A 62,732-nucleotide genomic window follows, 5' to 3' on the forward strand; every position below is an offset into this window, starting at 1 on the left:
ACATTCATAAGGTTTGATACCAGGATGAATTCTCTGATGTTCAGTAAGCTGTGAACTACGAATAAAGGCCATTCCACATTCCCTACATTGATAGGGTTTCTCACAAGTGTGAATCCGCTGATGATGAGTCAGTTGTGAAACACGAATAAAGGCTTTCCCACATTCCTTACATTCGTAGGGTTTGTCGCCTGTATGAATTCTTTGATGCTGAATAAGGTACGAACTACGACTAAAGGCCTTCCCACAATCTTTACACTCATAGGGTCTGTCACCTGTATGAACTCTCTGATGTCGTGTAAGCTGTGCGTGCTGTCTAAAGGCCTTCCCGCATTCTTTACATTCGTAGGGTTTCTCCCCAGAATGAATTCTTTGATGTCGAGTAACTTCTGAGCTATGAATAAAGCCCTTGCCACACTCCTTACATTCATAGGGTTTCTCCCCAGTATGAATCCTCTGATGCACAGTAAGCTGTGAATGCTGTCTAAAGGCTTTCCCACATTCTTTACACTGATAGGGTCTAGCACCTGTATGAATTCTCCGATGAACAGTAAGTTGTGAGCCGCGAATAAAAGCCTTGCCACAGTCTTTACATACGTAGGGTTTCTCACCTGTATGAGTTCTATGATGCAGAATAAGTTGTGAGTGCTGTCTAAAGGTCTTTCCACATTCTTTACATTCATAGGGTTTGACACCAGTATGAAGTCTCTGATGTAGAATAAGTTCTGAAGTACGACCAAAGGTCTTCCCACACTCCTTACAGTCATAAGGTTTCTCACCTGTATGAATTCTCTGATGTTGAACAAGGTGAGAGGTACGACTGAAGGCTTTCCCACATTCCTTACATTCAAAGGGCTTTTCACCCGTATGAGTTTTCTGATGTTGAATAAGGTGTGAGCCACGGCTAAATGCTTTCCCACATTCATTACATTCAATCAGTTTCTCACCAGTCTCATTGCTGGGATGTAGGGTGAGGGATGTATGATGCTCAAAAGTGGGCATGTTTCCATAGGTGATTTTCACTTGCTTGAAAGAGCACTCATGATTTACTTGTTTTTCAAACTGGCTTTTGTATGCCCAGTCATCTCTAAAACTGGAGGCCTCAAAAGCACAGCATGTAAGGCTTTCCATCAGCTCCCAATCGAATGACTCTACTTCAAAGATATCTTTTTGTAGAAATTTATCACACCTGGACTCCAAGTCTGAAAAATAAAAAAAAAGTAAATACAACTTGTTCTCTTCTTCTAAGAGAGATTTAAAAATTCTACAGGAGACTAGAGAGACAAAATGAAAATAATAACCGTAATAGGTGAATTGCTTCTATAAGTCTCAAATATTGCTGTGCAATTTCTAAAAAGCACATGAAAGCACAAATATGATAAGAGCTCATACGGTGCCAGAAAGGGGCAAGAAAACAAATTAAGCCAGTGGTTCTCACGTTTGATAGAGATCAGAATCATCCAGGAAACCATGTAACAAAACAAATGTCCAAACAGCACCCCACACTGAATCAAAATCTACAGGAGTAGGGCCAAGACATGTGTATACATACATATCTACACATATTTTAAAAGTAATATATATATATTTTAATATATTTTAATTGAAGATTCACATAGGGGAGGATTTCCCATTTAACCATTTTAAAGTGTACAATTCCATGGTTTGCAGTACATTCCCAGTGTCCTGCAATCATTGTCACTATCTTCTAATTCCAGAACACTCTCATCACCCCAAATGGAAACTCTGTGCTACAGACTCACAGACATAGAGGACAGACTTGTGGTTGCCAAGGGGGAGGGGGGTGCGGGGGAGGGCTGGATTGGGAATTTGGGACTAGAAGATGTAAACTATATATAGAATGCATCAACAACAAGGTCCTATTGTATAGCACAGCAAACCATATTCAATATCCGAAATTAAACCATAATGGAAAAGAATATGAAAAAGAATGTGTGTGTGTATATATATATATATGTATATATGTGTATATATATATATATATAAAATATATATGTAAATCACTTTGCTGTATAGCAGAAACTAACACAATATTGTAAATCAACTATACTTCAATTTAAAAAAAATAAAAAATAAACCCTGTGCCCATTAAGCAGCCACTCCCCATTCCTCATTCCTGCCAGCCCCTGGCAATCACTAATGGCAGAGAAACACTAATTCTGTCCCTGTGAATCTGCCTATTCAGGGCATTTCATACAAATAAGGCATCTATATTTTTAGCACTTTCTACCATATGATGCTGATGTCAGTCAAAATGAAAATCTCTGCTTAAACTTTTTCACAGCCTCCCCACTGCACTTAGAATAAATTCTAAATTCAATGCCATGATTCACAGGTTCTTGACAAAGCAGGTCCCTGCTTGTCTCTGTTGTCCTTCTGTTGCTCTATCTCCACCAAGGACAATGCATCTTCATATTGAATACTCTCCCCTTTCCTCCCTGTGTAACAAACCACAGCCCTCCTTTGAGTATCTAGAATAAAATGTAGGTCTTTTCCATCTTAGACCTCTCATCAGGTTCTTCTATCTATTGGGAATCCTGTCCTGGGCCCTTTGTGTGGCTGCTTTTCTCTTTAGGTTTCAGATTAAAACTCATACTTTCAAAAAGCTCTCAGCCTGATAACCCTAAGCGTATACTTTGATTCTCTTTCCCACAACGTGTCCTATTGTCATAACACTTTCATCAGTTGTACTTAAGAGTTTCATTTACTTACTCATCTGCTGATTTGTTTTTTTACCTCCCCAAAGGCAGAAATAAAGCCTTTTTCACTAGCCGTTGTCACCAAATCCTAGCACATAGTAGCAATAACGGATTGCTTGATGAATAAATATTGGATTCTGGAGACAGACCAATGGAACTCAATAGAAAGGCCAGAAATAGACTAAAGTTTATATGGAAACTGAATTTATTATAAAGGTGGTATCTCAAAGGAGAAAAGAATAGTTTTTATAATAAATAATGTTGGGAGTAGTCATTTGGAAAAAGATAAAATTAGATCCATATGTTACACCACCGTACACCAGAATAAACTCTGAATACAGTTCTAATGTTAAAAGAAAACAGAAACCATACAAAAACTGGAAGGAAATGTGGTAGATTACTTTATAATCTAGGTATAGGGAAACCTTCTAAATAATGACTCAAAATCCAAAAGCATCAAAAGACTGATAAATTCCATTATGTAAAGGTGAAAAACAAAAAACTTGCACACAAACAAAAAACACCAAAAGCAAAGTCAAAAGACAAGTGACAGAGAAAATATTTGAAACTTATATCATAGATAATGGGATGATCTTCACAATTTATAAAAGACTCTTAAAAATTAAGAAATGCCCTTGAAAAGTAACATAACAATTAGCAGCTGATCCAGCAATTTCATTCCTAGGTATATACCACAAAGAAGTGAAAACAGGGAGTCAAACAGATACTTGTACACCAAGGCTCAGAGCAGCATTATTCACGATAGCCAAAAGACAGAAAGAACCCAAGTGTCCATCAACAGAGGAATGAATAAACAAAATGTGGTATATACATACAATGGAATGTTATTCAGTCTTAAAAAGGAATTAAATTCTGATAAATGAATGAACCTAAAACTACATATTGCATGACTACATTTACATGAGATACCTAGAATTGTCAAATTCATAGAGACAAAGTAGAAAAGATGTAACAAGGGGCAGGGCAGAGGGGAAAGTAGAGAGTTATTGTTTAATAGGTACAGAGTTTCTGTTTGGGATGATGAATAAGTTCTGGAAATGGATAGTGATAATGGCTGCACGACATTGTGAATATATATACAACCTGAAGGTGTTCCCAAATGGCCAAAGCTTTCCCAATAAGCAATTTGAACAGCAGAATAAACAATGATATTTTTGGACTATAACTCATAGAATACATAAATAAATAAATAGCCCATACTGATAGAAACAAATCTTTGAAAAAATAGATGAATGGGAAAGGGAGTAGGGAGAGCCCTTCCTTACAGAATAATTCCAATTAATAAATGCAGAAGCAATAAGGGACATAGAAAATCAACACAAGGCAACACTATTGTATTGTTACAGACAAGATCCACCAATGGATACTAAAACCAGTGGGCAAAATGAGGAGAAACAGCATATAGTTGCAAAGTATCTCCCTCCAAGATAATTACCACTTACAGTTGTAAAGTACTAACTTTACAGGAGAGAAACATGAGAGACACCTTAACCAAGGTGATTAAGGTTAACACTACCAGTAAAAAGCCATCAGGCAACCCCTGATATGATGCATAGAGAAGGACACAACATCACTTCTGTGGTATTCCTGTCAAAGATGCAACAAGGTTAACACTACCAGTAAAAAGCCATATTACCATCAGGCAACCCCTGATATGATGCATAGAGAAGGACACAACATCACTTCTGTGGTATTCCTGTCAAAGATGCATAATCTCAATCTAACTGAGAAAATATCAAGCAAACACAAGTGAGAGACATTCTCCAAAAGAGTACTCATCAAAAGGATCAAAGTCATGAAAGACAGAGCAATTGTCACAGATTGGAGGATACTAAGGAGACAAAAGAACTTAATGCAATGTGGGATCCCAGACTGGATCCTGGTATAGAAGGAGGACATCAGGGGAAAAACTGATAAAATTCTAATAAGATCTGTAGATTAGTTAATAGTATAACACCAATGTTAACTTCCTGGTTTTGATAACTGTACTATGGTTATACAAAATGTTAACATTTGGAAGCTGAGTGAAGGGTATATGGGAATTCTCTGTAATAATTTTGCAAATTTTCTATAAGTGTAAACTAGAATGATTTCAAAATATTTTTTAAAAAACTTTACTAAAAAGAAAAAAATCTTTCAGTCTTGAGGTGGGAAGAGAAACACAGGTTTAAGCACACTGAGGGGCACGAACCTGCGTCCCCCGCATCGGCAGGCGGACTCTCAACCACTGCACCACCAGGGAAGCCCCCTAAGCACATTTCTTAAAGTCAAGTTAAAGACTATTCTATTACAAAGCAATAGGACGTACAACTTCAAAATTGCTTAAAGGTAGAAAGGGTAATAAAATGTGAGCAAGGGCTTCCCTAGTGGCGCAGTGGTTGAGAGTCTGCCTGCCGAAGCAGGGGACACGGGTTCGTGCCCTGGTCAGGGAAGATCCCACATGCCGCGGAGCAGCTGGGCCCATGAGCCATGGCCGCTGAGCCTGCACGTCCAGAGCCTGTGCTCCGCAACGGGAGGGGCCACAACAGTGAGAGGCCCGCGTACCGCAAAAAAAAAAAAAAAAGAAAAAGAAAAAGAAAAAAAATGTGAGCAAAACAGGAATAGCTAGAAATAAAGAGAATGAGGAACAGAAAATATAAGATAAAATGGGAGGAGTAAGAACAGACACATGAATGATTACAATGAGAATGAATTAAATTCTATTAAAGTCAAGGACTCTCAGATTGATTAAAAAAGGAAACTAATTCTGATTATAATGGACACTTAAAATGGCAATAAGTTTTAAAAAAGGATAAGCAAAGATACACCATAATTTTTAAACTAACAAAAACAGGGCATTTTATACTAATATCAGAAAAAATAGAATTCAAGGTTAAATGCCACTAAGTGGCAAAATGAAGGATGGACTGTACTGATAAAAATACAATTTGCAACAAGGATCTATATTTCATCTTTATAAAAATGTAATATTTAGTAGCAAAATATATAATACAATTAAGAGCTCTCAGAATTTGATAGTGGAAGTACAGAGAAAGTTAAAAGGACATACAGACTCTAAATCACATAATCAAAAGGGTTATAGTTAAAGAGGTGAATGCCCCATCCAAAGGACACTAGTTTTAAATATATGTGGAACATTTTCCAAAATTGGAACAACTTGACTTAATGACAACATTGGAAGAGAAAAGGCAGTGGAATGAGTTCTTCTTTGGGCTGAGAGAAGATTCTTGCCAACACAGAATTCCATACTCAGTGAAAATATCCTACAAGAAAAAAGGTAGAATAAAGACATTTTCATGTGGTCAAAAGCTGACAGAATTTGTCAACAGCAGACCTACACAAAAGGAAATATTAAGGGTGTTCTTCAGATAGAGAAAAAATGATCCCAGATGAAAATAAATGACAACAATACAGAGAAGTCATGAGGTAGTAACATAACTAAGTATTCAAAGGCTCCATTTCTGTCCAGCAAGTGCCAGTTACAAATACTAACATTTTTTTAGTGGTCACTATTGCCTGGCATTGTTCTGGGCATCTTCACATACTAACTCATAAAAAAGCCACACTAACTACATGACTACATGAGGAAAGCACTTTTTTTTTTTTTTTTTTTGCAGTACGCGGGCCTCTCACTGCTGTGGCCTCTCCCATTGCGGAGCACAGGCTCCGGACGCGCAGGCTCAGTGGCCATGGCTCACGGGCCTAGCTGCTCGGCGGCATGTGGGATCCTCCCGGACCGGGGCACGAACTCGTGTCCCCTGCATTGGCAGGCAGACTCTCAACCACTGCGCCACCAGGGAAGCCCCAGGAAGGCACTATTTTTAATCTCATTTTCAGAGGAGAAAACTGAAGCACAGAGAATTTAAGTAACTTACTTAAACTCACAGATCTAGTAAGTGGCAGAGCCAGGATTTGAACTCAGAAAACCTGATTCCAGGGACTTCCCTGGTGGTCCAGTGGTTAAGCATCCGCCTCCCAATGCAGGGGACGCAGGTTCAATCCCTGGTTGGGGAACTAAGATCCCACATGCTGCGTGGCAACTAAGCCCATGCACTGCAACTACTGAGCCCTCACACTCTGCAGCCCACACACCACAACTAGGGAGAAGCCTGTGCGCCATAACGAAAGATCCCTCATGCCGCAACTAAGACCCGATGCAGCCAAATAAATTAAAAAAAAAAGAAAATCTGATTCCAGAGTATTCCCTCAGCCACTACACATCCTTACCTCTCAAAAGTTAAGAGAATAAATGAATTGCTGAATTAGGTGAAGTGAAAAGCTGTTTTAAGAAAATAAATACTTTTTAAGGAATGAAGACACTTGCAGAAAAAAGGATCCAAACTCCAGGTAAAATGGCTGCCACCGGAAAGGGGCACATTCCTTTTTGAAATGAGAAGAAAACATAAGAGAAGAAAGAACAGAGAGGAATTAATGGGGATAAAGGCAAGGTTCCCTTGGAAGCTGATGCTGGCAAGGTCTTTGTTCTTCATGGCTTCACGTCTCAGGCTTTTATTCCTCAGTTTTTGGTAGGGCTTTGAGGGAGTTTCCTGACAATGACTGTTATGAGTTGACTCACCTGCTGGGCCATTATTCCCAGTGACCTCACCCCATTGGATCAGCCCTCACTCACCTGGGCACCATGGTCCTGTCATATCATTTACAACCATCCAGGGTTCTTTCCCTTGCTCCAGTAAGGAGATGACATCGGGCTTAGAAAGGGAAAGTCCTGTTTATAGGAAAAGAAATGGGGCATGATCGTGCTGTTTCCAAATTCAAACCCAGTCTCTTGGTTGCTAAGGAAGAGAGGCAATTACATAAAGGAAGGTGTGAAGCTTGTCCAAAGGATGGGAAGGTGGAGGTGCCAATGGCACTACCCATTTCTACTTCAACAAAGCACAGAACAATTCCCTTGAAGACAGAGAACAGGAACTTAGCCAGAAACTTGTAAGTCTTCCCAGAAATTCACCATGAAGAAACCAGAAATTTTATTCTCCATTTGCCCTCTCCCTCTCCCCAATCCATTCCTCGCTACTCTTGGCCCTGCTATGTGCCTAGCTGTGCCCCAGACAGCTTACCTGTAAGGACTGTATTACCCTGGTCCTATCATATCTCATTGGGTTTGGTAGATGGAAAGCATCAGTGGACAGGAAGACAGTTCAGGATATTTCTTATCCCTCTCGCTCCCTCCTTTGACCCAGGAGTTCTGGAGGTAGCTACAGTGGCTACCAGCTGGCCCTTCTCCATGGCTCTAGCTCTCACTATCTTCCGGTGGCAGTGTTTCCTCTCTTTACCCCCTCCAGCCGAAGGTGGTAACAGCCTCCCACTGTTGTAGTCCCTGGGAGCCTTGTTTCCTGGCTGGTCCTGTATTATACAATGTCCTTACCTAATGAGACCAAGTTACTGAAGTTCTCCAAAGTTACATCCTTGTACAAGTCCTTCTGGGCAGGTTCCAGGCACTTCCATTCTTCCTGAGAGAACTCTATGGCCACATCCCTAAATGTCACCAATCCCTGAAACAATAAACCCATGCACTATTAGTAAATGAAATGACTTTTAGTTTTTAAATTGATTACAAAAATTTTCAAAATACACAAAAGTACAGAGAATAGTATAATGAGCCCCCATGAATCCATCACTCTGCTTCAGTAACTTAACAAGACCTTGCAAATCTTGTTTTAGGTCTTCCTTTCCATTTTTTACCCCTGGTATATTTTGAGGCAAATCCCACATACCAAACATAGTATTTCACCCACAAATACTTTAGTATCTAATAGATTAGGCTTTTTAAAAAAGGCATAATAACCAGAATATCACTATCACACTTAATAAAATTAACAGTAATTTCCTAATAACCAGATCAAGTTTCAGATTGCCCCAATTTTCTCAAAAGTGATTTTTGACAGTAGGTTTGTTCAAATTAGGATTCAAACAAAATCCACCCCTAAAATTAGTTTATAGATTTCCTAAAGTCTCTCAAATCTCTTTTTTTTTTTTTTTGTGGTATGCGGGCCTGTCACTGTTGTGGCCTCTCCCGTTGCAGAGCACAGGCTCCAGACGTGCAGGCTCAGCGGCCATGGCTCACGGGCCCAGCTGCTCCGCAGCATGTGGGATCTTCCCGGATCGGGGCACGAATCCGTGTCTCCTGCATCAGCAGGCAGACTCTCAACCACTGTGCCACCAGGGAAGCCCCTCTCAAATCTCTTATAGAACCCACAGACCCTTTAAAAATTTTTATGGCTGTTTATTCATTAAACAAACGTTTGAATCAGTAGCATTTCCCATATTCTGGATTTGGCTGATCATATCTTCATGGTATACTTTAACATGTTTCTCTACTTCCATATTTTTTAGGGGACATAAATATGTCAGAGGTCGTACTGTGTACTTCCTATAGCATCCCCTTAGGAAGCACATAATGACTGGTTTTCTCATTTTTAGTCAGGTTGAAATTCATGCAGCTGGGGGAAACCCCAGGAGAAAAATTGAAGTGTGCCGAATTTGAGAATACTCCTAGCTGCGAAACCTCTCTGAAGAAAGGCATCTTCTACCAGCTCCCTAAGGACTACCACATATTAAATTAAACCAGCCAAGATAATTTCATGGGAAAAGATTAGTCTTTTTAACAAATAGTGCTGGAATAAGTGGATATCCATATGCAAAGAATGAAGCTGGACCCCACATCACACTATATATAAAAATTAACTCAAAATAATTGTAGATCTAAATGTAAAAGCTAAAACCATAAAACTCTTAGAAGAAAACATAGGAGTATATCTTCACAGCCTTGGTCAGGCAGGGGTTTCTTAGATATGGCACCAGACACAAAAAAGAAACAAAAAGAACAAGAAGATAAAATAAACTTCATCAAAATTTAAAGCTTTTGTTTTGCAAATAATTTCATCAAGAAAGTGAAATTCCAACCCACAAAACTGGGAGAAAATATGTGCAAATTGTTTATCTGATAAGGGACTTGAATCCAGAGTATATAAAAACTCTCACAACTCAGTAATAAAAAAGATAACCTAATTATGAACCAGCCAAAGAATTTGAAGAGATTTCTCCAAAGAAAATATACAAATGGCCAATAAGCACATGAAAAGATGTTCAACATCACTAATCATTAGGGAAATGCAAATCAAAACCACAATAAGATGCCATTTCACATCCACTGGGATGGCTATTATGAAAACAAAACAAAACAAAACTCCCAAAAAACACATATTGGTGAAGATGTGGAGAAACTGGAACTCTCTTATGTTGCTGGTAGGAATGTAAAATGGGGTAGCCACTTTGGAAAACAGTTTTGACAGTTCCTCAAAATGTTAAACATAGGGTTAACATGTTACCCAGAAATTCCACTCCTAAGTATACAGAAATGAAAACGTATGTCTACCTAAAAACATTGGCATATACCAATGCTTATAGCAGCATTATTCATGATAGCCAAAAAGTAGAAGCAACTCAAATGTCCACAGACTGATGAACTGCTGAACCAAATGTGGTCTATACATATCCATGGAATATTGTTTGGTATAAAAATGAACAAAATACTGATACATGCTACATCACGGAAGCTTGAAAACATGTTAAGTGAAAAAAGTCACACACAAAAGATCAAATATTCAATGATTCCATTTATATTAAAAGTCCAGAAAAGGCAATTCCATAGAGACAAAGTAAATTAGTGGTTGCCGGGGATGAGGAGGGGAATTTGGGAGTGACGGCTAATGCAAACAGGATTTTTTTGGGCAGTGATGTAAATGTTTTAAAATGGTTTGTGCTGATGGTTGCACAGCTCTGCAAATATACTAGAAAAGCACTGAACTATATATACTTACATGGGTGTATTTCATTGCATGTGAATTATATATATGTACAATAAAGCTGTTAATGTTATTGAAGACTTTCATTAATGCTGGTTAAATCTATCAATATATACCACATTAGAAATTAAAAGAGATAAATTTTAAAAATTATTAACTTATTCAAATAACTAATAATAAACCTGTTACATGTTAACATAAATAACACACATTTTATGAAAAATAACTTTGTAAAAATAAAAAAAATTTAGTAGCACTGTTTTACATTTTTGCAAATCTCTTTAATGACTGGCTGAATGAAAGAGTTAGATTTTCACATCTTCTGTATTCAATCTGTTGGCCAACTTAATTTAATTTAATTTTACTTTTTGGCTGCACCATGTGGCTTGCAGAATCTCAGTTCTCCACCCAGGGACGGAACCCAGGCCACAGCAGTGTAAGCCAGGAATCCTAACCACTAGGTCGCCAGGGAACTCCCCCATCTGTTGGGATAACACATTTCATATAGCTTCTGGGAAACTCCAGTGTACACTCATTAGAGTTGTGAGTGAAAAAGGCAAATAATGTGTTAGTATTATTATGATAAAAGTAATTTTGACCCCTAGACCTCCTGAAAGGGTCTCAAAGTCTTCCTGGACCACACTTTGAGAACTGCTGACCTAGTGCTACACAATTTAATGTGAATAACTTGAAATCACATTGTGTTGAGTGAAAAAATATGGTAAAAAATAAATATAGAGAATATGACACCTGTACATCAAATTTAAAAATATAGAGAATATGACACCTGTACATCAAATTTAAAAATGAAAGACTCAACTGTATACTGCTCAGCAGGCATTCATATATGGTAAATTATAAGAATCAAAGTGCTAACGAACACAAAATTAAAAGTAGTCATTAACATGGGTGAGGTGGTAATACGATATGTGAAGGGATGTGGAAAGGGATAAGGGTTGCTTAGATGGTACATTCAACAAATATATCAACTCATTTTATTATTCTTTATACCATATATATGTTATAGACACGTTTTTGTATGTAGTTTTCAATACTGTGAAATGTTTTATGATTTTTAAAGAGGGGGTGATATTTTAAAATAGAAGAAAAAAAGGAAACTACTTGGATTAATGGAAAAGATCAAAGTTATCTTATCTTTGGCTCTATTCAACCATGGTTCTGATAAGGGCGGCTCTCAAATTTCTCTCAGGAGAATATATTTCTGCTCCATTGGTGCCCTGGTAAGAACACTGTGCACGTATGTGAACACTTGGAGAAGAGAGGGCCACAAAGGGAGGTGAGGCATCATTGCTTATTCTCTGCAAAGGAGGAACTGGGAGCAGGTTACTGAATGGGGCTCAGCCAGACAGGGAAGTCTCAGGATAAAGAACACAAATGTTGATGTTATTTCAAGGATAGAGGAAACTTCAACTTACCTGGGTCATGGCTTTTAGAACTACCTGTCCTGCTTGGATTTCTTTAGATTCTTCTCTTGAACAAGTGCAGAGTCCTGAAAAAAAAAAACAAAAAACAGAGTAGGGGGAGAAGGGGCAAATCTCATAAACCGAGCTTGCCTCAGCACGCCTAATAGATGAGCTTAAAACAACTGTACTTCCAGGGTCCCTGCTCTGCTTCCTTTGCTCTCCCCTTGTCCCACCACACAACACTAATGCCAAAAACTACTGAGTTAACAAAACCCAGCCCCTTCCTAAACCATAAGGAAACTGAAAGATGGATTCAAGGCAGATGTGCTTCGGCACTGACATAGAATCCAAGCACGTTAGCAGGAGGGATTCAGGCTGGGACAGTCCCTACCTTGTTGATGCTAATGTACACCCTAGATGAGGCCTAGACAGCTCCCAGCTAGCTGTACCAAGCAGACCTTCCTTTGCAGCTGCAGCAAGGAGGATCACAACTCAGACTCACTCAGACTTTACCCCTTAAAGATGAGGACGGTACCTACAGGCTAGGAGCAGAGCATACCTGTGCAGGCCAAACCTTGTAAAAAAGACAACCCTTAAACAAAGTTTTCCAGCTTCTCTGGGTTCAACAGGCAAAACCGCTTGGGTACATCCCCGGCTCCACATTCGCCTTCTAAGTTCAAAAAGGGCCACGCCATCCATATGAGAGGCTTCATCAAAGCCTCCAGCCCCAGCTGGACTTATCAGACAGGAGCAAAAAAACCCACAGTAATACAGGCATCTTACAAGCATACCTACACATCCAGAGTATTGACCTGAGTGGGAACTCAATTTCTAGAAGCTTCTTGGCCCAGCAATCCTTATTTTCCACATAAGCCCTCTCTACTGCTTTCCTGAAAAACATCACTTCCTCTCTGGCTGACAACTGCTGAGGCTGGTGGAGAACGGCCTACTTTAAGATAATGAGAACTCAGGGGTTTTTTAAGGAAGGTAGTAAGGCTGGTTCTAATTACAGGTGCAAGGAGCACCCACGCTTTTTTTTTTTTTTTTAATACTGTGATTTATCATCAGGTACTTTATTCTCTTGGCCACTTTGCAGTCATGCTAGAAGTTTCCAGAATCCCTAGTGCATATGGTGTGCAAGAGAGTCAAAAAGTAAGAAAAGAAAACTCCTCCCTGGAGAGTGAAGTCTAGAGAAATGCAGGCCAGAAAGGTATAAGGAGTTATTCCAGAGGCTGCCGCCGCTAAGGCCATTGGTGTCAACTGGATAGATCTCAATAGTACTAAGAAGAACCAAACTGATCAACAGATACGTGAGGAAGTCAGACGCACGGAACAGTAGGACATTTCACACACAAAGGACAAATAAACCAAGAGTTAATTTTGGCTACCAAACTGCAATTTGGTTTTCTAGGTCATTTTCCCCCAACTATTTAAAAAGAAACACTAGTGCTACACACATGCAACGTTAAGATGTTGTATTCTCCTATCAAGTTGCACTGAGAAGCAAGTTAAATAAGCCCCTCTTACTGCCGTCCACCTGGAGACGTCACATCCATTTTCTTTGATTTCCATTGGCAACAGCGGGAAATAATTCCAATAGTGAAGGAAGCAGCCAGACTGCCTTGCTGAGTTCCCATGGTGGGGAGGGGTGCCGTCAGAAGGAAGACTAGTTAAATCATTGGGGGCTGGTGTCAAGGAAAATTTCCTGTAAGTTACAGAATATGATTTGGGGCCTAAAATTGGAGGATATTAATAGGCAGAAAAGGGACAGAACAGCATTCTGAGCAAAGTGAAGAGCAGTGGCATAAACAGTGGACCGAAAGTAGACGGCGTGTTTGGATTGCAGAGAATAACTGGGAATGACTTGTACAGTTTGGGGCAAGGATTAGACCAGTGCTGTCTTCTAGAACCTTTGTGATGATGGAAATTGTCACATCTTGTACTGTCAGTAATGTGGCCACTAGCCACATGTGGCTGCTAAGCATTTGAAATGTGGCTAGTATGACCGAGGAACTGAATTTTTAATTTAATTTTAGTTAATCTGAATTTAAATCTAATTAATTCTAGAATCTAGAGGAAGATAATGCTTATGACATTAACTCTGAGGACCAGGTCTCATCATCCCTGTAAATAGTACGGGCCACAGTGACCGAAGTATAAAGGTGACCCATGAATACTGACTGAATATATACAAGTGTGGTTTTCACCCATTAATGAATGGAAGGCTACTGAAGATTTAAAAAAGGAAGTGAAAGGGCCAATATAGCCAGATTATTTTAGTGGAGAGGAGTAAAATTGGAGTCAGGGAGATCAGCTGAAAGGTGCCTGTACTTTCCCAAGCAAACAAAGGGCCTGACCCAAGATAGTGATAGTGGAAATGAGGATGAAGGGGATGAATTCAAGGTGTCAGAGAAGTAAAATCAACTGGTTCTGGCATCTGATTGGATATGGATGCAGAGAGAAAAAGGAGTCAGGAATCCTTTCATATTTACTGAGTTCCCAACTCAGTTGGCATAGTTCTATGTGTAAGGAAGATAGCAAATCCAGTCTGTCCCAGCAGATCTCACATTCTAATGGAAGGAGACAATAACAAATATTGATATACTGACATTGATATTCCTATTTATATGTAAAGGAGTCAAAGTTCTATAGAGGAAAATAAAAAGATTAAGGAGATGGGGAAATGAAGGGTGGTCTAAGAAGGCTTTTCATTGGGAATGTGACATCGACACAGAAATCTAGGGGAAGCACAGCCCTAGCAGAGTGACCAACAAATGCAAAGGCCCCTGGGCAAGAGCAGGCTTTAACAACAAAGAGGAAGGAGACTAGAGTGGCTGGAATGGGGTGAGTGAGAAAATGAGGGCCAGAGAGGAGGATGGAAGCTGGATCACACAGGGCTTGTGGGCCTTGTGTAAGAACGTTGGTTTTTACTCGAGTAAGACAGGAAGCCAATGAAACGCTTCAAACCAAGGAATGGCATAATCTGATTTACATTTAAAAGGATCACTCATGGAAAATGGACTAAGAGGACAAGGGGGGGAAGCAGGGAAATGGGGGGAACTGAGAAGGTTACTGCAGTAATCCTGGCAAGGGGTTGAGGGGCTTGCCTTAGGGTGGTATGGTCATGGGGGAGGTGATAAGAACTGATCAGATTCTAGATATTCTCTGTAGGAAGAGCTGACAGGATTTACTGATTTTAGGTATAAAAGAAAAAATAGGAGGCCAAGATGATGCTAGGGTTTTTGACTTGAGCAACTAGAGTATGAAGTTGCCATTTTTTAACACAATGGACTGTGAGAGGAGCGGGTTTGGATAGACCAATTATGAATTCTGTTTTATCTTAATACTTGAAATGATTATTATATGTCTAAGTGGAAATGCCAGATGTCCGTTAGACATTAGATCTGGGAGTTCAGAGAAAGTCCAAATGTAGGAATATAAAATTGGAAGTTACTGATGTTCAGTTGATATTTGAAGCTCTGATACTAGGTAAGATTGCCTACAGAGTGATTAAAGGTAAGGAAGAAAAACGGTCCGAAGCCTGAGCCTGAGGGGCTCCAACGGTTAGAGAACAGAGAGATGAAAAGGAAAAAAGAAAGAAAGGAGTCTGAAAAGGAAACATCAGTGGAATAGAAGGAAAAAAAGAGAACTGGGCTTCACTGAAAGCCCAGTGAAGAAAGTATACCAAGAAGGAAGGTGAGAACAACTGTCAAATGCTACCAATAGGTCAAGTGGTATGAGGAACGAGAACTGTCCATTGGATCTGGCATTAGAGAGATCATTAGAAGTCTCAACAAAAGTGGATTCTCTAGAGTGGAGGACACAAAACCTTGGCTGGAGTGAGTTCAAGAGAAAATGGAAGGTGGGACTTCCCTGGTGGTGTAGTGGTTAAGAATCCGCCTGCCAATGCAGAGGACATGGGTTCGGAGCCCTGGTCTGGGAAGATCCCACATGGCGCGGAGCAACTAAGCCCGTGTGCCACAACTACTGAGCCTACACTCTAGAGCCCGTGAGCCACAACTACTGAGCCAGCGTACCACAACTACTGAAGCCTGCCCGCCTAGAGCCTGTGCCCCGCAACAAAGAGAAGCCACCGCAGTGAGAAGCCCGAGCACTGCAACAAAGAGTAGCCCCCACTTGCTGCAATGAGGGAAAGCCTGCACGCAGCAACGAAGACCCAGCACAGCCAAAAATAAATAAGTTTATAAGAGAAAATGGAAGGAAAGGAAGTGGAGACAGAAGAGCCATCCCTTTCAAGGAGTTTTGTTTAAAAGAGCAGAGAAATAGAGCTAGAAATGGATATGGAATCCAGGAACGGCTGTTTGTTTTGAATGTGGGAGCGATTACAGCATGGTTTATAGTGATGGGAATAACCCAGTAGAGAAAAATGAATAATGCAGGGACATAGAAGACAACTGCACAGGCGCAATGACCTTGAGCAGGAGAGAGGGGATGGGAACCAGCACCCAAGTATTGGGGGCTGAATTACAGAAGATCACAGGTAGTTCGTTCATAACTAGGGAAGGTAGAGTACATAAGTACAGGAATGATCCCCAGGATTCTAGGGTGAGGTGATGCAGTGCCATTCATATACACTTTCATTTAGTTTTAATTTTATAACTACCCTGTTAGTTAAATAAAGTTGATTTTATTTCTCACATTATACATAAGAGAAGCTAGAAGGCCTGAGAGGTTATGATATTGACCCAAGGCCACACTGAGTGGGATATGAACCCAAGTGTTGTATTTTATTGCCCATGAAAGTTTCCATCAGCATAAACTGCCTCCCTGTGGTTACTGCCATTAATGAGGGGAATGAACAATGAATTCCCCAATTAAGAGAGTTAGAAAAGGCCCAGTTAAGAGAGTTAGGGGTTAATGGGAGAAGGAAACTGAAACCTTTTGTAAGGGCTTTGTCACAGGAGACAATTCTGACAAGTCATAGTTTCTTTTAAGAATTATTAGACAAGAAGGCACCAGATACATTAGAAATCAGGAGGGAAAAGCCTAGGAGAACATCTCAGAATTCAGAGGAAAAAAAGACACAGAAGAAATGAATTCTGAAAACAAAGGTCAGAGATATGGAAGAGAGATCCAGAAGACCTAAAATGTACGTAAAAGTGGAGAACAGAATAGCGGGAGGAAAAGTGAATAAAAGTTAATAATAAGAGTGTTTTCTGGAGGAAATAAAATACTTGAATCTTTATATTAGAAAGAATCCCTGAGAGCTTATAAAACTTCACAAAGGGCCACATCTGGATGCATCCTGGTAACAATCCTAAAATTTTCACTTACCAATAAGATACTATTCTTAAATGTCCATGGACTATTTAGAACGCACCACATAATACCAGCCATGTTCCCTCTGGAGGCTTTGTATATTCCTTCTGGAATGCTCCTCACCATAGTCATAGAGCTCACTTGCTCCCTCCACGAAGGTTTCTGCTTAAACTTCACCTCTATGACCAAACTATTAAAATATTACCCTTTGTCATTCACTTTAGCCTTCCCTGCTTTATTTTTCCTTCTAGCTCTCAGTGCTACTATACATTATGTTATATATTTGCTTGTCAATTATTTGACTCTTCCCACTAAACTTAAAAGCAGGGATCTTGTTGGTTTTGTTCATTATTAATTCCTCAGGACACAAAATACTACATGGGAGGCACTCAAACTCTCCAATGAATGTACAAGATCACAATGGAAACCTTAAGAGTTTATCAAAGTAGCAATTTCTCAGCCTATTTTTTGTGGTGGTACCATAAGCCAAAAAGAAGTTCTAACTTGATAAAATATTTAATATCAAAATAAAATATCTGTAAATGTACTTCAGACAAATATAATGTATTTATATTTTGTGAACACATAACATACAAGGCAGAAAAATACAAAGAAAAAACTTATATTTGAGATTTTAAAAACTCTAGCCCAAAATACTAAAATCAAAATGAAAAGGCAAATGATAAAATGGAAAAAGAAAAAAAAGCCTTTAAGTCACAAGTCAGATAAACAACAAAAATTCTTATTGGATAGTGCTTTTAAAATTAAATTTTCTGGGCTTCCCTGGTGGCGCAGTGGTTGAGAGTCCACCTGCCGATGCAGGGGACATGGGTTCGTGCCCCGGTCCGGGAAGATCCCACATGCCGCGGCAGCGGCTGGGCCCGCGGGCCATGGCCGCTGAGCCTGCGCGTCCGGAGCCTGTGCTCCACAACGGGAGAGGCCACAGCAGTGAGAGGCCCGAGTATGGCAAAAAAAATAAATAAATAAATATTTTAAAAATTAAATTTTCAGAAAAAAGCAATAATTTTAGATAAATGAGCAAAGGATATGCATGGGCAACTCACTAGATAATAAAGTGGCTCCTCAACCTATCAAGAGTTTTAAAACTTCACTAGTAATGAAGGGAATGTACGTTAAAGCAATAAGGAAATAACATTTTACAGTTATCAATTTGGCAAATTTTTAAAAGACTGATGACGCGTCACAAGAGCATGATGTGAGGAAATGGACACACACAGTAGATTATAGCTGGTATAAACTTGCAACAAGGCAATGTTAGCAGAAATCAAACCATGTATATCCTCTGATGAAGTAATTCTGTATCTGAGACTCTATCCAAAAGATGAATGTGGAGTGTATGATGGAGACACTGCTGACGATGGAAACAACTTGGAGAGAATTTCAGTATCCTACAAAATATAGTGTATCCATACAACGGAAGCATTGTTGCCATAAAAACATATCTTTGCTGATGTTAAGATGTTAAACAACTTTGGGTGAATAAGGTAGATAATAAAACAGTATATGTAATCTTATTTTTATAGGAAAAATATATACATGCGTATATACGTGCATATGTGTATGCATAGAAAATGGATTGAAAGGATTTTCAATTAAATTTTTACATTTGTCTCTAGGTGTATAATTATGGGGGAATCTGTTTTTCTGTGTGTATATATATATATATATATATATATTTTTTTTTTTTTTCCGGTACTTGGGCCTCTCACTGTTGTGGCCTCTCCCGTTGCGGAGCACAGGCTCCGGACGCGCAGGCTCAGCGGCCATGGCTCACGGGCCCAGCCGCTCCGCGGCATGTGGGATCCTCCCGGACCAGGGCACGAACCCGTGTCCCCTGCATCAGCAGGTGGACTCTCAACCACTGCGCCACCAGGGAAGCCCATTCTGTATTTTTTTTCTTTTCTTTTCTTTTTTTTTTTTTGGCCATACCACGCTGCATGTAGGATCTTAGTTCCCTGACCAGGGATGGAACCTGCACCCCCTGCATTGGAAGCATGGGGTCTCAACCACTGAACCGTCAGGGAAGTCCCTGTTTTCCTGTGTTTTCAAGTTTTCCCTTAAGCATATGTTTTATCATCATAAATAACACAATTAATTCCTTCCTCCTCATGGGGCAGGATAGATTATAAAAGAAAATACGAATGGAGTGATACAAGTGACGGTGAAGTGCCTCTGGGAACTTGTATGCTGAAGGAGCTTAATCTTCTCCATAGTTCTAGAGCCTTTGAGGGGTGTGTTCTCAAACAGTAACTGACTTCCCACAGAGGAGGTGAGCTTTCATATAAAAGGCTTTCTGTTTCCTTAGTCTCCTCACTCACCTGTGCACAGGCCTCTTGTTAACCTCTTTCCACAGTCCAGGATGTCTTCCTTGCTCCAAAAAGAATTCACACCTAATTTACAGAAGCAACTTCCTATACACAGAAAAAGAAATGGGTTTTAGCCGGTGTGGTAGACATTACTAATTTAATTACTAATGTCTCACCATTATCCAGTTTTTCAAGTATCCAGTCTTCCACATAATCCAGACCACATAATTCTCTAATCTTTCTATTGCTGATGTGGTGGCCAAGGAGGCTGTGTGTTTCAGATGGTACAGCTGCAGGATGGTGGAGTCTCCTTTAGTGTGGGACCCTGCCTATGCTGGTGCATAATGAGCAAAAATTAAAAAGTTATTTTGCAAACCACTGAGATTTGGGGGTTGTTTGCTACCACAGCATAACAACCTGTCCTAACTAATATGCTAATTCAGCTATACTCTGACTAAATAAAAATTCAGACTTGGGGCCTTGGTCAATACAAGAAAGAATAATTTTTAAAAAGTCAGAGGAAACTTCAGAAATAACAGAGCAGAGCTGTGCATTTCCAACTCTATACATCTCAAAGGGATTTTTCACAAACCCACAATGTGAAACAAAAGGCCCTAAAAAGGCAGATTATGAGTTATGGGACAAGTTGTTCTTGATCCAGCAAAATCATGCTCCTTTAGATCTCTATCATCAAATCTTTGTACACATCCTTCTAAGCAAAGTTCAGCCATCTACACACCACCCAGTGAAGCTTGCAGTTACATCCCTGGATTTTCCCTGTCCCTAAATTGACAGACATTCTTATTCTTCAGAGGGCATGGATCCCACATCACACAAGGCTTGGGCTGGGGGAGTGCGAGAACTTGACAGCTCATGAGAAGTAGATATATATAGATATCTTCACCTTAACATTAGTAATCTGTTCCTGAAAAAGCAATCATTCTGAGTAAAAACTCTAACCAGGAGCCTCTCTCCCAATATTTAAAATGTGAAAAATATAATGAGTCACATTTTAACACAAAGCCCCCAAATAGTTTCCTAAACATAATTAAACACAAGAAACACCTACATATAAATAATAAACTATTGTATTAAGATGAAAATTTCTGGGACTTCCCTGGTTGTGCAGTGGTTAAGAATCCGCCTGCCAATGCAGGGGACACGGGTATGAACCCCGGTCTGGGAAGATCCCACATGCCATGGAGCAACTAAGCCTGTGCACCACAACTAATGAGCCTGCGCTCTAGAGCCCGTGAGCCAAAACTACTGAGCCTGCGCGCCACAACTACTGAAGCCCGCGAGGCTAGAGCCCGTGCTTCACAACAAGAGAAGCCACTGCAATGAGAGGCCTACACGCCGCAACGAAGAGTAGCCCCCGCTTGCCCCTACTACAGAAGGCCCGCACGCAGCAATGGAGACCCAACGCAGACAAAAAGAAAAAAAAAGATGAAAATTTCTTAAAACATCACTTCCTGATCACCAGTTATTATAGATATTAATAATTAGTTGCTTTGTGTACAGTAACATGGCCTCCTTTAGCACCATGAACATCTGCACATCCCTTTTGTTGACAGGCCAATCTATACGTTTGTCAAAGTATTTACATGACTCTGATATTTAACTAAGTGAATTTCTGATGTAACTTGAAACTTTTCCTATATGTCATATTTTTAAATGTTGTATTGAGATTTATGGATGTAAACATCCAGTCTAAACATCAACCCAAAATCAGTACACTGAGAGGTATGTACATTCTCGGGCAATGTTCAAGATTCTGAGTCAGACAACAGCATATTAAATAAATTAAAGATTTCTATAAAACAGCAATTCTCAGTACTCACAAATTTAGTAGTAATTAAGTAGTTAATAACATAGAAAATGTTCAAGATATGGTTAGATTACAAAACAACTGGGCATCATGTGGTCTTATTTGTAAAATACATGTATATATTCACATAGACAATATAGACAGACAAATCAGACTGAACATATCTGGGAAGTTTTATCCTTAAAGATTACTTTGGTTATTTCTGGGTTGTGATCTTCAATTTTCTTAGTTTTGCTTAAGTGTAGTTTTTCAATAACCACGCATCACTTTTTAAATGCATATTTTAAAGTTCTGTTAAGTATAAGCTACTCCCAAATGGCAGATGAAAAAGGAAATACTTTATTTTAAACAATCTTCCTTTGAACATGAAATAATAGCTCAGGATATTCTAAAAACAGTTCTTTTTCACAGAATGGCTTTTGTTGTTTTTGCTTGTCAGCTCCCAATTTTTGCAAACTTCTTGATTTGGTAACTACATTTATGTGTGCTGGAGACCTGCCTGGAAGAGAACTAAAAGTCATTCAGGCCAAGTCCTGTGTATAAGTGATGCTTCCTTTCAGCTCTTCTCGCCAGATAGGTTTATTATGTTTCTGCACCTGCCCTATTTGCCTCAGTGTTCTCTGAACAGCTATAGAATCATCTTGCTCCACTGGTCATACTTTGTATTTCTTTTGAACACTTTTTTTTTTTAAGACTTTTTTGATGTGGACCATTTTTAAAGTCTTTATTGAATTTGTTACAATAGTACTTCTGTTTTATGTTTTGGTTTTTTTGGCCATGAGGCATGTGGGATCTTAGCTCCCCAACCAGGGATCGAACTTGTACCCCCTGCATTGGAAGGTGAAGTCTTAACCACTGGACTTCCAGGGAAGTCCCCATACTTTGGATTTCTGATGATTAGAATGAAAATTGCAGGAAATATAGGTGACTCAGTTCACCTCCATAGAGTTCTCATGGGATCAGTTTGACTTAGATATGACATGACATGACAATGACAGCTCTGGTCGTACAAATATCTTCCTCTTATGAACTCATAGCATACTATCAGGGTAAACTAGTGCCCTTTTTCATCCTTTACTTTGGACATTTGTATACAAGTTTTATCTCCCCCATTACATTATTTGTAATTTAAAAACAGAGATTCTCACTTTTTAACAGTACTTTGTCTACCTGAGTTCTAGATTAGGATTTTGCATATTTGCAAATTCTTAATAAATGTCTAATACCTGACCCAAAGGAATTCATTATAAAAATACATGAAGTTGTATGCACAAGAGTACTTTTGGGACAATTTCACAATTAAAATATAGAAATATAAATGCTCTTTAGTAGGCAGTAAAGCGAATAAATTAAGGTGCATCTCGATAATGAAATACTACATAGTGACTTTAAAATATAATTGTTACACAGTCAATGCATTATTAAATGAGGCAGGCAGGTTACAGAATTTATATAAGAGATACCACTCTATAAAATCCCACAGAAAGGGCTTCCCTGGTGGCGCAGTGGTTGAGAGTCCGCCTGCCAATGCAGGGGACACGGGTTCGTGCCCCGGTCTGGGAAGATCCCACATGCCGCGGAGCGGCTGGGCCCGTGAGCCATGGCCGCTGAGCCTGCGCGTCCGGAGCCTGTGCTCCGCAACGGGAGAGGCCACAACAGTGAGAGACCCGCGTACCATAAAAAAAATTAAAAAATAAAAAAAAAAATAAATAAAAATCCCACGGAAAAATACCTGAAATATATCCATCGAATATTAAGAATATTTATCTTTAGATGAATTACATTTTAAGCAAAATTTCTAATTTTTGCATTAAGCTTATATATTTCATAATAAAAAACATAACAGTACTTTCCACTTAAACAAAAATAAATAACTAGAGTTGTAGCTGACATTTATTTTCCTGGCAGCAGAAAAATTATGAGCAATCGAGCCAGTGTCTACAACACAAGTAGGGACAAAAAAGGAAATTAGTATGATTGAAACAAATTACCACTAAAAGTTCTTTAACAGTCCTTTAACATATTCTCTGGTGCACTGAAACAGCTTCATTATCAAAAACATCCTGTGAATGACCAATTTTCAAGACAGTGCAATTTCCAGTTTAAGTGAGACAGTGAGCACAAAGCAGAATGCATGGTGTCAGATACGTAGCCAGTTTCTTCTCCATTCAATTACCCATTAAAAACTTTGGGAATGGGATCCTTGCAAAATTTGAATACTTTTTTTTTTTTTTTTTTTTTTGCGGTATGCGGGCCTCTCACTGCTGTGGCCTCTCCCGTTGCGGAGCACCGGCTCCGGACGTGCAGGCTCAGCGGCCATGGCTCACGGGCCCTGCCACTCCGCGGCATGCCGGATCCTCCCGGACTGGGGCATGAACCCGCGTCCCGCGCATCGGCAGGCGGACTCTCAACCACTGCGCCACCAGGGAAGCCCTGAATACTTTTTTATTCATCATTTTCAGTGTTGTATTATTACAGTATTTTCCTTGTTCTGGTTAACTCTCTGTAAGCATATGTTTATTAGCTGAATAATATTCCATCATATGAATGTAATATGTGATAGAAACTTCCTCTTTTAACTCCCTGTTGTTGGGCACAAATTTCGCACAACATCTCAAAGGTTATTATTACCGGGCACTACTGTCTTTGATTGCAGTTCTAAATTTTTAAGGGTCATGAATCTCTTTGAAAATCTTATGAAATCATAAACCTTCTTTCAAGAAAAAAATCAAATAAGTATCTGCAAGGACTTCCCTGGTGGTCCAGTGGCTGAGACTCCGTGCTCCCAATGCAGGAGGCCCGGGTTCAATCCCTGGTCTGGGATGCATGCCACAACTAAGAGTTCATATGCCACAACTAAGAGGCCCGAATGGCATAACTAAGATGCCACAACTATGAGCCTGCAAGCCGCAGTGAGGATCCCACGTGCTGCAACTAAGACCCAGCACAGCCAAAATAAATAAATAAATAAGTATTCTTAAAAAAAGTATCTGCAAAAGCTGCATAAAATTTCATGGCGTCTGCAGAGCCCTGAAGTCTAAGGGTGGGAGCCTGGACCTTCTTTAAAAACCCTGCTGTAACCACTTATTTACAAACACCAAGTACTACTAGCTAATATTCTTTTTTTTTGTTTTTTCCATAACTTATCAAAAGAACAACATGGATTTGGCTGGAAACAAATTTAAGACCCAAAACCTAAAATGTCCCATATCAAATTAGATCTGGTTACTGAAACAAACTTTTATCCCAGATTTGTGAATCTAGACTTCTGATATAGGTCCCAATCACATTCTTACTCCTAAAAGCCAGAACAGCAGAAGGCCTTGTTCATCAACCCAGACTGTGAAAATCAAAAATATTAATAACAAGTGTTACATGATCCAGGGTATCTGTGTACAATTATGCAGGGGCCATTGCTCATGAATCAACAAATCACAACCCTCTAAAAGATGTAGAACTATGCCAACAGAACACTTTGCTGCATAAATGGTATAAAGGAGAAACTGAATAATTTGACAATAAAAAAAGGAACATCAGGAAACTAGCTGTACTAGACATTAAAATGTACTGTAAAGTCTCTGTAATTAAAACAGTGTGGTAGTAGTGCATAAATAGACAAACCAACCAGTGGAACAGAACAGAGGGCCTAGAAATAGAACCAAGTATCAATATGTATGGGCATTTAGTATATGATAGAGATGGCATTTCAAATCAGTGGGGCAAAGATAAAATTCTTAATAAATGGTGCTGGGAAAACTGGATAGCCATTTAGAAAATATAAAATTACATCCATACCCCATTCCATACACAAAATTAAACTCCAAATGGATCAGGGTGCTAGATGTAAAAGATGAAACCATACAGTTATTAGAAGATAACACATGTAAATTCCCCTTTAATCCTGAGATTGAGAAAGGCTTTCTAACTCCAGAAGCAATAAAGGAAAACACTGGTAATTTGACTACATAAAAATATTCAACGACAAAGAACACCATAAACAAAGTCAAAAGACAACTGTCAAACTGGAAGAAAATACTTGCACCATACACCACAGATGAGGAACTAATATTCCTAATGTGTAAAGAATTCTTAAACATTGTGACAAAGCACCAAAAACAAAAACAAACAACAAACAAAAAAACCCCGTGAAAGTAAACAGGAAAAAGAGATGGACAATTCACACAAAAAAAAGATGTAAAAAGGCCCTTAAGGATATGTATGAAAAGATGTCTGTCAACATAGTACTGGAAGTCCTAGCCAGAGCAGTTGTACAAAAAAAAGAAATAAAATGCATCCAAATTGGAAAGGAAGAAGTAAACTTATCTCTGTTCACAGATGACATAATCTTATATATAGAAAACCCTAGAGATTACACACACACACACACACACACACACACACACAAACCCTGTTAGAACTAAGAAATGAATTCAGCAAAGTTGCAGGATACAAAATCAACACACAAAAATCAGTTGAATTTCTATATAGACTAACAGTGAACAATCAGAAAAGAAAATTTAAAAAAACAAATCCATTTATGATAGTATCAAAAAGAACAAAATACTTAGGAATAAACGTAACTAAGGAAGCAAAAGACTTAACACATTGATAACTACAAAGATTGCTGAAAGAAATGAAAGAAGATATAAATAAATGGAAAGATATCCTGTGTTCAAGACTTGGAATACTTAATATTGTTAAGATGCTGTCATGGACTTAGAATTGTGTGTGTCCTCCCCGCCCCATTCATATGTTGGAAGCCCTAACCCCTAATGTCACTGTATTTGGAGATGGGGCCGTTATGGAAGTAATTACATTTAAATGACATCATAAGGGTGGGGGCCTGTTATGATAGCAGTAGTGTCCCTATAAGAAAAGACACCAGAGAGCTCACTCTCTCTCTGCCATGCAAGGACTCAGTGAGAAGGTGGCACCTTGATCTCAGACTTCCAACCTCCATAATTGTGAGAAAATAAATTTCTGTTGTTTAATCCACCCAGTCTACGGTATTTTGTTATGGAAGCTTGAGCTGACCAAGACAGATGGCAATACTACCTAAAGTAACATACAGATTCAATGCAATCCTTATGAAAACCCCAATGATTTTTTGAAAAAATCGAAAAATCCATCCTAAAATTCACACAGAATCTCAAGGGACCCCAAATAGCCAAAACAATCTTACTCTCACACTTCTTGATTTCAAAACTTACTACAAAACTTACCAAAGATGGTAATCAAAACAGTGTGGTGGGCTTCCCTGGTGGCGGAGTGGTTGAGAGTCAGCCTGCCGATGCAGGGGACGCGGGTTCGTGCCCCCGGTCCAGGAAGATCCCACATGCCGTGGAGCAGCTAGGCCCGTGAGCCGTGGCCGCTGAGCCTGCGCGTTCGGAGCCTGTGCTCCGCAATGGGAGAGGGCACAACAGTGAGAGGCCCGCGTGCCGCAAAAGAGAAAAACAAAACAAAAAACAAACAAACAAAAAAAACAAACAGTGTGGTACTAACAAAAAGACAGATATCTAGACCAATGAAATAGAAATCCTCACATATGGTCAAATAATTTTCAGCAATGGAGTCAAGACTATTTGATAGGGGAAAGGACAGTCTTTTCAACAAATGGTGCTGGGAAAACTGGATATCCATATGCAAAAGAATAAAGTTGGACCTGTACCTAATACTACACTAAAAAATTAACTCAAAATGGATCAAAGATCTAAACGTAAGAGCTAAAACTATAAAACTCTTAGAAGAAAACATAGGGGAAAATCTTCATAACACTAGATTTAGCAATTATTTCTTGGATATGACAACGAAAGCACAGGCAACAAAAGAAGAAAACGTGTTGTAGACTTCATCAAAATAAAAAACTTTTGTGCATCAAAGGATACTGTCAACAGAGTAAAAGTACAATCCATGGAATGGGAATATTTGCAAATTATGTGTTTGATAAGGGATTACTATTCAGAGTATATAAAGAACTCCTAGAACACAACAACAAAAAACAAACAAACCCCGGTGGCCTCGTGGTTAGGATTCCAGGCTTTCACTGCCATGGCCCAGGTTCAATCCCTGGTCGGGGAACTGAGATCCTGCACGCTGCACAGTGCAGCCAAAAGAAAAGGGGGGGAGGGGCAAAGGACATTTCTCCAAAGATATACAAATGGCCAACAAACAACGTGAAAAGATTTCCTACATCACTAATAATTAAAGGAATGCAAATCAAAACCATAATGAGATACCACTTCACACTCATTAGGATGGCTATTATAAAAAAAGCAGAAAATAACAAGCATTGGCAAGGATGTAGAGAAATCAGAACCCTTGTTCACTGCCAGTGGGAATGTAAAATAGTGCAGCTGTTGTAGAAAATGGTATGGTGATTCCTCAAAAAATTAAACATACCATGTGATCCAGCAATTCAACTTCTGGATGTATACTCCAAAGAAGTGAAAGCAGGGACATGAACAGATATTCGTAAACCCATGTTCAGAGCAGCATTATTCACAATAGCGAAAAGGTGTTAGCAACCCAAGTGCCCACTGATAAATTAATAAACAGAATGTGGTATATATGTACAACGGAAAATTATTCAGACTTAAAAAGGAAATTCTGACATATGCTACAACATGGATGAATCCTGAAGATATTGTGCTCAGTGAAATAAGTCAGTCATAAAAGGACAAACACTGTATGATTCCACTTATGTGAGGTACCTAGAATATTCTAACTCATAGAGATAAAAAGCAGAATGGTGGTTTCGAGGGGCTGGAGGAAGGGGCGAAGGGAATTATTGTTTGATGGGTACAGAGTTTCGGTTTTTGAAGATGAAAAAAGTTCTGGAGATGAATGGTGGTGATGGCTGCACAATGCAAATGGAGTTAATGTTACTGAACAGCGTAATTAAAATGGTAAATTTTATGTTATGTATATTTAACCATAAAAACCCCCAACAAACTGAGATTGGTTGGTTACCTATAATGGGTGATTGGGCACAGTGTGGAAAGAATGGGGGAATGGAATTGGGAGAGAAGGAATGATGGAGGAGTAACTGAGTAGATCTTCTGGTCTAATTCTAACTTTCAGAACCATGTTAATGTTTCACATACTCAAAAAATAATTAAAATCAACCAGGATGTGTGTTTGGGAGCCCCAAATAAAATACCAACAGTAACAAATGAACCTATGTATATTACAAATGAGTAATATTACCATACAGATGGGTGTAGGGAAAACTATTTTTATTTATTTTATTTTTGGGGGGGCGGTACTGTATTTTTACTATGAACTGTAAGACTAAATACAAAAAGAACTATATGGGGTTTGGGGATATGTGTTAGAACTACTTTCTACTCAAGACTGAGCAAATAAATAAATGTACTGTGGTTAATGAGAGCCGAGTTTTTCACTGTCAGAGAAAGGAGTTACAGAAAAGGAAATGGAGATGGCTAGAAGAAGCCCTGTTGTATTGAACTGGAATTGGAGATATCATATGAAATCATAGATTATCTGTATAGGTATACATATAGATAGATACAGATGTGTGGGTACAGATGCATATATTTCATATCTGAGAAAGTCAAGAAGCAAAGACATCCCAGTAGCAATAAGCACATCTAATCTCGGTTTCTAAATATAATTTTCTAATAAAAGGAGCCAGTGATCCCTGGGAAATTTGCTGATTCCAGGACTAAGGCTGGGAAAGTACAGTATCAACCTGGAACATCCTGCGGTGCAGGAAAATAAGGAAGTACTAAATAAATAAGTAAAGGGGATATGTTGAAAGGATACAGGAGCCAATCCAAAGGGTTTCCCAGTGGCCAAATATGGGACAATTTGAGCAATAAAATAGTGATAGTGATGGATTATAACCTATAGTATGAAAAAATCCAGACTATACTTATACAAGTTAGTAAATAAATTAAATGGGGAGAAGGAAAATCTATTTGCAACAGAATTATAATTAATAAATGTAGAAGGAATAACAGAATCCGAAAAAAAAAATCACCGTTTGGCAAATACCTGGTAATAAATTTTCAGGCAGGAATTATCAATGGATGTAGTAGGTGGAAGTAGGATGAAAAACAGCATAACTTTATAGACCTAAAGTATTTCTCCTTGAGACACATTAATTATAATGGAAAGAGTGACTTTGCAGTGGAGAAACCTGGCAAAGTTAACACCACCAATAATGAGACAAATTAATCTCATGTGTCTCCTGATAAGATGCACTGAGAATACATCACTTCTGGGTAGTCTTGCCTCAACTGCATAATCCAAATTTAATTATGAGGAAGTATCAGACAACCTCAAATTGAGGAACATTCTACATTGCAGAATTTACAAAATAAACGGCCAGTTCACCTCAAAAGTGTCAAGGTCATGAAAGACAAAGATTGAGTAACCGTTCCAGATAAAAGAAGACTAAGGAGAGTTACCAACTTAATTGCAACATATGATCCTGGATCCTTGTCCAGAAATGGGACATTAAGGGACACTGATGAAATCTGAATAAGGTTGTAGATTGGTTATTTATCAGCGTCAATCTCCTGGCTTTGACAGAGAAGCTGGGTTAAGAGTATTTGGGAATTCTATTTTTGCAACAGTTTTAAGTCTAAAGCTAATTAAAAATGAAAAGTTTAAAAACATTTAGATTAACATTAGGTGTGTAGGGAGTATGGAAGGTATGGGCCTTTCAGTTCACCTCCATAGCACTCGGTAATTTATTCCAATGGCAAACACTGGACACCAGTTCACTTGGGGGTGGGTGGTGGTGTTAGGCAAGAAGTTTCAGAAGAAGGAAGGAAAAGCACGTGTTAAAAAAAAAAAGCCCCAAATGGGGTCATGTGCCCCCATAACAGCAAACAAGACAATTCCAGTTTCAATCTCTCTCAAGAAAATGTGCTCCTAAATAAAAACTGAACAAACAAACAAACAAAAGAAAATGTGCTCTTTAAACAATCTGAAATTTCCTGATTAGCACTAGTGAGGTAATCTGCATGATAAGACCCCTGCCATTCCCTTCCCCTAAAAGATGTCCCGGCCTAAAACAATCTTTTCTTTTCTTTTGCTAATAACTTCCTTGCACCACTTTCCTACTGCCTATAAAAACCTTCCATTTTGTACAACTCCTTGGAGTATCTCTCTACTTGGTAGATGGGATGCTGGCTGATTCATGAATTGTTGAATAAAGCCAATTAATCTTCACATTTATTTGGCTAAATTTTTTGTTTTTTTTTTTTTAACACATCACGAATAATAAGAAGGGTTTCAGGGAAAGAAGAAAAACTGATACACGGAGAACTTGGCTTTTGGATGTTCAATAATAATTCTTTCCTTCTCTTCTCAATACGTCTCTTGGAGAAGAGTCAAGCAAAAGCAATCATGAGGGACCAGGGCATTTTTAAAGGGTCATCGCCCGACCCTCCCACACAGGGGAGGGAAAGCAGAGAAGACTGGACATCATGCCCAATTTCGGTGTTACCGGGAAAGGCTGAGGTTATCACTGTCCAGGGCCAAAATCTGTCAGAGTACTGGAGTCACAGGCACCTCACACCCACACACTTGGTGCTGTAACAAATGGTCAATGTCACACAAACACATAGCCACTCTTAGGACACACAATGAAACACGATCATAGACACTTCCACAGCCTTATACACAGCCACAATCTCACACCCCCTAAGGCACACACAGTCACACAATTTACTCACCACCATGACACACAAAGACACATTCAGAATTGTGTATTTTCAGCCCGCTCGCGCCAGCGCGCAAAAACCCAAGGCTCTCTGGACACGCCCTGTCCCCGCCCCGGACTCCCAGACCCCTCACCTTCTGCCTCCCCGTGGTCGCGTCCGGGGCCCTGCGAAGCTAACGACCTCGCCACGACATCAAGAGAGACGTAACGCTGGGCCGCTGTGGACTCTGGGAAATGTAGTCCAGAGCCAGACCAGCTACAGAGAAGATGGCGTCCTCATAACCTCAGAGTATGGGCTTGGCCCGTTTGAAGCTGCCCTCGGGAGGCTTCAAAGACGGGGTGGGGTTCCGGCTCCAAACCTTCCACCAGGCTTGAGCTGATCTTCCTCCAAGGCAAAAGTACTCACCCTGAGAGCATCATAATCACAGGAAGAGGCCGCCAAGTTCGCGTGGGAAAGACAGACGGAGAGACATAGAATGTCGACCAGCAAAGCCTTAAGGGAAATGTAGTCCAAGGCCGGAAAAGCGGCGTTGCTGTAGATAGACGGTAATTAGATACCAGCCTGCGCTTGGCCGCGGTGACCGTGCGGGCCTCATCGCGGAGATTTCTGGGAGTGCTCACTCGGCCTCGGAGTGCGCAGGCGCAGCGCACCGAGTGGACATTTTGGTCTTTGTCCGCGGGTCAGTCCGGCCCCTGGATCCACGTGGCGCGAAAATAGGAGGTGGGATGTGGGTGTCTTGGGCCGATGGGGTCTGGGAGGTTGAAGAGAAGGATTCTAGATCTATTGGGGTGCGGCGCGAGGGTGGGGAGTGGGTTTAAGAGCTTCTGGCCTACATGTAGGGTGGGGGTGGGGGCCTCTGAGGAGGGTTCGAGCGTGCATGACCCTGAGTTTGACCGCAAGTTTGATCGGATGTTTGAGATTGAGGGAGAAACTGTGGGTGCAGCATTGTGTATGGTTGTTTCTAAGAGAGAGAGATGTAGGAAACCAGCATTGAGAAAATAACATCCGAGCGGCACTTCCCGTGTCGAAAGTGCTGATAATAACGGTGCCGTCTTCCTGGAACATCTAATTTACTTGAAGATTTGAAGGATGATATAAAAGCTAAGTGGTAAATACTTTTTAAATGGACTTTTGTATAAAAGCGCGTTTGTTTTTAATTGGGGTAGAATGCAAATCACCGTGTTTTTTTTAAACAAATATTTCAAAGGAAATTTTTGTTATGGGGAGCCTGCTTCAAACGGTCTCAAATATTCTGATCTTTGGGGTACTTTAATAGGTCTCCTGTTAATTTAGAGTAAATATCAGTCTTACATGTTGAGAAGCAGTGTCAAATAGTGCAGAAGGCCGAGGACTGGGGAGTCAAGGGTTTGGGGTTCTAGGTTCGGCACGGTTATCCTCGTTCTTTGAAAAAAACTTAGTTCCTTCAGTGTTTATACATGAGTCTGGACTAGTTAGTTGTCCTAACTCCTAAACGCGTGGGGGTGTTCCCAGGTTGTATGGATTTTGTGAAGTAACGAAAAAGTAAGGAATCCACCTTCAGTTATCCTTCACGTGATTGTAAATAATTGGGGACCAAATCAATGTCTACAAATGAGTAGCCTGCAAATAGACAAACCACAGCCAGTTAGAAGGTATAATAGAAGAAAACCATTATTTACAAGAACAGTTTTTTTAAAATTGAGGAATAAACTTAAGAAATGTGCAAAACTATTGGAAAACTTTAAAATACTGCTAAAGGGCATAACATAAGATGTGAACAAATACACTGTTTTTCAATAGGAAGACATCTTAAAGAAGTGTGTGCAAATTTAGTTTAAGTAAATTTATTAATTTAATGTTATCCCAATAAAAGTATCCAGTTTTTTTTTTTTGGACCTAGGTAAGCTGATTCTGCACTTCATATGGAAAAATAGACAAGCTAGAATAGCTAGTAAAACTCTGAAAAAGGAAAGCAGTTGGGGTGTGGGGAGGTGGGAGCCCAACTGTAACATTTTACTTTTTTTTTTTTGTCACTCCCCTGGGCTTTTGTGATGTTAGTTCCCCAACCAGGTATTGAACAGGCACCCTCAGCAGTGAAAGCGCAGAGTCCTAACCACTGGACCACCAGGGAATTCCCCCAACAGTAACATTTTAAATCCTCAGAAATTAAAATAGTATTGGTATTAGCAGGAAGCAGGCCTATGAAGGGCAATTCAGCAGTATGTATAATAACTACAAATGTATTTTCTTTTTGACTTATTTTACAGATGGAAATTCATTCTTCAAATGTACCTGAATTTACATGAAGTTGTACAGGTACAAGGTTGTTCATTGCAGCAGTGTTTCACATAGGAAAAGATTAGAAACAATTCATGCCCATCAGTAGGAGATTGGTTCAATAAAATTATGATGTATGTATACAACAGAATAATTTGCAGCTCTATAAAAGAATGAGGAGGAAGCTTTCTGTATACTGACACTGAAATAACTCCAGAAATGTATTAAGTGAAAAATGCAAGATGCAGAATATATGGTATGCTTCATTTAGAGTAAGAAAGGGGAGAGATAAGAATATATACTTGTATTTGTTTCCTTTAAGAAACAAGATCCACAGGAAACTAGTAAGAGTGGCTACCTCTGTTGGGGGTAGAGGTACTGGCATAGATAGGACAAGGGCAAATAGCTTTCTATGTTTTGTTTTGTTTTTTTTCCCCTAACTATATGAATTTAGTATATATTCAAAAGTCAAAGTACTTTTTTTTTAAAAGTAGGCCATAGAACCAGACTCTTTCCTCTGCCACTTTGTACCTTGGTGACCTTAGGCAGGTAATCCCTTGTGCCTCAGGTTCTCATCCAGTATTATAGAGAAAATAATAGTATCTGATTCACAGAGTAGTTGTGTAGATGGAGGAGTTCTAAAGAATAGTGCCTTATTAGTAGTACTGGATAAACTTTAAGTAGTACTATTGTTACTATCTACAGAATAATACTTCCTCAGAAATAATGCCATTTGCAACAAGGTGGATGGACCTGGAGATTATCATACTAAGTGAGGTTAAGTCAGACAGAGAAAGACAAATATATGATAGGCAGAATCTTTAAAAAATGATACAAATGAACTTATTTGCAAAGCAAACACTCAGAATGAATTTATGGTTACCAGAGGAAAAGAGTGTGTGTGGGGGGGGAGGTAGACTGGGAATTTGGGATTGACATGTACACAGTACTATATTTAAAATAGATAAGCAACAAGGACCTACTGTATAGCACAGGGAACTCAGATCAATATAATAACCTAAATAGGAAAAGAATTTGAAAAAGAGTGGATACTTGTATGGGTGTAACTAAATCACTTTGCCATACACCTGTAACTAGCACATTGTTAATCAACTATATTCCAATATAAAATAAAAATTTTTAGAAAATTCAGAAAGGGACAAAAAATTTCCTCAGAAACAGTACATTCATTCTTACTGTTTCTGGTAAAATTTTCTGAAAGATTCAGATATGTAGATGCTCTTTTTTAATTTCAATGTTTAAGCTTTTTTTTTTTGACATTTTCTTTTGTAACGGGAATGAGGAAGTTAGAGTTCTTTGTTCAGGTTACATTCATCCTTAGAAATTCATCACTGCCTCCTTCATGAGATTTGTTCTTTGATTTCTATGATGGTTACTTTCTCATGGTTCTAATTCAGAGCCTCTGATGATGTTCTTTAAAAATTCTAATTGTGACCTGTTTTGGGTCAGACTACATCAGAGGTGATCTTCAAATTGCATAACATCAGGACAGAAATATATGACTGGTCCACCATTAGTGATTCTATTTTCCCCTTTATGACCAAAGTGTAATCTGAATGGTTTCATAATTTGGCACAGTACAAATGTCCATTCCCCATCAATCATTTAATGAATGGTTTTAACACCAATAAATAATCCTTAGCTGAATCAATAATTTCTTCAAGGTTGCAAAGTGATTTTCTAGTTTTTTCATTTCTTTTACATTTATTTGATTGCTACCTCAAATTGTGTCAGATTTATCCTGGCTTTTTCTTTAAGCATCATTTTAAAGTTGTGCTCTAATAACTGCAGCTAGTTTTCTTTTTGATAGTCATATTGTCACAGTTTTAGTCAGTGGACATTCCTTCATGCTAACTCCAGTCTCATTTTAACTTGCCCCCATTTAACTTTGAAAGCTATCTTGCACTCCAGGCCCATCTTGTACCTTCCCTCCCAGACTTGGAATTAGCTATTTCTTCAAGGAGCTCTGGTTCCTTTTACTGGAGAGTGGTATTGGAGACCAAGATCTGGGTGCTGGATGTTCGTTCTCCCATCATTGCTGTGCGTGGGCTTTTTCCAGTTGCTGAGAGCGGGGGCCACTCCTCGCCGTGGTGCACGGGCCTCCCGTCATGGTGACCTCTCCTGTTGCAGAGCAGGGGCTCCAGGCGCACGGACCTCAGTAGTTGTGGCGTGTGGGCTCAGCAGTTGTGGCTTGTGGCCTCCAGAGCGCGGGCTCAGTAGCTATGGCGCACAGGCCCAGCCTCTGTGCGGCATGTGGGATCCTCCCGTACGAGGGATCGAACCCATGTCCCCTGCACTGGCGGGCAGACCCAGGGTAGCTCCTGGATGTTATTTTATTGCTGCAGAGGTAATTGTTTCAAGGCCATTTCAGAGATGGAACTAGAAAACCCATTTTGAAAAATCATGAGTTCATATTAGTATTTATAATTCAGTTTAAATGGTTCAGTATTTTTACCTCATACTTAGCTCCTAATTGTTTTTTTTTTCCCGGTACGCGGGCCTCTCACTGCTGTGGCCTCTCCCGTTGCGGAGCACAGGCTCCGGACGCACAGGCTCAGCGGCCATGGCTCCTGGGACCAGCCGCTCCGCGGCATGTGGGATCCTCCCAGATTGGGGCACGAACCCGTGTCCCCTGCATCGGCAGGCGGACTCAACCACTGTGCCACCAGGGAAGCCCCTAATTGTATTTTATAGTAAAAATTTTGGAACTGGTTAATATAAGTATAGGATTATTTGCTTTATCCTCCACTATAAAAAAAATGGTTTCAGAAATAACAATGTTGATAGTAGTAACCATAAACATACTGTATCATGTGAAAATTTTCTTTGTAGCTATTTTTGTCCTTAGAATGCATCCCAGGAAAGATGTGTAGTCAAAGTTCTCTGTTCTAAAGTCATTTGAAATAAATCCTTTCTTTGAGGAATTATGTTACCAAGTTAATGTACAGTTGAGTTCATTTGTTTCAGTTTGTTTTCAAGTTCAGGGATTACTTTTTCAAAAAATCAATTTGATCATATAAAAAGTAAATAATGCATTTCGGTGATTCAACAAAAACTGTATCTCATAGAGATATCTCATTCTGCTCCCCCCCATCACATTCCTCTCTGTCCCAATTAAATATAGTTTCTTGTTTTTTTGTCTCTTTATCCTTCAAGTAGATTTTTTTTGTTTGTTGGGCCATTAGTGTATGTTTATTCTTCCCTCCTATCCTCCACTGTCCTTACGTAAAAGATGTACTATGTACATCTGTGTTCCTCACTTTCTTCACTTAACAATACGTCCTGGAGATATCCTTTATTAATCATTATATATATATTTTTCTTTTTAACTGCCTTATAAATAAGATGCCATTGTGTGCATGTACCGTAGTTGATTCTGCTCTGGACATTTGGGTTGTTTCCAGTCTTTTGCTGTTACTGCAGTAATGAATAATTTTTCATCTGTGTCATTTTGTACTTATGCAAGATTATCTTTAAAGTAGATTGCTACAAGTAGAATTGCCCATAGGGCTAAGTACTTTCATTTCCATTAGCAATCTAAAAGAACACCTTTCCTCCTAGAACCTTATCATCACAATGTAGAGTTACATATTTTTTTTTGCCAAAGGAATGAGTGAAAATTGGTATCTCAGTGTAGGTTTAATTTACATCTCTATTATGGGTGAGGTTGAGTATCTTTCGTATGTTTAAGGGCCATATGTACTTATCTGGGAACTCTGTTCATATCCTTTTTCTCCTTTTACTATGGGGTGTCTCTTTCCTCTAGGAGCTGTTAAATTACATTAGAAAGGTTAGCCCTGTGTGAAATGAGTTGCAGTTTTTTTTCCAAGTTTTAAATTTGTGTTTTGATATTGTTCACATTGGTTTGTTTTTTTAAACCATGTGGAATCAGGAAGTTTTTATTTTTATGTAATAGATTTATCAGTCTTTCCATTTATGGTCATAGAAAGCCTTTCCCACTCCAAGTTTCACCTATACTTTCAAATCCTTAAAAGATTATAATTTCTATGGGTTTTCATATCCTCGTGTATGATATTTAGGTTTGCATCCAGGTTTATGTTTTTCCAATAGGCTACCCAGTTCTTCCAACACCATTTATTAAAACGCCTTAACTCCACTATTTTAAGATTCCATTTTGATCATATACTAAATTCTCGTGTTTTTGGTCTATTTCTGGACTTGATATTCTCATCCATCTTCCAGCCTATATTCGTGTACCAATATTTATCTTTTTAGTATGGATGCTTTATAATTTTGTTTTAATATCTATTATAGCTACTCTTCTCTTATTGCTTGTTTTTTTTTCAGTTTCCTAATTGTTTATTTTTCTGTGTAAACTTTAGAATCAGCTTGTCTAATTCTAGAAAAAAACTGATATTGCATTAAATTTTGTAAAATAATTTAGCAAAAGGGACATTAGATCTTTATAATATTAAATATTCTTGTCTATGTACATGATATGTGTTGTATATATTCCAGTTTACTTTTGGGTCTTCTAGAGTGGTTTTTGTTTGTTTGTTTGTTTGCGGTAAGCGGGCCTCTCACTGTCGTGGCCTCTCCCGTTGCGGAGCAGACTCGAGACGCGCAGGCTCAGCGGCCATGGCTTATGGGCCTAGCTGCTCCGCGGCATGTGGGATCTTCCCAGACCGGGGCACGAACCCGTGTCCCCTGCATCGGCAGGCGGACTCTCAACCACTGCGCCACCAGGGAAGCCCTAGAGTGTTTTAATATTTTCTTCATATAGGTTTTAGACACTTTTTACTAAGTTTATTTCTAAGTACTTTATTTTTTATATTGCTGTTATGAATGGAGTCATTGTGCTATATATAAAGCTTGTTGATTTCTTTTTTATATATATAAATTTATTTATTTATTTTTGGCTGTGTTGGGTCTTCGTTACTGTTTGCGGGCTTTCTGTAGTTGCGGTGATGGGGGCTACTCTTCGTTGCGGTGCGCGGGCTTCTCATTGTGGTGGCTTCTCTTGTTGCGGAGCATGGCCTCTAGGCGCATGGGCTTCAATAGTTGAGGCACGCAGGCTCTAGAGCGCAGGCTCAGTAGTTGTGCACGGGCTTAGTTGCTCCGTGGCATGTGGGATCTTCCCGGACCAGGGTTCAAACCCGTGTCCCCTGCATTGGCAGGCGGATTCTTAACCACTGCACCACTAGGGAAGTCCCAAAGTTTGTTGATTTCTATAAGTTAATTTTATTCCCTGCTTAATTTACTGAATTATTGTTTATAATTATATTTTTAAATGAGGCAGTGGGCATCCTTATCTTTATTTAGAGTTTAATAGAAATGCCTTCAATATTTTTGCATTAGGTAAGATGCTGGCTTTCATGGTCAGATATAGATTATGATTATCTATATATGTATAAATTACCCATGCTGCCTGGGTCTCTGGGGATGTGAGTAGAAACAAAACGTTTAAGGATGAGACCACTGTTATGCCTCAGATACAACAACCAGGAAAGATCACGTTAATCAAGGAAATAAAAATCCCTCTAAACTCTGATAGCTGCAGTCTTAAAAAAAAGTCAAATATAACAAAAATAAGATGTCCACTGCTATTTTCTTTCCATTTCCTCCTTTTGGGTGACCATTTCTTAAATCAGTTTCTCCATTTATCTTTTGTGTTCTTTTTATAGCTTTGCTTGCTTCTTAAAGTTTTTATGTCTTTTTTAAAAAATTAATTTTGTTACATTGTGTTTCATTTTTTATCTACTTGTGGCAGTATTTTCAGGTGAGTTTAACTGTTGGAAAATTATGGTGTTCATTGCCACTGTTTTCTTTAAAGCATCCTTGTATGGACACAGACAAAATATTTTGTGTTTCTCATGTTTGTATGAGGTAGATATTCATAGACAAGTACCAGGAAAAAGGAAACATAGTAGCATTCTATACTTCAAAGCTCATGTGCCTCTTCTAGTGTTTAAAAGCAGAGGGCTTCCACACCTTCTCTGGCTAGATGACCCTAACCTGGTTGAGGCCGACTTTTATCTCCATCTCTCTGTTTCCCATAAATCTTCATAGTACTTGCCTTCCAGGATGATGCATTTGCTTTTTTTTAATGCGGTGCGTGGGCCTCTCACTGTTGTGGCCTCTCCTGTTGTGGAGCACAGACTCTGGACGCACAGGCTCAGCGGCCATGGCTCACGGGCCCAGCTGCTCCGCGGCATGTGGGATCTTCCCGGACCGGGGCACGAACCCGTGTCCCTTGCATCGGCAGGCGGACCCTCAACCACTGCACCACCAGGGAAGCCCTGCTTTATATTTTTTAATATATAAATTTATTTATTATTTTATTTTTGGCTGGGTTGGGTCTTCGTTGCAGTGCATGGGCTTTCTCTAGTTGTGGCGAGTGGGGGCTACTCTTTGTTGTGGTGCACGGGCTTCTCACTATGGTGGCTTCTCTTGTTGCGGAGCAAGGGCTCTAGGTGCAGGGGCTTCAGTAGTTGTGGCGAGCGGGCTCTAGAGCGCAGGCTCAGTAGTTGTGGCACATGGGCTTAGTTGCTCCGCAGCATGTGGGATCTTCCCGGACCAGGGCTCGAACCCATATCCCCTGCATTGGCAGGAGGATTCTCAACCACTGCACCACCAGGGAAGCCCCCAAGTACTTTTTAAGCCTGCTCTTTCTGCTTCCCCTGCAGTCTCTTTCTGTTTAATCTAGGTCTTGCTTTCATTAGTTCCGTCTTAGGGTAAGGTCTACTCGTTCTGTAAGGAAATACTAGCTGCAGATTTCTGAACTCTTTAAGTCCTGAGAATCTCCCTCAGCGTTTTGAGTTCTTCCTAGGCTTCTTTGTAACTTCTTTAGGCCTCCTGTTTGGGTTTCCCTTTGGCAGAGGTACATGGAGTTTGGGGGTTTGTCTTTTCTTTTGTGGCTAGTCTTGTTCATGATTAGACTTCATTACAACAGTTCTCACTCAGGGTGAATCCCTCATTCTGAGAATGAATATCTGCTAGTTATTTCTGAGATCTGTTACCTCAAAGACTTCTCGCTATTATCTAGTCTTTCTTGCTACACCTATTACACTATTGTGGTTCCTGTACCACTTCGGCTATTTTGGGTTTTTGGTCCGTACTTACAAATAATTTAGAGTTAACATAAATTTTCTCTACTAGTTTCACTACAGATGTAGTGTATGGATTAGCTTCTTGCCCCCTTGTTCCACCCTCCCCATTACCCCATTATTTTTGATGTTTTATATGGTTTTCAGGAAAAGTATTTGAAAGATTGAAACTAAACAGCCACCATGCTCCTGTGAAACCTTTCCTTGTGTCCTTGACCTTTGGTGTTCCTAGGATTCCATCCTTGACCATCTGCACGGACTGTGTATGTTCTCTATAAGCAGTCACAGTAGTATTCCACCTGTCTTCAACAGCAGTGATATTCTGACAACTGACAAATTCCCATTTCCATTCTAGGCTGTTCTGAGCTCCTAATTTATATATGCAGTTGTGTAATGGATATACTTGCCTGCATGATCCTCAGAAACCTGACACTCTGAATGTCCAGAAGATCAAACTTGATCTCCTTTTGCAGGGTGTTTCTAGGCAACTCGCTCTCTCATGTTTATCTCTGTGTACATTACTGTTTAAAGCAGGCTCTAAGCCTTCCATCTGCCACACCCCAGTACAAGCTGGTGACCAAGCTTTTTCAATGCATAGTAGATAGAGTGTATAAGTAGTAACTTAGGATTTTGCTTTTTTTTTTTTAATGATTTCAACTTTATAGAAAAGTTGCATGTACCCTTTCTAGAGAAGGGTATATGTGCAGAAAAGTCCCATATACCCTTTACCGAAATTCACCAATCATTTACTTTTTTATTGCTTTATTTTTCCTTCTCTTATTCTCCAAATATGTGTGTACATTTTTTTTCTGAACTATTTGAGACTAAGTTGTATACATGCTCCCTTTATCTGCAAATACTTCAGCATAAATTTTCTAAGAACAAGGACATTCCTATACATAACCATGGTACAGTAATCAAAATCAGAAAATATAATGCCAATACTATTGTTTAATTCAAAATCCATATTCAAATTTTGTCCATTGTCCCAATAATGTTCTTAAAAACGGTTTTTTTGAATGTGTGAATGAACATATATTTACAGGACATTTTTAGTATATAGTTTCTTTCAGAGGATATTGCTAACAAAGTAAATATTAGGACTCCAGGAAAACTTCAGTTTTTATTCCTGAATACTGTCAAGAACAACTTTATCCATGTGGCTTACTTCTGTTAGGTGTATGTTGTTATAGTCATAGATATGAGTATTGAATTTCATCCAGGAATAAGGGCCACAGTTAAAATCCACTTAGGAGCCTACATAGGAATGTGGTGCTAGAGAACAGTAGCAGCCAGTCATGTAAGGTATGAACAGCTTTTCCTATGTAGGTCAAATTTTCAAAATACATTCCCTCTTTCTTCCTCCATTTCTGGATGTGTGGAGCCTTAAAAGGTTGAATGAGTGTATGGCTTTGAAATTCAGGACCCAAATAGTCCCTTTGCTCATATAGATGTGTGTGCTTTAATCTCTAAGACAAAAAGTCATTACTTTGTTCTTTTTCACAGGGTCGCTTCCTTGTGCATTCCTGGAGACTGCACCTTCCTCATCCTTCAGAAGGCCAGGAGGCCCCAGGGCTCAGCCTGAGTTCTAGGACAGAACTTTGGCTCCAGCATTAACATTCTAGTGCTGTGTCATTTCCCCAGTAGCAGGTTATAAGCTGGCCAAGCTGTCTGTGATCCTCTGTTGAAGCAAGAAGACGAACTGTGGATGTTGGAGAAAGAAGTGTAAAGGAAATTTGTCCAGGTGAGTGCATCACAACCAGGCAGGTCACAGTTGTTCAGTCGGCATTGCCACCTCTGAAATGCTTTTAAGGATGTTTTCTTACAGGCCCTACCTAGTCTTAGAATACCACTTGATATGAATTCCTTAGAAACCTGAAGGACATTTCCAGTCATTTTTTCTTTTACTAGTCTATTCCTTTAATCAGATGCTAGAGGACCAGGTTCCCCTCTTACCTTTATTCTGCATGTCAGCACTTCACACTTCATTTGTACTGCCTCTGTGTCATTGTTCTCTCTCTTATGATGCCCTCGGTCTCATATCCCCTGATGTGTATAGACTCCTTTGTGCATTCTTTTATATGTCTTAAGTCTTTATATATTATCTGATATTTAGGTTCCTTTTTATTACTTACCAATTTCTCTAATTCTTCTAGTGGTTAAATGCCTCAGCATTATATTTTACATCTGTAATCACACTTCCTGTTGTCTTCTTATCCAACGTCCCCATTATACATCAACAAACTCCTGCCTCACTCCCTTCTGCCCCCCTGTACCTCTTTCAGAAGTTTTTGCCTTAGAAGTCAATTCTGCCTGTCTGCTGTGTGTGTGTGTATGGATGTATGAGTCTGTATTTGTTTTTTAGTTTAACGTGAATTTGTAAAAATTTTTGAACATCAGGTATACAGTGAAAAAGTCTGCTGTTCTGACCCTGAGTCCTGTAGTTCTTTTTCAAAGATGCAGTCACTTTTAAGAGTTTCACATGTATCCTTCTTGAGGTAGTCTACGAATAAACCAGCATATATTATGTATCTGTGCTGCAAATATGAATATATATAAGCCCTCAGTTTTCCTTTTCATGTAAATGGTGGTATGTATTCTATTGTGTACATAGTTTTCTTTTTTTCTGTATCAACATTTAATTTGTTTAACCTGTCTCGTACTAATGGACATTTAGGTTGTTTCCAGGCTTATGCAATTGAAGATGTATGTGCATATACTTGTTTATATTTCTTTGCAGAGATGTGCAGATATAGTTACATCATAATTTACTCTAAGTGGAAGTGCTGGGTCAAAGTTATGTTTTTTTATAGATTTGATAGAAATAGGCACATTGTTCTCAAGAGAAGTAAACCAATTTACATTTCTACCAACGTAGTATATTCGTATATTCAATAAGTATTTACTGAATGATTTGAATTTGGCACCAGTTCAGTTACTAGGGAAATGTCAGCGATCAAAGCAGTAAAAAATTCTTTTTTTTTTTTTGGCGGTACGCGGGCCTCTCACTGTTGTGGCCTCTCCCGTTGCAGAGCACAGGCTCTGGACGCACAGGCTCAGCGTCCATGGCTCACGGGCCCAGCCGCTCCGTGGCATGTGGGATCTTCCCGGAGCGGGGCACGAACCCGTGTCCCCTGCATCGGCAGGCGGACTCTCAACCACTGCGCCACCAGAGAAGCCCAAAAATTCCTCCCTCCTCATTGAGGCCTATATTCAAATTGGGGAAGACAGACTATGAATAAATAGGTAAAAGATATATTCTATCAGTTGGTGATGAGTCCTATGCAGAAGAGTAAAGCAAGGAAAACTGGCATAGAGAGGGCAAGTTGAGGGGTTATAATTTTAAAGAAGTTGGTCAAGGAAAGGTCTCATTAAGAGGATGGCATTTAAGAGTATGAGAGTGGGGAGGGAAGTATTTGGTAATAATGATCAGGGCAGTGGGCTGGAGCAGAGTGAACAAAGGAAATAAGAATAGGTTTGATTAGGTTAACAGGCCAAATCATAGACTTTGGCCTTTATTCTGAGTGATTTTGGGAGACCATCAAAGGGTTTTGAGGTAAATCACCAAATTGTATGAAGCCAGTAGTCAAGCAATAAATATTGTTAAATACCATAATTCATTTATCCCTTGTGGCTCAGGCCACCATTAGATGCTTTGCAAGTTGGCAAGGTATCAAAGCTGAGTGTATTCAAGTTTGCTGACATATGGAGGAAGAGTTACTCTACTCCTCTCTGCTTAATAACCATTCCCTAAACATTGATTCTTCTCTCCTTGTCAGATAGAACTGCTTTCCTTTTTTTTCTCCCTGCTCCTCCCAGGCATGTGAACCTGAAGGAATTCTGGGTTCTTTTTTTTTTTTTTTTTAATATTTATTATTTATTTGGTTGTGCCAGTTCTTAGTTGTGGCTTGGTAGCTCCTTAGTTGTGGCTCACCGGCTCCTTAGTTGCAGCTCGTTTCCTCCTTAGTTGCGGCACTGCTCGTGAGCTCCTTAGTTGGCAGCTTGCCGGCTCTTTAGTTGTGGCATGTGAACTCTTAGTTGCGGCATGCATGTGGGATCTAGTTCCCTGACCAGGGATCGAACCCAGGCCCCCTGCGTTGGGAGCTTGGAGTCTTAACTACCGCACCACCAGGGACGTCCCAGAACTGCTTTCCTTTAAAAGCCTGTTAGGATAATTGAGATTGTAATATGCTCTACCACCCAAAAAAAATACTCTAATAAAAATGAAATATTTGGAGAAAAAAGCGGGGGGATTTGAGGTGAGGAGTGAAAAGATCAGAATTACAGTTTGGCTGCTATAAAGAAAACATGGTAGAGGGGATTAATGGGAGGCTATTGCAGTAATCTAGGTAGTAATTGTACTTAGTGACACACAGATTCTTAAGATATTTTAAAGAAACAGCTGACAAGATTGACTTATTTTATGTTGGTTATGAGAGAAAGAGGAGTTGTTGATGACTGTTTAACTAGAAGAGGATGAGTTACCATTTACTGAGATAGGAAGACTTCAGGAATTTTGGGAGATCACGAGTTTTCTTTTGGACTCGTTAATTGTGACATATCTACTGGTCCATCATCTAAGTGCATATTCAGGTAGACAGTTGGATGCACAAGTCAGGAATTTAGGGAGATAGAAACTTGTGATGACTTCTGTTTTGCTGTACTAATAAGCTGCTTTATTCAGTGATGGGGTCTCTGCATTTCCTTGCTCAGTGTTAACTTTTCTTACCATCCAGGGATGCCAGAGTGTCCACCAAGTCTCCTGCATCCAGCCTACATTCCTGGATTCTGTTGTTAGAAACAAGGAGGTAGTGATAATGGCCCTTGAAGCTGTGCCTTTTGTTTTTGGAGAGCATTGTGCATGAGAGCTGTTCCTAAAAACAGCAATGGCAGCTGCCCACTCATATCCTTTCTCATAAGACATTAGAATTATAGCCACTTCCTACTCTTATCGACAACGCCGTTTTCCCTTTTTTTTTCTTCTTTATCTTTCTCCTTCACAGGCATAAAGTGAGCAGAGATGTCTTTATCATTTTAGAAGAAAGCATCTATTTATGTTATGTTTGAGTCCCTCCTCTAGGAATTCTCTCCCACTTCAGCTTGATTGGTGCTTTGATGGCCTGAGATGTTGCTTTTTCTGTCTTAAGTGTTTCCTTATCTTTTGAGCCCGCCCCACCCCCCCCCCATCCTCTTACTGGAGGTGGCTTCTGGAACTTTGTATTCTGCCTTTCCTCTTTCCCTTTATAAACTGATTCCTAGAAAGTGACTCATTCATTCTGAAGTTAGAAGTAATTCTTTCTATAAATATCAATTTTTATTTTGGCACCTCCAGGCTTTTTGTCTTGCCCACCATGATTTTACCTGTTTACGGGATAAACAACTGTCCAATTGACTTCATTTTCATTGTGTCAGACCGTGAAATCATTAATATCCTACCCAAATTAGAGATTTCAGCTCATTATTTCAGGTCCAGATGTTACTTCAAACCATTTTCAAATTAGGTCTGGATTGTTTCTTTTCTTATGGTCCTTGTGATATGGTCAGTCAAACCTTTTAAAAGATATACTTTGCTCTAATCAAGAGAGGGCATATTAACCATGTGAATATAAATGTGAACATATTTCCTTTCTATAAAGTTATTTGAATCTTGGCCTTTGATTATGAAATACCCTACCTATTTAGTTCCTGCTTATTTAAACCTGTTACTTCCTCTTTTTTTGATCTCCTTTCTGATTGTCCATCCTGCTTCACATTTTCCACAGAAATTCAAAAGTCCTTAGTAAATACCATCTTAAGTGGTTTTTTTCTGTTTGTTTTTATGTCTGGATATCTTATGAACTTGTTGAAAGGAAGGCCCATGTTTTATATTTTCTGTTTGCAGTTTTGATTACACATGTGTAACTTGTTAAATAATCTGAATTATTATTGTGGAACATTTGTTTTTTTAATCAATTCTTAACATCTTCAAACACCATAAAACACTGAAAGAAGAGTACAGTGATCTCCCCTATACCCACCACACAGATTCAATAGTTAGTATTTTGCCATGTTTGATGTATCTGTATCCCAGTGCATGTGTATTGTGTGCACTACAGCACACAAACAGCATGACATTTCACTCCTAAAAAATTAAGTAAGCATTTTCTAAAAATACTGGCATCCCTCTATATAACAAAAATACTGTTACCACACATTAGATGATTAGTCATAATGTGCTAATATTGTGTAATAGTCCGTATTCAGATTCCCCAGTTATCTCCAAAGTACTTTCTGTAGCTTTTTTCTTTTTTTTTTTTTTTGGCCTCTTCGAGCCTTGTGGGTTCTCAGTTCCCTGACCAGGGATTGAACCCAGGCCACAGCAGTGAAAGCACCAGATCCTGACCACTAGACGACCAGGGAGCTCCCTCTATAGCTTTTTTTTAAATACCAGAATCCAGTCAAGGTTTAAACTTTGGGTTTGGTTGTTGTCTTTTTAGTCTTTAAACTCTAAACTGTCCTCCCCTCCTTTTTTCCCCCTTGGTAATGCCCCCCTATATTTAAAAAATACTTGCTATCAGCCATCTAAAGAAAAGAGTGGAGCTGTTACTGCAATCCAGCATCTCAGATCAGAGTTAGCATGTTAAGACTTAGCTACATACAAATTTGGGTTTAAAAATATTTCATATGAAACACTTACTTTAAGAAAAGTGAATGTGATTGTGATTAGTAGTTAAGGGAAAGATGTTTAGAAGTAAGAGACAAGATTGGAGAAGTCTTTTTAAGAGCATGTTAGTGGAGCTGCTTCCAGGAGGTTCTGTGAATTCTAAGAAGTGTGAAAAATAGGAGGGGATCGGGCTAAGCCAAAGGATATGAGGGACATAATATGTGTGATTGTGACTCACTGATTGCATATTTAACATGCTTGGCAGGCTTTTCCTCAGGGCCTCTGAACTTACTTAACTACTGCTTAGAATGCTCTTCCTCCAGATCACTCTTTCTTCCTTCATGTCTTGAATCTTGCCTTCTCAGAGGCCTCTCCATCTGAAATTGAAACTCTATCCCTTCCCTAATTTTACCCCATATCACTTAAAACGTGTTAACAAACCATCTCCTTCATTTGTTTACTATTTGTCTCTGTCCACTAGAATATAAACTTGATGGGTGCAGAAAATTTTGTCTGTTTTATTCAGTAGTATTTATCCCTGGAGCTTAAAACTGTGCCAGGCACATAGTAGGAAAGAAGAAGGTATTTGTGGAATGAATAATGAGAAATGTTTTGAGCATCAGGTTCTCAAAGTTTTTTGGTCTTAGGAACGCTTAACATTTTTTTTTTCTTCTTCTTACATAACAGCTTTATTAAGATATAATTCAGCTAACCAGATCTACCCTTTTAGGATATACAGTTCAGTAGTTTTTCATATATTCACAAAGTCATGCAGTCATCACCATTATCACATTTTCATCACCACAGAAGGAAACCCAGTACCCAATAGCAATAAAATTTACAGTCCTAAAACTTGAGGACCCGCAAAGAGCTTTGGTTTATTATGTGGACTTTTGTGATGTTTACTTTATTTAACAAAAAATTGAAACTTTTAGAAACATTTATTAATTTAAAAAAACCCCATCACATATAAACTTACATTGTTTCTTAATAAAAATAACAATTTTCCAAAATAAAAAAATTTAGTGAGAAGAGTGGCATTGTTTTGCATGTTTGTAAATATCTTTATTGTCTGGCTTAATAGGAGATAGCAGAATCTGCTATTGTAACCTGTTGTTTTGGTTGAAGTATATTAAAAAATTGTGGCTTCACACAGATGTAGTTAGAAAAGGGAGAAGTATTTTAGTAGCCTTTTCAGATAATTGTAAATATTCTTGGTACTATACCAACACTTGACAAGTGATCATTTTTTTTAAGATTAGCCATAATGTGAAATTTGAAACACATTTTTTTTGTTCTCTTACATAAAATCCATTGGTTTGTCTTAAACTTTGAATGGATCTCTTACCCATGCATGATTTTGTAATACGCATTTGTCTGTTGAATTATGGAGATCTTTAAAATGTTGATGTATCTCACTATACAATATCAAAACATCACAGTTTGTTAACATCACCAGTCTCATTAGAAAAGTTTTTTAAGTATTGGGAAGCTATCAGTCTCATGGTGGAGGATTTGTGGTTTTCCAAAATTCTAATTTTTGTTTGAAAACTTGAATTCTATCATTGGCAACATATACTGTCAGTTGTTTTCCTTGAGATGATGTCTTACTTTGTTCTGTCTGAAGGAAGTTCCTGGCAAACAATACCCAAGGCTTAATAACCATAGTTTGTAAGGCATTTATTAATTTATTTAAAGCAAATTAGTGGTGCTCCAAAAAATAAAGTAAAAAATGGTGCTTCATGAGAAAAGTGGCTAGGTTTAGCTCACAACTTAGATGATTTGCCCAAGTGCTTTTCCTTGCTTGGTTTCCTGTATTTAGCACAGACTCCCTTGGACTTTCTTCAGAATAGTTCAAAGCCCTCTCAATACTTGTTTCCACATGGTCAAATGCATTGGGAAGTCTCCTTCCATTTTTCCCCTTAGAGATATTACTTCTAGAATTTTTGTCTTCCTGCTTCAGTCTAGACTGGCTGTACTCTGACTTGATAGTCAGCTTTTACCTTATAGCTTTTCATCACCATTATCATAGAAATTTTCTTCACTTTTTCCCCTATTCATCCCCTCTTTTTTGGATTCTATATCTGTTGCCTTCTCTGTCTACTAATTTTGGTGGAACACATCTTCTAGTACCATCCTGGGAGAAAAGGTGCATTTTTGGGCATTTGCCTATCTGAAAAATGGATTTATTTGACTGTCTTATTAGATTGATAGGCTAAGCTTAAAATTTTTCTCTCAGAATTTTCTCTCTAGCTTCCTGTCTTTCTGTTGGGAAATTTTATTCTGATTCCTTTTTCTTTGAATGATACATGTTCTTTTTTCTGAGAGCATTTATGGCCTCTTTTCTGTTTTGAAATGTCACAGTGATGTGTCTAGGTATGCATCTTTATTATTCATTGTGTGGGGTACCAAGTGGGCCTTTTAAGAATTCTAGAGAGGACTTCCCTGGAGGTCCAGTGGTTGAGACTCCGCACTTCCACTGCAGGGCACAGAGGTTTGATATTTGGTCGGGGAACTAAGATCCTACATTCTGCATGGTGTGGCCAAAAAAAAAGGAAAGAAGGAAAAAAAGAGGGGAAAAAAGTCTCTAGAGGGAATTCCCTGGCATTCCAGTGGTTAGGACTCAGCGCTTTCACTACTGGGGGCCGGGTTGGATGCCTGGTTTTAGGGAACTAAGATCCTGCAAGCTGAGGTGTTCCCCCCCCCAAAAAACAAACAAAACTTCTACTAGGAAATGACACTTGTCACCTGTGCTCATATTAACAGTATGACCCCTCTGTGCTTAGGAGACTCTGTTATTGGTGAATGGTAATACAGTCTACTTTACCACCTTCCCCCTCACCACCCCCTCAACCCCAGTCTTAATTTGTAAGGGAACTTTTTCTTTCTGCTTCTTGCTTACAGAATCCTGTTATTGTTTCACTGATAAAATATCTTCTCATAACTGTGATTGGTTTTTAGGGTTTTGTTGTTTGCTGTGCCTTACCTTTATTTCCTTAGACTTTCTTTTTTCTCTCAATGTTGATCTGTCATGTTAGTGGGGTTCCTCTAATGTGTGTGGAACACTGGCTGCACAGTCATACTTAAGAATGATTCACTAAAACGTAAGCTCTTTCATGCCTGGGTGCTTCTAGTCATCTGGTAGGCTTTAGTGGGTGAAAAATAGAATGCCTCATGGACTCAGGGTCTCCTTCTGCAGAAGTGTTATACTGCCTTACTCTCATGAACTCAGGTGTGGCCAGGTACTTCGTTTCAGCAAAAAAAAAAAAAAATACAAGCAACAAGTATCATCTTAGATGGTGGGCATCCTGTTTAAGTTTTTCACTGGCCTTTCAGTTTGTCCAGAAAAGGGTCCTTTCATATCCTGCTCACAGGTTGCCAACAATTTTTGGCATCAGCTGCATAATGGAACTGGAGGTTTCACCATATTACATATAGATCCCATTGATTTCAGTATAGCACCTGTCATCTCATTTGTTGAGTGTCCCTGAGACTAGAGCTACTCTGATTAAATTTCTGCTAAGAATAACTTCCATTTCTTACAGAGGAGTGGTCCTTTGTCCTCCTGACTGACAGTAGAGGTCCAGCTGCAACTCACACAACCTTTTTTTTTTTTAACCCAGCAACAATCCTTCATTCCTTGTTTTGACATACTTGATTTCCCTTCATTTCCTGAATCTTTCTGATATTTTGTGGCACAAATTTGCTTGCTTGACATTGGCATCCTCTTCTGGAATACCTTAATGTTATTCGAACTTCCTCAGCTCTTCTGTGTGTTGAAAATCTTCCATGTGCTTTATGTTATCAAAAATTTTGTTAATACCTGTGTGTATTGATGTCTCCTATCATATTCTTTTTTCTTGTGAGTTTGTACCATTTTCCCTTTTCTTGTCATTTTAATGGAGTTTTAGAAGGAAGCAGTTGATTTTTCCTTTTTCCATTTCTTAGGAATCCCAGGTAGACTTTCTTAATTTTATGTGGTCACCTCTTTATCCTGTTTGTTAATTCCTTATTTTTGTTACATTCAATTTGCTGGATTATGAAATAAGAAAGATTATTTTTCAAGAATAATCTAAGCTTTATGTACATATGAATGTTAATTTTCAACCAGGGGTCCTCTATAAAGGTTTCCTTCTCAAAATTTAGTTGGAGACATTGGTCGTGAGGCTTCTTTCATACTGTTGAAGTGGGCTACCCGAGTTCATCCCCAAAAGCACAATCTGAAATTTTATTACTAGTAATGGGAAAATTCATAAATAATGATGATAACATAAAGCTAACATTTATTGAGTGCTTACCATGTGCCAGCCACAGTTCTAAGCACATTGACTCCTTTAAATGATGATTCTTTGTACTCCATTTTAGAAGAAGCCTGAGAAGATGATGAGCAGATAGAGAGGCAACAAGACTTGGGAGGCAAGTTGCATCCAGCTCCAGTAAAGTACAGACTGAGGAAAAAAGCAGTGAATATAAGAAAATTGGAAAAATACTTCCTCTGATCTCAAACCTTGTATCTTTTAAGGCAACACCTTTTTCAACTTAACCTAGAAAGAGTTTGAAACACAATTTAGACTTAGTTGTGTAGGAAAGAATCATCAATTAGTTTGGAAATCCTGCCACAGCTTACTCCTTGTGGTAATAACCCCCTTTAGGTGTAAATCAGTGTGGAAATGCCTTCATTTAAAAAATTTTGAACCCCATATGATATCAGAGCATTCATACTGGAGAGAAAACCTATGAATTTACTGAATGTGGTAAAACTTTCACTCACATGTTGCACCTCATAAATGTAGAAGTCAGGCTGGAGAGAAACCCTGTGCTTCTAAGGAATATTGAAAAACCTTTAGCTAGATAACAAATTGAGTAGAAGAAAATTCATACTGGAGAGAAACCAGTGAATGTAACAAAACTTCATTTGAGTATTAGAAAATTTAGAGTTGAAGAGAAAGCTTTGAAGGTACTAAGTATGATAAAGTTTTCTCTTGAACCTTATCTCTTACTCTGCATTTGAAAGGTCATACACAGAGAAGCCCTACAAATGTAAGAAATGTGGAAATACCTTCAGCTAAAAGTAAATTCTCATTCATCAAAAAATTCATACTGGAGAGAAATCTTGTGAATGTGGGAAAGCTTCCATTCAGATGTCACACCTCAGTCAGCAGAGAATTTGTAGTGGGGAAAACCCCTTTGCCTGTAAAGTATGTGGGAAAGTCTTCAGCCACAAATCAACTCTCACTGAGCATGAGCATTTTCATAATAGAGAGAAACCTTTTGAATGTAATGAATGTGGAAAAGCATTCAGCCAAAAGCAGTATGTTATTAAACATCAAAATACCCATACTGGAGAGAAGCTTTTTGAATGTAATGAATGTGGACGCAAGAAAATATATTGAAATACTGGTTAATTCTGGATTGTGGTATATGGATATCTTGTCTTATTTTTTGTACTTTTCTGTATTTTTAAATTTTCTCAAAATTAACAAGAATGGGGGTGAGGATGGGAACACTGTACCTATAGAAATCATGTTCTAATGGATTCATTCGCAATCAGCTACTAAACTTTTTATAGAAAATTTTATCAATGAGTGGATGGACTTGCTCTCTATGTAGTATGAAATTATCTATTTTATTAAAATTAAAAATGACAGCATAATCCAAATCTGTTTTAATTTATTTTTACATGATATAGTGTACACTATATGGTCTACACGTTTCTAACACTTTTGTGACATCATTTGAACTTAGGAATTTTTAAGAACATTTAAATAAGGATACACACACAGACTTCATATAATTTGTGTTTTTCAGATAAACTGACTCTGGAATGACCCTTTTCCTGTCCTGTAAATTTCCATGGGAACAGCATATGCATTAAAAGTAAAGGTTTTGATTCTTTTTTTTTTGCAGTATGCGGGCCTCTCACTGTTGTGGCCTCTCCCGTTGCGGAGCACAGGCTCTGGACGCGCAGGCTCAGCGGCCATGGCTCACGGGCCCAGCCGCTCCGCGGCATGTGGGATCTTCCCAGACCGGGGCACGAACCCGTGTCCCCTGCATCAGCAGGCAGACTCTCAACCACTGCGCCACCAGGGAAGCCCCAGAATCGTCATTTTAGTATGTCAGTAGGCAGATGACCTGAACTTCCTAATAAGTACATTTGTCTTACTCTATCCTAATAGATACAAGTGACCAGATTATTGGAAACCTGAATCATTATTAGTCAAGATTTATAAGATAAATTGTGGTTACTCCCACATTGCCCACGTTGCCAGGATACATATTAATAGCTACCTTATATCATACCCAAACCATGTGAGGGACCATTAAACATCTTTATCCTTGCCCCAAGCCCAACAAAATCTCAAGTATCCTAATTTTCAGTGATAACCTTTCATCAACTGTTTCAGGTATTCCTTAGTTATATCTGTCATTTAAGCAATACTATCTCTGCTTTCCTTGCTTACATACTGCATATATGTATTTCACGTTTAAGGTGTTCTGTGTTTAAAAGAGCCAACACAAGTTATTTTATGAAAAACCTGACTTTGTAATTTTACTATTTACCACTGGTGCATAACAAACACCATACTGTCATACAAGGCAGTAATAACAACATAACCTGGCATTTATTTAGCTCTACTTTTTTTTTTTTTCCCCAGTGTTTTCATCTAAATTTTTAAACTTCAGTGTACATTAGAATCATCTAGAGGGTTTATTGCTGGGTCCCATTTCAAGAGTTCTTGATTCAGTAAGTCTGGCATGATGGGGGCTGAGAATTTGAATTTCTAACAGGTTCCCAGGTGCTGCTGTGCCAGGGGCCACACTTTGAGAACTGATGGTCTTCACAGCAGCTCCACTGGGTAGTAGAGGAGTATTTCTCCATTTTATATCTAGAAAAAATGAGAGGTAAGTGACAAGCTTAGTGTTTTATATCTATTTAGTGGTGAGCTAAGACTATAAAGCAAGTTAATGGCTTTTTGTGACAACAGTGTAATAGATGGGAGAGATGGCGCTTGCAAACTTTGGCGAATAATTTGCCTACTTATTGGATGTTGGATGCCATTTAGTAGATACATAATGAATATCAAAACAATATGCTGCTGCCCTCTTAAGATCTTACTAGTGCTCTTGTGTGTGCTCGGGAGGCAGGGGAAGTGTACGATGTGGCTGAAGATACAGCCATGTAGCATATAATGTAAGGGTCATAGGCCATTGCGTCAAAGACTTGATTTATTAAGCACCATGAGAATCTGCCAAAGGAGACTTGAGTGTGGCAGTATGACTGACATTTTGACAAGATCATTTGATGTTTTGTGAAGAGTGGGTTGAAATGGGAGCAAGAGTAGAGAGGCAGAGTGGCCATTTCAGAGGCTGAGTAATCAATCACTGAAGCAAGGTAACAGAGGTTAGGATAGAGATGTTGCATTGGAGATGGAAATGGGTAGTTGTGAGATTTACTTGGAGGTGAGCTGACAGGACTTATGAGGTACATGATAACAGGAAGACATCAAGTACAATGCCAACTTTTAACTTCTACAGATAGCTGATTAAGATATTAGGGGCCATGGAGAAGCAGTTTGGGAGGAAATAGAATCAGGAATTGGTTTGAGAGGGACTTCCCTGGTGGTCCAGTGGTTAAGACTTCCAATGCAGCCGGGAAGCTAAGATCCCACATGCTTCGCGGCCAAGAAACCAAACATAAAACAACCAATATTGTAACAAAAATTCAATAAAGACTTTAAAAATGGTCCATATCAAAAAAAAAAGTTTCCTTTAAGAAAAAAAAAATTGGTTTGAGGTGTGTTCGTTAGATTTGAAAAGCTTGTTTGACACTAAGTGGGAATCAGAGAATTTGGAATCATAAGCCTTCAGATAGTATTAAAGACAGGTGTTAGGATAAGATTCCTGAGGTAAAGTACAGTCTTTAGAGGAAATAAGAAGGCCTAGGTTTGAGCCTTGGTACTCTCCAATGTTTAGAAGTCACGCAGAGGAAAGAAAAGTAGCTGATCTCCTATGCTAATGAGGCAGGAGCCTATTTAGAGTATGGTGTCTTAGAAGCCAAGGAAACTAAGTATATGAAGATAGAAATGGTCATTCTGTTGATTTTACTACAAAATTAAATGATGAGCCAGTGTCCTTTAAATTTGGCAGTATGTAGGCCACTGTAAACCTGTTCAAAAGCCTTTTTGGTGGGCTGCGGAGGTCATAAACCACATTGCTTTAGCGTAGGGTAAATTGATAAGAACTTGGCTCTGCTCTCAGGTTTGAAAACTGTTCCTGCCACTATTTCTGAGGCTTTCTGCAAGTTTTGTAACATTTGTGCCTCAGTTGCCTTATCTCCAGTACATCATCTTCTCATAGAGTTGTAAGGATTAAGAAATAATTAACATTTAAAAAAAATCTTAGAACAGTACTCAGCACCTTAAGTGCTCGATAAATGTTTATCATTCTTAGAGTTAAAGGGTGAAGGTAAAGATAGGAAGGGTGGCAGCACGAGTAGACTACCCTTTAAGTGTTTCACTAGAAGCCCAGAGGTAAGTTAGTTTGAGGCAGATGTGAGATAAAGGAAGGGAGTTTTGATTCGTTGGTTTTGGTTTGTTATTAAAGCTGGGTAGAGTATATTTGTAAACTGTAAGTTAACACTTCAGGACAAAAGTATTTGGGAGGCCGGGAGAAGATGAGCTGTTGCAGAGATGACCCAGTTAGTGGTTGACAGGAACTGGGTTACTTTCCCTGAACAGGAGGGAAGAGAATATAAGTGTCAGTGCAAGCAGAGCTGAGAATTTGATGGTGGGGAATTTGATGGTGGGTGTTTGGTTAATTGTATTTTCTCAGTGAAAGATGAAATTGGTTAGAACGAAAGCGGAGGAAGGAATGTGCAAGATTTGAGGAGATAAAGGAGGTCTCTCATACTGAAGTGTTGAAGCATGCTCATAGGTCCCCAATAAAATATATCTTAATTAAGTCTCGAACTTTTCAGTAAAAATTCCTTTTTCCTCAACAGTCACCCCTCATTTCAGACATTCCTAAGATGTGTCCAATTTGAACTGCGTGCTCTGGGGCAGGGAAGGGAGGGTATTGTGGAATTGACCCAGAACATACTAATGATGGCTTTTCTCTAATGATTATTTTTCTACCCTAAGATGAATATCAGACTTGAGAGACATTTATTCACATACGAATATCACACAGGAAATTTTGAGAGTATGTTATTGAATGAAAGTTCTATATAATGAGATTGTCATCCTACAGAACTGAAAATGCAGACGGTTAGAGGAGTGGACTTTAGGGCACATCTGCATTAGCTGTGCTGATTAGCATATGCAGCCGGGGAATTCCTAGCAATGCTACGTCAGGAATCTTGTAGAAAATAGGTTGATATGTAAAACAGAAAATACCGGAGACCAGACTAAAATATACCAACGGTTGAATATACAAAAGGATGTTTAATATAAATGTTTTTATTAAGTAATAGTGACTATAAAACCATGATAATGTCTGTTTTGTGGCCTTAACAAAACTAAAGTTTTGAGACGCAAACTTTTGTGAATGAGTTACTGGGTTAAAGCATTGTAAGATCCTTTTATTTCAGGTAGATGGCAGATGTACTGATTTAAGTGTATGTGCTGAAATAACCAGGGTAGCCACTAAGAAAGGGAAGGAGGGGTGGCAGGGAGAGAAAACTTCTAAAGTAGAAGAACATAATGGAGTGAGAAAAAAACCAACCCAAAGAAAGGCAGGAAAATGAGGAGGAAACAACAACAAAAATGGGAGATAAGTAGAAACCATATAATGAATACTAGAAATAAATCTAAGTACATCATTAATCAAGGAAATGTAAATAGGCTCAACTTTTCAGTTAAAAGTAAAGATCATGAAATAGGATTCTTTTTTAAAAGCAGCTATAAGCCGTTTTACAAAGTGTATCTCTAAAAAGATAAGGACAGAAAGGTGAAAAATACAGAAAAAGATATGCCAGGCAAATGGTATCTAAGAGGAAGCTGTTGTATTTAAATAACAGACAAAGTAGTCTTGAAGGAAAACATTACTAGAGATAAAGTCACTAGAGAACAGTAAACATTTCAATTCACTAAGGAAGATATAATTCTAATCATGTATGTTGCTAAATAATATAGCCTGAGAATATTAAACAAATTAAAAGAACTACAGAGAGAAATTGACAAATTAACCAGGTATTTTAAAACTATCAGGAGCAAAGCCAACGCAAGAGAAACTCGTGATCGTTTCCATCATTTTTAAATCCCTTATTATTGAATGCCTAAAATGATGGGAGATGGAGTTCTTTGAAAGAGATGGGAGCTGGCCCAAATTGTGTCATGGCCTAGACCTGGCTTTTCCTACTCAGGGCACTATTTCCTCACCCATCAATCATATATAACCATTCAGGCCTGGCCTTCTCAGAGGGCTATGTGTAAGTTGCACATTTTATTACCCTCAGGTCACTTTCTCCACTGCCCTCGTGTTTTTACAGGGCAATAGAAATACATAATTTTCTGCAGTGTGATAGGGAAGCCAACAAGATGTAAAATAAGTAACCATTTCTATACAAATATACTTTCTGTACACGTTCAGAATAAAATATGAAGAAGGATGGTTAGCAAATGTTAGAGTGGTAATCCTGAATAGCTGGGATTATGGATGATTTTGAGTTTTTTCCTTTTATTTTTTTCTATCTTTTAAAAAATGTGTCTTTATTTTTTCTATCTTTTATTGTGTACCAAAAGTGAACAACAAAAGTCCATTTATGGCATTCCTTGTAGAATTCCTGTTTGGCCAATTTGGAGTCCTACTGGAATAAGTTTGGTAGTATTTTAAGCTTTCAAATCTGATTGCATAAATGAAAGTGACATATACGTTCCCTTTTTAAACTTGTTTATAATGCACATGATATGTGCTCTTTCGTTACTATTCTCTACCATTGTGAAAGTATATGACAGAAGAGGCGGACAAGCCAATTGGGTAAGTTTTCCATGCAGATAATGATAATGGAACTAGAAAGAGAGAAAATTCAAAAACTGCTGTTGAAGTTTTCAGTCACTGAGGAATGTTTGTTTCTTAGGGCTGCCATAGCAAAGTACCACAAAGCTTAAAACAAGTCACCAGATATTTTGATAAGCCACCAAGTTTGTGGTATTTTGTTTTTCTCTCACAATTATGGAGGCTAGAAGTCCAAAACCCACAGGTGTGATCAGGGCCATGCTCCCTCTGAAGGTTCTAGGGAAGACTCCTTCCTTGCCTCTTACAACTTTTGTAGACCCAGGCATTCCTTGGCTTGTAGTTGCATCACTCCAATCTCTTCACATGATCCTATTCCCCTTGTCTCCTCTGTATGTCCAAAACTTCTCTTTATGACAAATTATTGGATTTAGGGCCCACCTTAATCCAGTGTGATCTCATCTTAGCTTGATTACATCTGCAAAGACCCTGTTTCCGAATAAAGTCACATTCACAGGTATTGGGGGTAGGACTTAAACATATCTTTTTGGGAAGCATAATATAACCCACAACCTGGAAATCAGTAAACCTAGTTGAAACAGCAGTTTCTGTGAAAATAAGCACAGATACATAAGTCCTTAAAACTACCAGCATGAGTTAGAGCAAGTCTAGCTGAAATGCAACAGTTTATTTAAAAAACAACAAAAAAAGCTTAGATCTATAAGTTTTTCTCAAAACTATATTCCCAGAATGAGTTTTGAACAGGTTACAGTAGTTTGAAGTATAGGAAGTGTAAGGCCAACTGGCCCGAGGCAGGGGAACACAATCAGATTCACAGGTTGCATCAGACCGAAATTCTCCGGACCACCCAGTTCCAGAAACTGCCCTGGAGACATTCTGGACCACCCAGTTCCAGGAACTGACCTGGGGGACTTTGAACCCAGCCCAGCCTTCCCGCCTTTCGAGGGGCGGGACTAACGGTCCCCCAGGATACCCGAAAAGACCACCAAATAAGGAATACCCTGCGCCCTCCCAGATTGACCACACCCCTTTCCCTTCTTCCCCTATAAAATCTTGCCCGACCCTCGCCCGGGTGCGACTTCTCTGGCCCCTTTCTCTCGGACCAGTGAGCCTAGCCCAGGAGCGCTCCCTAATAAAGCTCACTTGAAGCTTCCCTCTGTTTCTCGGTGCCGTTTGTTAAGATCCGACCTTACATTTGGTGCCGAAACCCGGGAGGGGTACAAAGCCTCGCGGGTTACCGCGCGGGCCGCTCCTCCGCTCCCCCAGGAGACAACCAGGGAACCTCTACTCATCCACCCGATCCGGCAGAAAATGGGGTAAGTCCCCCTCCCTTGTTCCCTCCGACCCTCAGAGTCCCTGCCTATCGGACTCCCTGTCCTTAATCGCGGCCGCGTCAGGGATTCCTCCCTCCTTTCCATCCTCTCTCCGGGCCTCGGGCAACTGTGGAGACGTCCCAATTGCCTGACCGCTCTCCGACCCGCCGGGCCTCGGGTGATTGTGGAGACTTCCCAATCGCCTGACCGCCCTCCGACCTGCCGTGAATTGGAGACTGAGACCAGGGACGCCTCTCTCCCTCTCAATTCTCTCAGGAACAGACTGGGGGTCATGGGAACCTCACAATCGAAACCAGATCCTAAGACGCCCCTGGAGTGTCTCCTAGCCAATTTTACAGCCCATTGGTTTCTCCCAAGATCTCCGTCGCCGACGGCTTATTTTCTATTCCACTGTGGCCTGGCCACAATATCCTCTAGACAATCAATCCTGGAGGGACTTTCGATTTTAACATCCTCCGTGATCTAGATAATTACTGCCGCAGGACGGGCAAATGGTCTGAGGTCCCCTATGTCCAGGTTTTTTGGTATTTGCGCTCCCGCCCCTCCCTTTGTGTCAATTGTTCTACCTCTCAAATCCTCCTTGCCAAACAAACATCTCCTCCATCCAAAACCTCAATCCCCTTGGATTCCTCCCCACTAACTAACCCTCCCGAATCTCTTACCACTCCCCCCTTCAGAACTCCTCTCCAACCTCCACGGGAAAGAATTCAAACTGCTGCCCGAAACCATGCAGATCAGGTTCAACTTACCGACAACTCCATGCCTGTCGGAGCGACTACCGTACCTGGCACCGATCCAGGCTGGACTTATCAGGATGGCCAAGATGGCCGTCGTAAACGCGACCTCATGATCCAATGCCTCCTGGCTGGCATGCAGGCTGCCGCTCATAAGGTAGTCAATTTTGAAAAACTAAAAGAGATAACCCAAGAACCTAACGAAAATCCAGCTCTCTTTCTCAATCGCCTTACAGAGGCCTTACCTCTCTACACCCGGCTGGACCCCGACACCCCGGCAGGGGCAGCGGTCCTAGCCACCCATTTTATCAACCAATCAGCCCCGGACATCCGAAAGAAATTAAAACGGGCGGAAGACGGCCCTCAAACCCCTATTCGAGATATGGTAAAAATGGCCTTTAAAGTCTGTAATGGCCGTGAGGATTTGGCTGACTCCAGCCGACAGACTCGGATGCACCAGAAGGTGGCCCTCCAAACCCAAGCTCTTGTAGCCGCCCTAAGGCCGGCCATCTCCCATGGATCACAGCATCCACGGGGTCCGCAAAAGGCAACCCCGCCGGGGGCCTGCTTCAAATGCGGAAAAGAAGGCCACTGGGCTCGCCAATGTCCCAATCCCCGACCTCCTTCTAAGCCCTGTCCCAGCTGCGGGCTAACGGGCCACTGGAAGAGTGACTGCCCTACGACTGGCCCGCCCTCAGCGTCTCCACGCGGGGGGGCAGGCCGACACAACGGCATTACCACTTGCACTGCTGGGATTGGCTGACGACTGACGGCGCCCGGGCTCGAAGACCCCCATCACCCTCGCCGAGCCCAGGGTAACGCTACAGGTAGCAGGTAAGTCCATCTCATTTCTGGTGGACACGGGGGCTACCTATTCGGTCCTGCCTACTTATTCCGGGCCAGTTTCTCCTTCCCAGATCTCGGTCATGGGTATTGATGGCAAACCATCCTTCCCACTCCAGACCGGTTCACTCCCATGTCATATCGAAGGACTCCCTTTTACTCAGTCCTTCTTAGTCATACCATCCTGCCCAGTTCCCTTGCTAGGCCGAGACATCCTTTTCCACTTAGAGGCCTCCCTCCAGCTGGTTAGACTTGACCCTAAGGTCCCCTCCTCCCAACTCCTGCTTCCTCTTCTCAGCCTGTCTCTAGAACCCTCCCCCTCCTATCCCCCTCTTCCAATCACACTGAACCCAATCAATCCCCAAGTCTAAGACTCAGTTTAGGGGCCTACAACCTATTATCACCAGACTCCTAAACCAGGGACTCCTTTTCCCCACTGACTCTCCCTGCAACACCCCCATCCTGCCTGTCCGCAAGGCCTCTGGGGATTATCGCCTGGTCCAGGACGTCTGACTGATCAATGAGGCCATAATTCCTCTCCACCCAGTAGTACCAAACCCATACACCTTGCTCTCCCATATCCCCCCATCCACAACCCACTTTACGGTTCTATGCCGTTCAAAAGGCCTTTCTCACCCTCCGTAATGCTCTGATATCTTCTCTTCCCCTTTCTCTGCCCAACCCAAACCGACCTTTTCACCTTTTTGTGGATGAACGGGCCGGAATAGCCACTGGACTCCTTGCCCAGCCTGTAGGGCCTTCCTACCGCCCCGTGGCTTACCTCTCCAAACAGCTAGACCCAACCATTCGGGGATGGCAACCATGCCTTCGGGCCCTAGCAGCGCAGCTGAACTGACCAAACAAACACTCAAACTGACTCTGGCCCACCCACTAACCGTGTTTTCCTCCCACCGGCTGGTCGACCTCCTAGGCCACAAGTCTCTCTCCCTCCTGGGCCCCTCCCGCATCCAGGAGTTCCACCTGCTGTTCATTGAAAACCCTGCTATCTCCCTCGACCTCTTCCCCCGCCTAAACCCGGCCTCCCTCTTGCCTATCTCCGATACCAGGACCTCCCCTTCCCACTCCTGTCCCCAAGTCGTAGAGGCCCTCAGCCCGCCGAGAGGGACTCTTTGACACCCCTCTTTCAAACCCGGACCGCACCCTCTTCGTAGCATGCTTGCTCCCTGTTTTCTTAGGTTCCTTCTCAGGCGCATGGAGGAAGTATCTCGGGTGGCCACAAACCAAATGCTCCTTGGTCCTTACACCTTGCTTCCTACAGAACCTCTCACTGGTCTCCCCTAAGCCTCTGACCTCTGGTCGCCCGACTCCCCTTTCGACGCCCCCATTCAGCATGAAGTAGCCAGAGATCAGAACGCCGCCCCATTACACCAAAGATGTCGGGATGTAAGGCCAACCGGCCCGAGGCAGGGGAACACAATCAGATTCACAGGTTGCATCAGACCGAAATTCTCCGCACCACCCAGTTCCAGGAACTGACCTGGGGGACTTTGAACCCAGCCCAGCCTTCCCGCCTTTCGAGGGGTGGGACTAAAGGTCCCCCAGGATATCCGAAAAGACCACCAAAAAAGGAATACCCTGCGCCCTCCCAGATTGACCACACCCCTTTCCCTTCTTCTCCTATAAAATCTTGCCCGACCCTCGCCCGGGTGCGACTTCTGGCCCCTTTCTCTCGGACCAGTGAACCTCGCCCAGGAGCGCTCCCTAATAAAGCTCACTTGAAGCTT

General features: G+C 40.0%; 1 protein-coding gene and 1 long non-coding RNA gene across 2 annotated transcripts in view; one reads left to right on the plus strand and one right to left on the minus strand.

Annotated features, from left to right (window-relative positions):
• ZNF565 (zinc finger protein 565) overlaps nt 1-8,266 on the minus strand; it is a 9,233-nt gene extending 967 nt beyond the window's left edge. The window contains exons 1-3 of the mRNA XM_024733897.1: nt 8,122-8,266; nt 7,369-7,464; nt 1-1,199 (exon numbers count right to left, since the gene is read on the minus strand). The exon at nt 1-1,199 is cut by the window's left edge and continues 967 nt beyond it. Coding sequence (XP_024589665.1) covers nt 1-1,199; nt 7,369-7,464; nt 8,122-8,266 — 1,440 coding nt within the window. The remainder of the gene's footprint in view (nt 1,200-7,368; nt 7,465-8,121) is intronic.
• Nucleotides 8,267-31,669: 23,403 nt separating this feature from the next.
• LOC112392322 (uncharacterized) lies at nt 31,670-52,470 on the plus strand. The gene is made up of 4 exons (XR_003001658.1): nt 31,670-31,835; nt 33,362-33,410; nt 41,966-42,203; nt 51,468-52,470. It is a non-coding gene; the product is annotated as an uncharacterized LOC112392322 (long non-coding RNA).
• The last annotated feature ends 10,262 nt before the right edge of the window (nt 52,471-62,732 follow it).

Source organism: Neophocaena asiaeorientalis, unplaced genomic scaffold (genome assembly GCF_003031525.2).
Source record: "Neophocaena asiaeorientalis asiaeorientalis breed wild unplaced genomic scaffold, Neophocaena_asiaeorientalis_V1.1 scaffold280, whole genome shotgun sequence".
NCBI classification, from domain to species: domain Eukaryota; kingdom Metazoa; phylum Chordata; class Mammalia; order Artiodactyla; family Phocoenidae; genus Neophocaena; species Neophocaena asiaeorientalis.